Source organism: Tasmannia lanceolata, unplaced genomic scaffold (assembly GCF_043159265.1).
Source record: "Tasmannia lanceolata isolate RefF3 unplaced genomic scaffold, GAP_Taslan_0.1 ptg000008l, whole genome shotgun sequence".
Classification (NCBI taxonomy): Eukaryota; Viridiplantae; Streptophyta; class Magnoliopsida; order Canellales; family Winteraceae; genus Tasmannia; species Tasmannia lanceolata.
This window is the reverse complement of record NW_027518685.1, coordinates 35,923,047-35,994,012: the sequence shown is the minus strand read 5'-3', so window position 1 is coordinate 35,994,012 and position 70,966 is coordinate 35,923,047. Positions and strand designations below refer to the sequence as shown.

Here is a 70,966-nt window from a genome sequence, read left to right as displayed (position 1 = left end):
AATTTATGCATTCTAGTTGCATTCTCCTTCCAGATTCCATCAATTTCAGTCAAATTCGGTTGAATTACCTCCCTCGGGTCTCAACCAAAGTCTCCCGAAAACCGAAAACGGTAGAACAAAGTGATGATTAAGCTCTCTTTTAGCTTTCAAAACCCCGTCAAATGCCCGATACATTCTCCCAGTCGTCAAATTAAAGATCATCAATGCCCACTTAGAGGCATTTCTTGGGAAAAAGTTACTCCCAGTCACAAAAATTCGGAACCGGTCATTCCCGGGAGTCCCTGCGGCCAACCCGCAAAGCTCCTAGACCTCTACCAATTTCTCTCCCGCCTTGAATGGCATTTTATCATCACTCTCAAAAGCTTTTAGATCCCTGGCAAATTCAAAAACATCTAATCGCCATTATTAGCACCTCCAATTGCCTTATTTGGTATCCAAACCGACCAATTCTCCGAATCGGTCAATTCCGATCGAGCTAATCTCGATCGGCTCAATCTTTCAAAATGTATTAACAATCAAGCTCCAATCAAAATCAAACTTTTTTCAAAACATCGGTCACTCAGAACAACCTCTAAATGAACACTCAAATCACTCTCTCTACGTAAAATATCAACCCTAGATCCCACCAGCACATGGTACCCACCTTTTTGGCAAATCCTTTAAGTCCGTCAGCACACGGCAAACTTTATATCCCGTCAGCACAAGGCACCCACCTTTTTGGCAAATCCTCTAAGCCGTCAGTACACGGCAAACTCTAAAGCCCGTCAGCACAAGGCACCCACCTTTTTGGCAAATCCTCTAAGCCGTCAGTACACGGCAAACTCTAAAGCCCGTCAGCACACGACACCTGCCTTTTTGGAAAATCCTTTAAGTCCGTCAGTACACGGCAAACTCTAAAGCCCGTCAACACACGACACCCGCCTTTTTTGGAAAATCCTTTAAGTCTGTCAAAACATGACAGACTCTAAAGCCTGTCATCACACGACACCCGCCTTTTTGGCAAATCCTTTAAGTCCATCAGCACATGGCAAACTATAAAGTCCGTCGGCACATGGCACCTGCCTTTTTTGGCAAATCCTTTAAGTTTGTCAACACAGGGCAGACTCTAAAGCCCGTCAGCACACGACACCCGCCTTTTTCGCAAATCCTTTCAGTCATCAGCACACGGCAAACTCTAAAGCCCGTCACCACATAGCACTTGCCTTTTTGGCAAATCCTTTAAGTCCGTTAGCATACGGAAAACTCTAAGCCCGTCAGCACATGTCACCCTCCTTTTGGCAAAATCATAAAACTCAAAAACCCGTCAGCACACAGTACCTGCCTTTTTTGGCAAATCCTTTAAGTTCATCAGCACACGGCAAACTATAAGCCTGTCAGCACACGGCACCCACCTTTTTGGCAAAACCTTTAAGCCCCTCAGTACATGGAACCCACCCTTTTGCAATCCCTTCACATGGAAACTCTAAGCCCAATAGCACACGGTACACACCTTCTCGGGAAATATAAATCAAAACACGAGCAAAGAAATCCCCCTCAAACTTAAATCAAATATTGCCTCCTCCAATTGTCTCTCCCATGCAACCAATCTGAGGATCAAGTGCTACGACATGTAGCACTACCACGACCAAGATCATTTTCAAGCAATAGCCTAACCCCTCGAATTTCCCTCTCCATCAAGCAATAGCCTGGCCCCCATTGGTCTCTCCCGAATGTTAACACGACGCCCAAGACTCGCTTAACAATTGTACATTTTCAAAAACACAAAAACGTCAATGAGAGATTTTCGCTCAAGGACCTGACAGCAATACTTCTCGGTGAAGGTCGTTGCATCTAAGGAACCGATGAAAGCTTGCACCCTTATCATTAATGATGTTGTGTCTCTTGCTTTGGCATTCATGTGCTAAATCACTCTCTACCAAAGAGGGGCATATGTAGACACCCCATTATGTCAAGACAAGACTAATGATAGGTTGTTGTGATGACAGGTCCTTTGATGAGTCCTGAAGCTTGTCTGGCCTTTCTATCAATATTTGTCTCAGTATTTCTCTAGGTTTCTACAAGATATAAAGCTACCCAAACCACGCAAACAACCCAGACACCCAATACCAAAGACAACCTGCAACGAAGCTTGTATCCAAAACCATCCGAGTTCACCAAAACCTTCCAAAAGAACCTTGAATTGGTGAAACAAAGGTCCCAAGGATAAATCCTGATATCTCGGCAACCACTTTTAATAGCAAATACAACATCTTGAAGATCTAAATGACAAAACTCAGCAAAACCTTTACCATAAGCCATTTCTAGGAACCAAAACCACCTTTCGGTTGCTAGAAACCACCTTTCGGAAACAAAAAATCACTTTGGCTACTAGGAACAACCTTCCTAAAGCCAGAGATCAGTTCAAAAACAACCCACAAACTAAATCTAAAATTCGGGAACCCGGTAACAACATCCAAGGACCCGAAACCCATTTTCAGGAATTGAACACCACTTTTGGTCACCGAAAACCACTTTCTGGGAACCAGAAACCACCCTCGGTTACTAAGAAATACTCCTTAGAAACAAAAGATCGCATTTGGCTACCTAATATATTTCATTGAGAATCAGAAACCTTTAATCAGCAACCGAGAGCAAATTACCGGCTTTCGGTCACCAAAAACCATAAAGTTACTACCAAAAATTATTTTTTCACTGCTCAAAACCATTTTTCGAAAACTGGAGATCAGATTGGGTCACCAAAAACAACTTTTTTGAGGTGTATCAGCTCTCTTACACACAGAAGACCACTTTTGGAATCCCAAAACCCATTCCCGGTGCCCCAAAACCCTAACCAGGCCTCGAAAACCACTTATTGGTGGTGGGACCCACGCCTAAAATCACAGAGGAGAGTCCTTGTGATTTTAGATTCCCAAGGACGAGTCCCTTGGTCTCCCCCTTCCGATTTTATTTGAAAAATCTATAAAAGGGGGAGCACCCCTCTCTAATTTTCCATCCCTTTTCCCTTCCACTTACTTTTGCTCTGGTTTGTACACCCCCCTTTTGGTCTGTACACCCGTTTAGCATTAGTACCCGCCCTTAGGATTAGTACACCCCTTTTAGGTTTAGTAACTCTCCCTCTTTGGTATTCACACCCCCTTTCCCCTTTGGTTTTTGAAAACCTTAAAGAGAGAAAGAGAGAGAAGTGAGAGAATCTTGAAGATATTTCTGGAACCGATTTCTGCTGAAATCTCATCTGTTGTGTCACTGGGTATCGGAGTTCTGCCAAAATTCCCTCTAATATACCACAGTACTTCGGAGTTATGCCGACTTTTCTGGGATTTAGAGCAGCACCAACCCCAAACTAAGTACTTTTACAGCTTTTTTGTACTTTTCTTCTACAAAATAGGTTGTGGGTAGCTATAGGGTTTCGGGATCCACTGGCGCCAAACCCTTAACATAAATCACCTCCATCTTCCCTATTTTACTATTAAAGGTAATTTCCTTAATTCTGGTTGTTTGTATTCAACAATAAACCTGATTAAGATTGACCATGCATCTAGTGCCAAACAGTGGTTAGAGCGAGGTGTTGCATGGTCCCTCTCAATCTTATTAGTAGTGTTGTCTATGAACATACTAGATTAAAGAGGTTCGTTTACTGTCTAAACAAAGGCTATTTTCTTAATTCTGGTTTTTTGTATTCGACGATCAATCTGATTAGAGATTGACCCCACATCTAGTGCCAAACAGTCGTGAAATACGGGTGTGACAACCTAAGAGGGGGGTGAATTGGTCAATAAAAATTTTGAGGTTAGTTAAATGGATTATTAAAATTAATTTATTAACTAAGCACTTATTAATCTAACCCTTGTTCAAATATTCAAGATAATAAAATTTAGGGTTTAGATATTACTTTAAGCCTATTTGCCCTAACCCTTGTTTTAATAAAACATAATGTGGGACCCGATCCCGCGAGAGGGGGGCGCAAACCGCCTCCCTCTCTTGGTCTTCGTACCCACGCGAATGGCGTGTGCTTTTTATTATTGATTTAATTTATCTTTTCCGTGAACTTGGGATCACTAAAGCAATTCGAATTTCACGCAAAAGAGAATTACTAGAGTCGCCACCTAGGTAAGGGACCTAGGACCCATAAGTGACACTGCAAAGATCTGTGGCCCCAAAAGTCTAAATTCGTTACCTGATTACGAGAATGGAAGGTATGGGGAATTACCACCACATGCACCATTCTTGCTTGGTAATCCGGTCTTTAATTTCAAAAGTTAACTCTCTTGAATTTCTTTTAAATGGCTCATTTAAACTCTTTTTATGTGCGAACTATGTGACATGCATCCTAAAATCTAATTTCAATGTAATTCATAAATGTGTATCTTGATTTTCTTGATTTGTTGAGATTCAATCTATATGAAAGTTCTCCTAAAATTCTAATTTGAAAAAAAAATCCTAAGTGATTTAATCAATTTAATTTAGGATTTTAAATGAGAGAAGAAATAAAAAAAAACTATCATAAAAATCCCACCGATTGTGTGTGGGGCCGACTGGTACGAGGAATGTCATCCAAACATCCAAGCTGCCTACGTACCCAAGCCTCACTGAGATCAGAGTCGACGTAGTTCGGTGACCTAAACTAAGCTATATGCCTAAGACATCTAGGACACCGATCTAGACTGAAAGGACTGTTTCAACAGTTTAAGAGAGATTATTTAATTCAAGTTGAGTAGGTTTTATTATCCTAAGACTTAATCTAAGATGCTATATGGTCCTATCAAAGTGCAAGACATCCCTTAGAGTAATGCAGGTGAACCTACATCCTATGTAACTAGACTTGGCCTATGGAAAAAATGGGCAACTAGTGTAACTAGATCTATGACTCAATTGCTAATAATAGCAATCGATCGTGATGAAGCTGAACTTCCTAACTCTAGGACACCCTAAAACCTAGAACCTGACGTAAGTGTTCCTAATTGGTTCTAAAGGTTCCTACAAGGTGATACCGTTATTCAACGGTTCCAAAAGCACGGATCAAATGAACTTAATTTGTTTAATTGCTGATTTTTTAGTTTTTAAAGGAGTTCTTAATATCCAAAATTTAAGGAAAACCTAAAGCTCTAAGGGCTGACATATTCTTATGCATAGGTTGCCTTCATGGAAGGGAATCGTGCTTTCCACTCTTATACAATTTAGCATATAAATTATAATATCTTGTTGCCCCCTCTGGCATGTTTTCAGAATTTCTGTGGACAGAAGACCTCGGAGCCAACAACATGTTATAGTTTAGATGCATAAACTATACAAGATTGATGCAATTAATAAACGATTATGAATTCAACCTTTGCACTTAGAATAACCTAACACTCTAAATTTCAAAGGAAACTACTAACATCTATGACTTATGTTTAAATGGTTTAAGAATTAAATTCTTGCTGAAAATTTTAGATGTTTTAAAAATTTTCATGATTTTTTGAAATTAAAATCAATTTTTAAAGAATTTTATCAATTTGATGCCAGATTGGTGATTTACAAAGCAACACATAGTAAATCTATTCCGATTAAGCTCCAATTCTTACAGTAACATGAGGATCATAAAATAAGCTTACTGTAAAAAATTATTAATTTTTATTATGATTTACTATTAATTTTCCAATTGTAATAGCTTGAGTCTAGGTTATTGATTTACAAAGCAATCTATAGCAATCGGATTCTAATCAAGTTCAAATTTTTATGAAAACTTTTTCCTACCCAGAAAAAGTTAATGTAAAACTCTCACTAATTAATAAGGTGATTTACTATCATAGATGATTTTATTAGATTTACTCCTGATTGTATGAATTACAAAACAACCCATAGCAAAAAAAATCCAAATTAATTCACAATTCTACAGTATCAAGATAATCATGACAGAAAACTACTGTAAATATTTCATTAAATTTTATTTTAATTTCATACCAAATAAAAGTCACACAAAATTTGGATATTTTAGAAGAATCATTCAAAAGGCATACTTAATGACATCCTAAAATCAAAGAAAAATTAGAGTGGATATAATATATATCATGATGTTTCTCTTCCAAATTTTAAAACTTGAAAATTGAAATTTCTCCAAGAAACCCAATTTTTAAAGAAAAGTTCACTTGTTTCGTAGAAACTCAAAACCCGCTTTACTAAAAAAAAAATCAAAAATCATATTAAATCATTATAAAAATTCATGAAATTTTTTTAAGATATACCAGTAATATGTATTACTGGTTTGTAAAGAATAATTTAAGAATTAATTGATTTTATAATAAGAAATAATTATGGTACGCAAAACGAAGCTCGGGTTGGAAAATAATCTATAAAACAAATTTTTTGAAATTTTCTTTCATGAAATATTATATTTATATATAAACCTAATATCTGAAAAGTTTCATGATTTTTCAAATTTGTTTGATAACTATTAGAAATAGCCCAAATTTAGAATAATTTAAAATCTGATTAAAAATATTCTAAAAATCCAAAAAAAAATTGAGTCATCTGGAAACCTAAAAATCGGTTTAGAAATAAATTCCCATCGAATTTGGATTTGATTTGACCTTTTTTATTTTATTCTTCGAGAAATAACCCTTTTTCTAGGTTATCTTTCGAAAAATAAAACGATCAAACCATGGTCAAAAATTGTATTTTTCAATAGTTTTTTATTTTATATTAAACTTAGAAAATATTAGATTTTGAAATACACAATGATTTGGAGGACTTGCTTTGAAAATTTAATTCAAAACATATATTGAAAAAAGATCGAAGGAAATCAATATTTTAATGAAGAAAAATCAATTTCCCAGCAAAAATCTAAAAAATAAAAGATTATGATTTATATTATATCATACTCAAATTTCATCAAAAAAACTCCATCGTTTAGATTATATTTGAAAATTAAATCTTAAAACATCATAAACATGATTTCTAAACAAAAAACCGAAAAAGTGAAAGAACGCCTACCTTTGATCGCGAATCCTTATCTCTAGGGCTGATATTCCGAGATATACGCTTTGTCCAGCCTTTATAATCACAAAAGAAAACCCCGAAGAATGATTGTATAACCTCCAATATGTTGAATATATGAAGAAATATGAGAGCACTTCGTGTAGAACAAAGTGGAGGAGATGAGCACCAAAGCACCAAAATAGGGGGAACGAATTCCAAGGGGAGAGAGAGAAGGATGAATTTTCCAGAGCTTTCCCAAGGTTGAATTGTTTGCTTTATAGAAAAAGCTAGGGTTTGGAAAATGAATAGTAATTTCCAATGTGAGAGCTCTTACCTTTAGCTAGTTTCCAATTTTCTTCTTTTGCTTTCTTTCTCTTTAGCTACTAAATTAGATTAGCTTCTAATTAGGATTACTTGCAAAGCAAGGCATGCCATTTTGCATAAGGTAGATCTTTCAAGACTCTTCTAGAAGCTCTCACACAATAGAAATAACATATATATGAAAGATTCCCGTCCAAAAAAGACTGCCCCACGTGGAGCTCGTTTTCTACCTATTTATGGGGCAGAATCAGGAAAAGTCGTAAACTAGAAAGTTGTAGATCTTTTCGAGGCGTTAGAAACAAGTATAATTGCAAACTTTTTGGATGAGTAGGTAAAAATTTATAGTCATTCTACTAACCTGACCATACTAGCTCTTTCTAATTATAACTCTTCTTTCTTTTCGTTCTTTTCTTCTTTTTTTCAAAACACATCAAATATGACTCACCATCCCACCTCATCCATGTTGGGCGCCCAACTAAGTGGGCCACCCATGTGGGGGCGCCCACTTATGTGGCCGACCCACATGGGTGGGTCCACTTGGGCCCCTTCCTATGTGAGCTTTGCCCAATGGGCCTTCTTACATGGGTTTTGGGTTTTTTCATAAAAAATTAATAAAATTCTTTTAAATTCAATATTTTATGGATGGACCTAACTCATGTGACCTTTATGGTGCACCCCTAACATATGGTTGAGCCATCTCTCTTGGGAAAAATAATTTTTTTGACCAAAACGCTCTCATTTGACCAATACGCACCCGAAAAGGAACCAATGTGCATTCAAATCAAGTCGCCCTTAAAGAAGGAGTTAAAAAAATGGAGCACACAAGGGGAATTAACTATATTATATATATATATATATATATATGAATTATTTAGCACAAATCTATATGACTCGGACAAAGGAAAGATAAGCTATAGAGGATTATGTCTAAGAGAGACATCCATGGCTCATGCAAGTGATAATATATCACTTATGGGTAAACATGAGGAAGATATGGCATTTTAAGCCTCCATGGATAGTCTATGGAGATTGGATACAAGTAACATGACACGTAGGGTTCATGGTCCAAACCTCTATATCTACATCCACTAACCACTAATGAAAGGGTAAGGCATTAAGCACAAAGTGCATAAGCCCATAGAAAACCAAAATGTTTGAGGGAGACAAGTGTTCCCATCACAATGTATTGCATGTCAACCACCATAATGTGTGAGTGCCCAACAATGATACTAGATTCCTATAACAATTTCAACTTTACTCAAATGAGTTTCATATATTGAATCTAGACTCATTTCCAACTTTCCTATAAAATATATTCATGAAGAATAGAGAATAATCCAAAGACTTTTAGGATATATCAAATGATAAACACCTTGGAAAAATGCATTCCAAAATGAACTGCCATGACTAGATAGTTTAATCTTATTCATTAGAGAATATTCATTTTGAGACTTTTTGGAACACATCAATTTTAACCCATCAAGATTTCTTATACATTTAATGATAATCATTAAGCACACAAGAATGGGTTTAAATGACAACTAGGTGCAAAGTAATAGACATGACTACTCACCTAGGGCACAAGAAATGTCTAGGAAAGAATTTGAGTGGATTTCCTTAGACATCACTTTAAACTTCTTAATCTAGTTAGAAATGATATTCAAACCAAGTTGAATATTCTAAGATCTAGCAAATGCCAAAATTGTCCTAGATAGAGTTCAAATATAGAGGAAATGGACTTAATAGATCAAGTTGAACTCACAGGCAATGGAGTGGTTGATTTTCATAGAAGCACATGCATGGTTTTCACATTGAAATTTCTATTGTGGATTTTCTTGTGGATGAATATTAAGTGCAAGAAGATTTATTATGTGATGTAAGCACTTAGACTAAACATACAAGAATAATATTCAATTAAAGCACAAAAATATAATCTATAGAAATGTATTCTAGTTTTCTACATAGACTAAGAATGAAAATGTTGTGATCATGAAAGTACAATGAGCAAAGATACATTCTATTAAATCATGTGTAAAGATATGTATCTAAGCTAAAAATAGAATGATATGTCATTTAAGCACATGTAAACTAGATGCAAAGAATGTAACATTGAAGTAAAGCATCTACAGATAAATCATATGATATAGCAATTAAGCACAACCCCATATGTTAATATATTCAAATGATTATTTGAGTGGAGGATTTTGGAACCCAAATTACTTTGGTTCCGACTAAGTTTGTTTTTGTGAGTGTATCTTTTCTTAACCAAACAAACTTGTTTGACTTCACAAATCTAAGTTTGCACCTAGATTTGTGATGCCCTAATCTACCACAATATGAGCAAGAATAAGCATGGGCAGATGAAGAGCAAACAGAATCACAAGACTTTTAATATAAACAAATGTGTTTATCTTTTTCATCTTAAAGTCTTTGATTCTTTAACGAGAGTTCTTCATTTACTAGTTTTATCTCATTTAATTGATTTTCAAGATAATTTAATTTATGAGATGAACTTGTTTTTAATTGTTCTTCATTTTCACAAACAAGTTTATACTTTTCATTTAATTCCTTGTTTGTGTTTTCAAGGCTTTCTTTTTCTTTCTCAAAAGCATTACATTTTTGTATTAAGTCGTTATTTTGTGTATCAAGATTTTGCTTAATTGACTTAATTTCTCATTCATTTTTAAACTTTCTTCAATTTCCATTTTTAAAACATCAATTTGATTCTTAAAGTTGGAAATTGAATTTTCAACATTTTCTTTATTTGAAAAGATTCTTGTAATTTCTCTTTTTGCTCAAGAGTTTTATCATTTGAAAGGAGACAACCATTTTTCTCATAAATTTCTTCAAAAGTGGTCCAAATGTCTTTTGCATTTAAACATGTTGAAATTTTCTCAAAAATATTTGAATTTAAACCACAACACAATAAAATCAATGCTTTTGAGTTCAAGAAAAATAATTTTAAATCATTTTTATTATATTTCCTTGATAAAGAAAATCCCCTTTCAATGACATCTAAAATGTCATAGTCTATGGATTTGAGATAAGCAAGCATTTTCACTTTTCAAGCTCTATAATTCGTTCCATCAAAACATGGAGGAATTAGAGCGGATTGGCCTAACTCGAAATCCATTTGGATTGTCATGAATCTTTCTCTTGTAGATTTTTAAATTTAAAAATCTCTTTAAGAGCCTAAGCTTTGATACCAAATGAAATACGGGTGTAGCAACCCAAGAAAGGGGGTGAATTGGTCAACAAAAATTTTGAGCTTAATTAAATGGATTATTAAAATTAATATACTAATTAAGCACTTATTAATCTAACTCTTGCTCAAATATTCAAGATAATAAAATTTAGGGTTAGATATTACTTTAAGCCTATTTGCCCTAACCCTTGTTTTAATAAAACATTAATACAAGAAAGGGTAGAGATTACCAATCACCACAAAGTGCAAAGTGAGGGAGGAGAGAAAGCATCCACAAGACACAAGATTTATAGTGGTCAGTCTATCACAAGACCTACTCCACTCTTCCAAGTTTACCTCTTTGGGGCGCTCCACTAAAACAATGAGATTCTTCAAAGGGCGAATCTCGAAGCCGTACAACCGACTCCTCCAACTCCAAAGGGAACAAACCCTTCTTCGCACGAAGCCTTGATGATGGCACACTCCCTCTTACAACGTCTTCACTTTTCTTAACGGGCCGAAGAGTAGACCCTCACAGAGTCTTCACCTTCGTTACCGGGCCGAAGAGAAGACCCTCAAATACAATGAAAAAAATAAAAGAAAAACTCTCTTGCCTCTTAGATAGGCGGATTACAAACTTTGATAGTTCACAAACACTCCAAGGAAGATAAAATGTAAAGCCTATGGAGTTCCTCTTGATAGAATATAAAAATCAAGTTCAAAAAGGTTTAGCTTTTGATAGAAAGGTTTTAGCTCAAGGAAATGGGATTTGATCTTTTCAAAAATGTTCAAAAGCTTGTAGAGATAGGTTTTAATCATATATATATATATATATATATATATATATATATATATTGTATTTGAAAATATGACCGTTTGGGGTAAAACTGTAAATAACTGGCTTGAAAAAGTCAAACAGAAAACGCCCAAACGGCTAATTTGCCCGACCGTAGCAGTCGCCCGCCCCTATTGTGCGCTCTTTTATATTTTCAAATTTCTTACCGTCGCGGTCAACCGGCCCTATGGCGGTCACCCGGCGATGGCTACCTATTTGCTCAAAAATTCAGCTCATAAACCTATCTCGGTCGACCGACCCACGGCGGTCGCCCATCCAAACCCATAACGGATTGTTCTGTCTCAAACAGAACACATTCCGTGATCGCCCAGCTTGACCCGGTCGACCGGCCCGATAAATTCTAGATGTCCTAGAATTTCAGGTACCATCCCGCGGTCGCCCGGAATAGCCCGGTCGACCGGCCCTGTGTAAAATTCCACTTTTAACTTTAAAGATCAGAGGCTTTTAGGCCATGGTCTTTGGGCTTAAGTCCTAGGTTTTCAAACACATTTTTTGGTGTGTGTATGGTTTTCAAAGATGTGAAAAGTTTAGTATGAAAACCATTTGAAAACCGTTTGAAAGTGCATTTAAACATAAAATCAAAAGGACTCTAAATACATTCTAAAGATTATACCGTTGAGACTTCTTGGAATGTATTCGCTCCTTTGCACTTTCTTGGACTTCTTCGGCTTGGGTGAACATCTTGATCTGGTCTTGGCTCTTGTGACTTGTCCTCCAATCTTCAATGCATGTTGAGGTACATGAGGTGTCACCATGGCATGTTCATCTCCAAGCTTCTTCTCGACACTTGTTGGTAACTTGTGGAATCTTCATGATGAGCTTCTTGATTTGAACATCTTCAAATGAGGATGTCTTCACTGTAGGTGCAAGCTCTTGGTTCCTTTGCTCCTTGATCCACAAGCCATGTGTTGTGAAGAGTTGTATAATGGCGATTATGACATGAAATTTCTGTATACAACACAACACCTCAAAAGCAACACATCAATCCATAAATGCTACTCAATTTGGTTTGCTAGCATCAAAACAAGAAGGTAAGGTGAATGATTAACCAATGGAAACCCTTGGGCTTACAAGTCGTTAGAGCGAATTGTTGCATTTAGATGGTCCCTCTTAACCTTTTTAGAAATGTAGTCTATGAGCATGCTAGATTAAAGAAATTCCTTTACTGTCCATAAAGTCTAAACAAAGGCTATTTTCTTAATTCTGATTATTTGTATTCGACAATCAATCGGATTACAGATTGACTATGCATCTAGTGCCAAACAGTGGTTAAAGCGAAGTGTTGCATGGTCCCTCTTGTTAGAGTTGGTGCCCTAGAACCCAGTATATTTCGCATGTTAATCAATAAAAGTTTCTTTTCATGACAATTTATGGGTACTAAAAGTTAAATATATGTGACATGCTACTTGTTATTAACACGTATTTGTCCTTAGGTAGCTAAGTAGGAAACCCATGCTTATGGATTCACAGATCCTAGGGAGCAAGGAGATATGGGATTCCGGTTCTTTGCAAACCTTAATAGTTCCTAGTTGGGGTTGAGGTTGGACACCTCTTTTTGTATATAACTAGCATCTATCTTGCCAACATGCACGAGATGTGGAGTGATTTATCTCAATCACTCGAGTAGTGGACCCTAAGCAAAATAGAATGGGTACGACAATGAGATTGCGTACTGAATTGGATCACATTAGAATAGCTTGTGGACAGGAGACAGTTGAGCTATTCTACCAGACAAGACCATTTACATGTCCTTTGACCTGAGGGGTATATTGGTCTGTTGACGAGTCTCTCATTCTTGGCCCATCTAACCGTAATTCTCTTGGAGTCACTAGAGGATAGTACTAGAGTGTTGGATAAACCTTCGAGGTCAATAGTGATACCCAACATGGAATTCTCCACCTATTTTATAGGATAACATCTAATGTTTTGGTCAAAGCAGTAGGCCTAGAAAAATACCTGGTCAGGTGGATTTGATAAAGTGTATATCAAAAGGATTTCACAAAATAAGTTTTGAAATGGTTTTAGCAAATGCATTTGTGGGCCAACACCGCTTAACTAAAGGTATACCGTGAGTGAGCCCAGATAGTTGATGTCCACCCCCCGTAGGACTCAACTCGGTAGACCTCCTCTGTGAGTTCCATCATTGAGGAACAGCCTTCCTGGCTTGATGATCTTCTCAATGAACCAGAGACACCTGCCAGAAGAATCAACCATAGACGTTCCTCTAGTGTTTCTATTGCTTATATGGATATGCCAGATGGTATGCCAGTTCGGATATATAATTGTTTTATTTCAATGATATTTTATTTTTGATTATTATGTTATTATTCTGCCTTCTGTAACAAATATGAGTGTCTTCTTTCTTTCTTTTTCCAAATGGCAAACAAAAAATATGTGCTAATTTGCACACGTCAAATGTGGAAAACCTACCAATATGCTCCAGGGGTAGTAGTGGCAATCAAGGTTTAAAATTTCGGTTTCGGTACCGGTTTCGGACCCTGAAATTTCAAGATTTCGACCAAAACAAATTCAATATTTTATTCAACATTAAATTTCAGCCGAAATTACCGACATTTAGGTAATTTCGGTGAAATATTAAATTAATATTTAAAAAAACGGATTTTTTGGGTCAAATTTCGGAAAAACCGAAATTCCGAAATTTCTGCCAAAATAAATGACCATTTCGGTTTTGGGTGATTTCGGTGTCAGTCTCCTCCGAATTTCGGATTTCAGTCGAAATTTAAAACCATGGTGGTAATGTAGCCATGATGCAGCACAGTGGTAAACAAAATATAATGAAGACTTGGACCTCTTTGGATGCCACTAAAATTGGTTCTTATTTGCAAATAATATTATTTTAATTTAATCTTATTTGCAATTGGACATTAAGGCTTTTTTTGGAAACTATTAGGTATATTATTTCTAAATCTATTATAACCCTTATTTGCTTATTTTAATTTAATCTTATTTGCAATTGGGCTTTAAGACCTTTATAGAAACTTTAAGGTATATTATTTCTAAAGCTATTATAACCATATTTGCAAAACCATTTGCTTATATGATCCTGTTTAACTATTTTTTAGACGTATCAAAAAGGTCCTTAGTTGTTTCTTTTTCCTGTTTTGTATTGGCCAAAGAGGTGGGAAGACAGCCTCTTTACCTTATGTTTTTAGTTACAACTTTTCTTTTTTGGGATGCAGCTCAATATGAACTGTTGAGAAAAGAAGTGGAGCGTTTGCGGCACATATATCGCAATCAACAGCAAGAAATGTCAAAATCTCAGCAACCATGTGGCATTACAAACTGTACAATTTCAGTTGCCGCCGATCATCTAGACCTTCAGTTTGGTCCTTTGTCATTCAGTTCACCCAACCATGGGGACCCTGGTTCTGTGAGGGAGCCCGGGGTTATGAACAAGGGTGCACCATACCCTTGCATGATGCTGCAAAAGTCCTAACTCCACCGTGTTTCAGGAAAACTTTGGTGATGATTTATTGTTTTCAGTTACTAGGTTTTTTCTTGAACAATATGGTTCTTTTCAAATTTCTGTTTTGTGTCATTTATCAGTTTGGAAATCTGGAAACAGGCAGCCCCATCTTGCAATTGTGCACATGGAGGCGGAAACTCGAATCAACTTTTATGAATTGTTTTTCCCTGATTATTATCTTGAGGTCATCACTGTTCAAATGGTTCATACATGAACTTTCTAAATTGAATGATTTGTTTTTTAGGCACAAATTTATCCACAAAAGGAACGTTAGGACTGTGCGATGCAAAGATCTTCTTGGTCTAAGACTCATACATTGCAGGGCCCAGCTGATGAATTTGGATCACCAAACCTCTGGACAACACTGGGTCCTTTTCCTTGGAAAACTTTTCCCACACCCCCCATAATTCTTCTGTTTTCTTTCATTTAAATTTTTTTCTTTTCAGGTTGAGTTATGGTGATAAGGATCCAGTGTGATTTTGGCTTTATGGTAATGAATTGGTTATATTCAAATTGAGGGCGAGGTTTCTGAGCTCGAGCTCAGGCCGAGCTAGAGCTCATAATACACCATCTCCCATAGTTGTGTGACTCATCCAACCCATTCATTCTATAGGACCTCACATAGATAGGGTGTTCCTAACAAACCATCTTCATACCATAATCATAATGATTCAATCTATAGAAGAACATCTTCTAGCCATCCATTTTAAACCTCCACAAATCATAAACCTAACCATAACTTACAATCCTAATCATAACAATAAACCATAGTCCTAATCATAACCTATAGAATGAATGGGTTGGATAAATCAAATAACTATGAAAGATATGGTTTCTGAGCTCTAGCTCAGGCTGAGCTCATAAACCTTTTCCTAATTCAAATTACAGAGTATTATTGAAATGGGAAGTTGAGATTGACCTTCAGAAGCATTGAACAGTGTCTTCTATGTTTTTGCATTCTATGTTTTTGCATGCTGAAATTACTTATGAAATTATGCTGAGATTCATAAATTTTTGGCATGCTTTGTTTTGATTTAAAGCTTCTAAAGAAATTACTTGCGTTGGCTGACATTTTCTAGTTTTCATTATAGAGTTTTGCTGCACTAGTCCTAGATGCAGCATCTCCATAACTTGTTTGTTTATTTAGCTTTTCATTAGCAAATGATGTCTATTTTACTTTTGGAAATGTCTAATTTCAACTACAACCTGGATTTTAGAATCCATGTTGTAGTTGAAATTGGTATAAAATTCTGAATTTTACAATCCATTATCCTGAATTTTAAGTAAGTAATCTAGGTTTTAGAAATCTCTCCCCCATCTTGATATTTCTAAAACCTGGAAACATGGGATGATCTCCTACTCTCTTGCTCGACGGAAAGAAGGGTGAGAAATCAGAAAACGATCGCACAGTCTCCTCCTCTCGTCTCCCATCTAGGATTTTGAGGAAATCCAAGATTCTAAAATCCACATATCCAAACGGCCCCTTTTAAGTGCATGCAAGAATTTCTGAACTCATTGACTACAATGGAATTCGTCTGCTAGGATATGCACTAGCAAGCACCTCTAAGATTGCAGGTCGTCAATAGCTGGCAAACTTATACCTTATAATCAGATGAAAATGAAAACCAATCCGACTCAAAGCTCAACTAGACCTGACTTCAAGCCCTGAACAAAAGGGGAAGTATAGAGCATCTGCTCCGTTGGTTAGCCTTGCTGGTAGATGTAGATCCTCAAACTCAAACTTGATGGTAGCTCTGGGAAAAAAATCCGGACCTGCTGCTTTTGATGGAATCTTCAGGAATTACTTGGGCCCTGTTCGATTTGGATTTTGAGAACTGTTTTTTAGTCCGAAAGTTATTACTGGACTTAAAATTATGTTTAATTTTCAGTCCAATAATCAGTCTTGGATTCTCAAAATTTTAAGGCCCTATTCGTTTCAGATTGTGACAATCGATGGTGAGGGCCCCAACCGATTATTGGGCCAATAATCGGTTGGGGCCCTCACCATCTATTGTCACAATCTGAAACGAACAGGATAGGGCCTTATCTATGGTTCTCAAATGCTTTTCTAGACCATGTAGCTACAGATGCAAATGAAGTAGAAGCTAGAGCTCAATTATCAGCATTGCCGATCTTTAAAGAATGCTTTTCTGCTCATGAATGCTTGAAAGCGATTCCAATAATGTGATTTTATAATTGTAAAATTAAACATCATACAAATTTAAATTTCTCTATAACCATTCAATATGGAACTGAATTGGGCATCCCTAATTTCTTTATGCTCTTGGCTTAAAGAAAATTTTATGCCTATTTTTCAAATTTTACACCAATTTTTTCACTTAAAAATGGCTCCCTAAAAATCGGTGCTGCCATATTTTTCATGGAGATTTCATTGGCAAAACAACCTCTACTTCTACTCCCTGCCAGAATTTAGCTATCCCGGAATTCTTGTGTGCCGAGGGCTGAACAAAACCAAAAGAAATACAAACTCAGAACCTAACTCTTTAATTTGTTGTCTTTAATTTAAAATTTTAAAAAGAAACTGTGTATTCAACAGGAAAATCTTCAGAAACTCTTGCTTGAGGATCATTGCAACTGGTGGATTTGAATGCATATTGCACTTTTTTTGCCAAGTCATTCCCCTAAAATTCGCTCTCATTGCATGATCCCAACCTTCCTATCAACAAACTACAGATGGATACAAAAAATAGTCTAAAAAAAAATCTCTACTGCGCTTTTGCACTTTGTTTCATTACAGAAAGAAAATTTGAGGTAAAAAAACCTGAGCGACAGTAACAAAACCCGGCCTGTTTTGCCTCTTTCTCCAAATCCCTGAGCGCAGTAAAGTCGCTTCAAGCAAGAGGAGAATGAGATGAGTTGAAAAATGCAACCCAAAAATTGCATGCTTCTGATAGTTAGGATCCTATGATAAAACAAAAAACAATCACTATACCATAATTTTCTAGATCTGATTATTTCATACTCAATCTTTTTTTTTTCTATCCATCTCATATAAGAAAAGATTTTTTTCCGTTATCGTTATCTGACTGATTAAATTGGATCAGTCTGCAAATCCAAAACAGTTCAAAGGTGATACGAGCAAGAAAATTTCATAATTTTGCAAGAGCTACAGGTCAAATTTCGCAAACATCAGAATTTTCTGAGCAATGTGAAAATTCTTCCTCCACTGTAACATATTAGCAAATATAAAACATTACAATATTAAATCCATCAATGTGGCCAAAAACGGAAGAATTGACAGAGACTTTAAATATTCAAATTTGACAATGGGAAAAGGAAACAAAATTCTCGATATACGAGGCAATAATTTCTATAAAATTCACATGAGAATTCCAGCAACATTACCTAGGGCTTTCTTTGCAATCTCGAATTTCCTCACTGACGATTTGTTGGCACTAGCAACATACTGCGTCATGAAAAATTTGAGGCTGTCTCTCAGCAGTTCGAGCTCGGGGGCAATGGCAATGCGGGTGAAGACGTTCCATATGATCATGTTTGTTTTCTCGAAAATAGCTTCGAAAAGCATTCGGAAATGCATGATCCGTTTCGGGGTCAGCAGTTTGGGATCACTAAGATCAACTGTTTTCAGAATTGCAGGAGAGAGGGAGAAGGATGCGAGCATCTCCGCAGTGAATCTTGCAAGATTCATAGATCTGATTAGCTCCATCGATCCAAGTTCTTTGAAATGATCCCATAGGCAATACTGAAAAATCACAACAAATGAGAAGGTATTGAGAAGCACCAAAGAATGGAGAAGCCACCAAGTTTATTTATAGTTGCATTGTGCATGTCACAAGATTGCAGTTTAGGTGCAATTCGTGTGTAAACTGCCAGCTAAAAAGTATTTGCCAGCTAAAAAGCATTTTCACATTATATCTGCCTGAATTGCACCCAAAATGCGAGTGGGTTGCACATTCAAAGGTGCTTATGATGAAAATTTGGAATATTAGTTTATCCAGTTGTGGGAGAGGTAGGAGGGTGGGAGGGGGAGAAAATTCAGAGAGCATGAACAAGAAGAGGGTGAGAAGTGGCTGAAAAACAGGGAAAAGAACCACTCCGCTCAAAATAGAGTTTTATTTTTCCTATTTTTCAGCCACTTAGCACGGCTCGTCACTCCTGCCCTCTCAATTCTCTCCCTCTCCCACTCTTTCTACACTTTTCCAACTACTTCGCAAACTAATATTCCCTGAAAAAAGTTCATGGTTGCTAAACATGGCCTAAAGTTTACATTTATCATTTGCAAGGGTACCAAACTCAGAAAGCATACTGCCTACATGAAGTTGTAACTGAGTAAGTTTGGAAACCTCCAAAAAAGTATTGAATGAATGAAAAATTGAAAACTCAAATTTTGGAGATTAATTGGGTTCCCAAATCTGAGTTAATTCAAATTTCGGTCAAGTTATCAATAGGATTTTTTATTTTTAAAAATCTTTTTACAATTGAGTTTTTTTTTTTTTGAAAGTTGACAAAATTCATTGATATTTAGAAAGCATTTGGGACCAGGGGTCCCCTCCTGCAATACAAGATATTAACATGTTTCAGCCTGGGCATTCCCAGGGCCAATTCCATGATAACCAAAAAGGTGAATTACAATTCTTCCAGCTATTCCATAGCATTCTCCTATCCAAATCAACTATATCTTGCTGAAATTGTTCTTTCAGTTCTTTTCCAAAAAGACTTCCCGGTCCAGAAACTTGATCAAAAAACATCGCCTATGCACATTTTTTCAAATCCTCCATTAGGATCCCTACCTGAATTTCCAACACCCTTTCTCTGGAGGTGAAGGAAGAGGCAAACCTCGGGAAAGGAACCCCCTCCACCGGATCCTTAAGAAGTTCTATCAACTCCGATATCTTCTGAGTGCAAAGAATTTGCTTGGCCTCCCACCCCAACCGCCGCGACCTGTTGGCATTCTCCAAACACCCTCTAAAGAAAGGGAGTTTATAGACTGGAAGGCAGATATCCTTGAGGTTATGTGCTCCGGTAATAGGGTAGAGTTCGTCCACATGAGCCCGGTATTCTAGCTGAACGCATTTCCATTGACTCTTAATAATTCTCCGCACCAATTCTTGTAATGTAGGGTCTTCCACTGAGGCTTTCACTTCATCAAATTTCAAATTCCTGGCCCACCTGCGGTATCGAAACCATTGCAGATAGTCCGGAGTCTCCCTTCTCTTCCTCTTCTAAGATCGGACATCCAAAGTATAAGAAAAAGAAGAAGAGGCCATTGCCACATGCACAAACTTTCCTACTTTTACTTCCGAAGAGCAACTGATTTTTAATGTTTAAATACACTGTTCCAGTAATATATATGGAATGGTATATGAAAAGGTAGCCGCCCAAAACACACCGCCTGACTACCTCGAACAAGGTCGGTATTAATTATTTGTCCTCTTCCCATAAAATAATGATGAAAGTGTAAGAATAACGGGGCAGATATCAACGCTCTCTATTCCTTAATTAATGCCTCTCATCATCTCACACACATTCCAAGCTTTGGACTTGGCTTTCCTTTCCAGTGAATATAAAAATGGCCCCCACTCCTAAGGTAGACCACCTTTTAAAAATGAAACTGACCCTTTTTGGGCCCCACAGCCTGATGTCATGGCTGTAGCAAGATCTGATTATACTAGATAGATGTATTTTCCAAAAATAGTCATGATATTGTAAGGGATACGTCCTATCACCACCTGCTTCCTTCTGCACTCGATATCCTTTATAGGGATTCTAAGGAAGCCCTAATCTTAGAGAAAAATTCAACCACCCCGGAGTACTTAACACCCATATTTCTAATACCCAATACACCCCCAAATTGAAAAACCCCCAATCCTCTAATGAGCCGTCCCACTTCACTGGGAACGAGGATTAATTCCCAACGATTAACACCACGGTTAACAAGGAACCAAAGGGCTCAAGGAAAGGTTTAAGAACTTTCCCCTATATCGATTAGACAAATTCTCCAATAGGTTGTTGCCTAGAGGGGGTTGTTTGATTAGCAAAGGTTCAAAAAGTTTCTTACCAGATCTTCCCTAAAGATTGAAAGTGGAGGTAGGTGGATCATCGTTTTGTCTCCACTCGTGTCTGACTTGCGGATTTTCCTTCAAGATTTTTTTTTTATTCTAGACCCACCCACTTTACCTCTGAGGATATCAAGGGCCCTGAAAACCTTTTCTGTCAGTCTTTTTGAGATGTTAATTCTCCTCCTTTCTCCAGCTGTCAAATGATTTGAAAATTTGGTAAAGGGGAGCTTCTGAGTTTGAAATTTGAAATTAGACCAAACTCCTGCTTGATGATCCCTATTTTTTCCTTTTTCAATATTGGGCCCCTCTCTGACAATTATCTGGTCATCGTCGACCATTGTAGCAGGAGAGGTACCCTCAAGTGAGCCCTCCCGTCAGGACTATGATTTTACCGCCGGTAGTATTAACGATTCTTCATTCATCCCCTCCAATGCTCGGGTTAGACTTTTCTGGGATTCCACACCAATCATAAAGAAGGAATTATGGACTTGTAGACGAAGAAAGGAGGCTCACACTTTCCATGCTGGTGCCAAGATACGGGCCGAAGCAAATGCCATAATTTGACCATCATTTTGTTCCATTTTTATTTCCAGCACCACCCCTAGGCACTTGCCCAAAGCCTCAACAGTGGAAGTCGCCCATACATGAAGAGGAATTCCGTAAAAGTTGACCCAAAACTCCTCCTCTCTCTGTTGATATTCCGAATTCCATTTTTTGATAGAAGAAAGATGGCATCCACATGCTTCGGTACCCATATCAACAATCTTACGTGCAATGTTCTCATTATCAAACATGAATAAAAATTCATTACTGGACAGGATACTGGGATTTGCAAGGTTCGGAATGCCCCCAATGCTCTTTTGCCCAAGTACCGAGTTCCCCTGCCCCCCATCCCATTGTCTTCGTTTTCCTATCAGGCAAGCTTTAAAGCACCGACTTCGCATTTCTATCTCCTTTCCCGAAATAGATAGGATAGGAACTCCATTCCTCATACTGAAAGAGGTATTGCCCGAATCCGGCCATCCCTCCGTCTCGGAATCCAAATTAGCATCAGAAGTAAATTCCGCCCGTAAAGGATTCTCCTCTGGTGGGGCATAAGCACACCACCGACAACATACCCTCCAGCTGAAGTTGAGGTACCCGTAATTTTCACAATTCTAATCCCTCTTAAAGCCACTCCTCATCCTCCCGCCTTTATTCCTCCAGCTGAAGTTGAGGTACCCGTAATTTTCACAATTCTAATCCCTCTTCAAGCCACTCCTCATCCTCCCCCCTTTATTCCCCCTTGACTCCCAAACCCCAAAAGAACTAAGTAAGCTCCTCTATCAGAGCAGAGGGGACCCCCTGAGGCCTCTCCAACCCAATCTCTTAAAAACCCCTTTCAGCCGGTGGGCACACCGTCGTGTAACCCAAGGATGTGCAGAGGGATACCCAAACAGGATTTCACCACTTTCTCCGACTCCGGCACCTCTTCTAATGTTTATCCTCAAAGATTACTGCAGTAGCTGTATGATGCAAACCAATGAAATGACATTATCCCCACTGCAGATAAGGTTACAAACCAAATAAGAACAGCTTCTCCAAAGCAAGTCCAAACCCAGAGATGATCTGGTCTCTAGAAGCTAGCCAATCACCCAGAGCTGCCGTTGGGAACTGCATCATTCCATATCAACCTTCATGGAGAAACTTCCCAATTCGGAATGATCAAATCTAAAGAAGTGCCTCAAAAAAATAAAACCAGGAATCCAATGATACCTTTACTACTGTATCACCTCATCTGATGAAAACATATAATCCTTTACACTTGAGTTTTTGGATCTACTAAGAAGACAGAGTTACCCTTTTAATTCAATCAGTCTTGAGAATGAATTTTCTGAGTACTTGACCCACATTCATTTCCTTCAACCTAAAGTATAAAACCAGATATCTCCCATTGCAAGTTTTCTAGAACCAAACCCACCAAACGTAAGCAGTTACTTTAAAAGTATATTACATGATAAAGCCTGAATTTTGTGATACAGCTACTTTGATTCTATTTGAAGTGTTGGAACCAAACAGGCTTACCGGTGGCTTACCAATTCAAAATCTCAGTAGTCTAAAGCCTTAAAACCCATAAACACAAACAAAGCACATAAACAACTCACCCAAAGACCAATTCTAATTGCACATCCAGTAGTGTTCAGATGTTGGGACCTATATGCCAAGGACACAACAACTTTGGTTAATTATCCATGTTGGCGCGTATAGTGATAAGATAAGATACTCTCTTTTGAGAGAGAGAGTATTTTTTTTCTTGTGGTGAGAAGAATATGTTCTCTTTGTGATTTCTACGGTCTTAGTTGAGTGAGAAGAGAATTGGCAAGGGCTTGGCGAGGGCGGAAATGGCGGACGGAGATGGAAGTTTAATCTTGATCGTTTTCAGGCGTGTCAGGCGATAATGCATGGAAGACTGTAAAAAGCAAGAATCTCGGGGGCGAAGGAGCGGAGATTGGCGGAAGGGTTGGGGGATTAGAGATGTATTAGATGTAAGTTTAGGAACTTCAAACGGAGGGTTGTATGCGGGTTTTGTGAAAAGATCTGGTCGGGTTTAGATTATAATTTCCCAAATCTTTCACATGAATCATATGTGGCTGGTGTAGGGAGAAGTAGCGAGAATGGTGGTGCATTTATTCCTTTGAATAGTTCATCTGAGGAGCTCAATATATCCACAGGAATATCTGTTAATCTGGTGTATGTTCCTCTAAGGTCCATTGGTAATGCAGACCTCAGCCTCTGGGGTAAAATCAGATCCGGTTGGTCTGGTAATGTTAGGGCTTTGGAAGGTTGGCTTCGCCGTAAATGCGGTGCCGGTAGTCCTCTTTCTGTTTACAAAGTTGATTCTGAGGAAGTTATGGTTTTCCCTCCTATGGGGGTAAATCTCATCAAGATTCAAAGGGCATGGCTAGATGCTGCTAATTCTCCTTTTGTGGATCTGATTCCATGGCTGCTGAAGTTTCCAGGTGAGGGTCTTGTGGATTGGTGGAGTCACTGGAGTTCTTCCAGAAGCTTGGTGTGAGGAAAATTTCAGATTGTTAGGTGAAAAAATTGGAAGAGTTCTTGCACTCGACCCATCCTGTTCGGCAGGAGCTGGGTATACTTCGGCTTTGGTCCAAATTTCATCTTTCGGAGATGCTGGTTCCTCCATGGTTATCCCCTCTGCTATAAATGGGTCTCTCTGATGGGTTTGTGCGGAGAAGGTATCCGGTGTTTGTGAATCCGGGGATATGGCGGATACTTCTCAGGATGATAGTAAAGATGATTCTTCTTTCTCTGGTGAAGATGGAGCGGAATCCACTACTTCCGGCGATATGTCGTCGGCTTCCGGTGAATCTCTGCGAACGGTGCATGATAGCGAGCTTGGATATCTTGCGCTAGGAGAGGTGCAAGATAGCTTTCCTGTATCTGGCGGAGATTTTGAAAATCAAAATTCAGTCTCGCCACCTGTTGTAAGATGGAGAAGTATCAGAGGCTTGAATAACACGTGTAATGATCATAGGGCAGGGACTCTTGTGGTTATTAATGATTTTTATGACATCATTTCAGCTCTTACACCGAGGAGGTTGAATAGTCATAATGTGGACCTAGTGAGAAACTTTCTCCGGAGCAGCATCATGGTGATGGGCTTGATTTCCCTTTTATTGTGGGCCCTGTTTGGTCAACAGTTTCTCGGCCCATCATTGGAACATTAAATATTTCTGATCCTAGTTTCTTCTTATCCCCATCTAGCCCTAGAAATGGGGGCTCTGAATATGTGATTTTCAGGGATCCAAATGAGGCGTTTCTCAAGCTGAAGAGGATCCTCATCATAGATCATCGGACCTTGGAGTTTCTCCTGTGCGGCTTGATTTTGAAGATGATGCTCTGGATGAGAATATACAATCTCCTCGGTTCTATACAAGGGCTAGTGAGAATGAGTGTAAGACTGTAGGGAGATTGTTGTAAGTTTCGTAGATGTGGATCTTTCGTTCTGTGATGTGGACCCCATCAATGTTGAGCTAGTGTATGATCGTGCGGGTTCGGTAAATGATTCCATCATTCATTCTTGTCGTCAAAATTGCCGTGAGGAGTCTGTTGCTCACTTGCTCTGGGCTGCCTTAGTGATAATGGTGGTGGAGTGAGGGGTTCGGGATCAGTACCAGGAGTTATTGAGGGCCTTGATCGCGAGGTAGAGAAGTTACAAATTGTCCCATTCATGGCCGATGAAAATGAGATTCAAGATATGGCCTTGGTGGATTCTTTTGTTGGGGGGGGGGGGGGGGGGGGGGGGGGGGGGGTATCGGAGAACGTTAGCTTCTATGGTGAATATGGGTTCAGGTGGAGGGAGTGTTGACCCGGAGATTGTTGAGATATTTATTAATCATATTGTCTCTACTGGTAAGATATTCGGGTTATCATTTATTGGGTCAGAGACTAATTTGAAAAATATGTTGAGACAAAAGGAGGAATGTGAGTGTAATTTGAGAAATCCAAGTGACATTCGTTGTTTTGAAGCCTCTAAGAAGCTGATTAGGGAGCTGCATAAGCTGAAATCTGAGATGAAATTTCATTCTCCAGTTGGCAAAGAGGTGGAGGAGAAGACCCTGAAGTCGAGTGGAGGGAAGCAAAGCTCGAAGGTGAAGTCCAGAAGATCTCGTAGAAAATTAAGATTGCAAGCTGGAACATGAATGGGATGGGGTTTTCGGAGAAGAAAACTCATATTAAGAAATTACTCAGCAAGTATAAGCTAGATGTGGTATGTATTCAGGAAACCAAGTTGTCTGGGATTGACAGATTTGTCTTGAAAGGTTCGGGTGTACCTATGCATTGGGATTGTTGCTCTCTTGATGCGGCTGCAGCGTCGGGTGGTATTCTGATTGTATGGGATGGGAACAAGTTCGAATTGGTGGAGTCCTGGGTAGGAGTCTTTTCTGTATCTGTAGTACTAAAAGATATACAAAAGAAACACAGAATGATTTTTTCTGGGGTTTATGGGCCGGTATTGAGGGGGGAGAGGAAGTTGTTTTGGGAGGAACTAGATTGTGTTAGGGGTAGGTGGGATTTTCCTTGGTGTATTGGGGGTGATTTCAATGAGATTAGATGGGTGGGTGAACGGGTTTGGTTGCACTAGGCCCAATAGCAATATGAAAAGATTTTCAAAATTCATTGCGGACTGGGAATTGGTTGACTTAATTCTTGTAGGGCAGGAGTTCACTTGGGAAAAAGGGAGTTGCAAAAGCAAGATTGATAGGTTTTTGTTTTGTCGCAGGTGGTTGGATTTGTTTCCAGGCGCGAGACAAATTGCTATTGATCATTTGGTTTCGGATCACTGCCCTGTAATTCTTGATCCTCAAATGGAGTCATGGGGGCCTTCTCCATTCGGATTTGAGATTGCTTGCATGGTTTTAACGAAATATTTCAGTTTCGTTGGACAACGAAACAAAATCCACATTGAGCCGGAAAAGTACCAAATTTTGCCGAAACGTTTCGGAAATTTCGGTCGACATGTTTCGTTTCGGGGAAATTTCGGTGAAATTTTTACAAGATTTCGTCCGAAATTTCGTTCTGAAACTGAAACGTTTCGGTTTCGCTGATGACCGAAACCCAGATTTAAAACCCTGATTGCTTGTCTCAAGATTCCAAGGATGACAGAAAAGCTGGGAGGTTGGTGGGGAGAGTGTTGTGCATCAGGCTCGTCGGATGTGGTTATTGAGGCTAAATTGAGATATGTTAAGAAAAAATTAAAAGAATGGAAAGTGGAGAACATTAAAGCTTCCGAAGCTAGAATGGTGTGGCTTCGCGAAAAAATCAGGGAGGTGAAACTTAAAATCACTGTGAATAGTGCATCTGATGAGGAGGTGTTAGAGGTCAGTAAATGTAAGGAGGCACTTCATAGTTTAATTTTGCATGAGGAAATCACATGGAGACACAAGTCTAGATCCAGATGGCTCAAAGAGAGTGATAAAAACACGGTTTTTTTCCACAGTGTCACGAGTGCAAGGAGGGGCAATTGGATTCATTCTTTGAACGTCAATGGGGTTGGATGTGACGGGCAGGGGGCTATTAAGAAAAAGGTTGTTGATTTTTATATAAAGTTATATTCTTCGGAGAAGGAAGGGTGTATTATTCCGGAAGGTGTAAATTTTAACAGTTTGATGGTGGAGGATGCTATTAATCTTGAAAGGCCGTTTACGGAGGAGGAGGTTGAAAAGGGTTTGTCTTCTATGGTGGGAGACAAAGGTCCTGGACCGGATGGTTTTTGTATGGCTTTCTTTCAGTCTTGTTGGGATTATGTGAAGGGGGATGTCATGAGATTTTTTCGTGAATTTTTTTATGGATTTGAGCGTGGAACTTGTTCGACTTTCATTGCGCTCATTCCGAAGATTAAGGGTGCCTCATCTATTGGACACTTTCGTCCTATTAGTCTTGTCGGGTGCCTTTACAAGCTTCTGGCAAAGATTTTAGCTTCTAGGTTAAAGTTGGTGATGCCCCTCACTATCTCGGATTACCAGTCTGCGTTCGTCAATAAGCGACAAATTCTTGATTGTTCCCTTATAGTTAATGAGACCATTGACTATTATGCTAAATGTGGAAGGAGTGGTGTAGTATGCAAACTGGATATGGAAAAAGCATACGATCGGGTGGAGTGGCATTACCTTGATTATGTGATGGGTAGAATGGGTTTCGGGGGGAAGTGGAGAGGTTGGATGGCGAAGTGCATTTCTTCTCCATGGTTTTCTATTCTGATTAATGGCGCCCATTTTGGATATTTTAAATCATCGTGGGGGCTTAGGCAAGGTGATCCCCTGTCCCATTTCTCTTTGTTATGGTTGCGGAAACCCTCAATGGTTTGATTGCTAAAGGGAGTGCTTCTAAGCTTATTCAAGGTTTCTGTGTTGGGCAAAGGAAAGTGGAGGTTACTCATCTTCAGTTTGCGGATGATACATTGCTTTTTTGTTCGCCAGAGGTCGAGTCGGTTCTTTATCTTAAAGCTATCATTCGCTAGTACGAGTTGATTTCTGGCCAGCGTGTTAATTTCCATAAGTCTAAGTTGTAAGGTGTTAATATGGATCATGAGTTGTCTCTTGGTTTGGCGAGCATTATGGGCTGCAAGCTGGATTACTTCCCCTCATCTTATTTAGGGTTACCATTGGGTTTTGGGAGACCTAATATTGCAAGTTGGGTGCCGATTGTTGAGAGGGTGGAGTGGAGATTAGATACCTGGAAGAGGAACCTCATCTCTCGGGGGTGGACGAATTACTTTGATTAAGGCCATATTAGCAAGTATTCTCGGTTTATCAGTTGTCAGTATTTAGATGCCCGATGAGTATTTCGAAGAGAATTGAACAAATTTTGGAGGGGGGGTGTCTGAGAAGAAGGGTATTTCGTTAGTGGGGTGGAAAAAGGTTTGTATACCGATCAAAGCAGTAGTTGGGTAATAGAAGAGTTAGGATAGTGAATCCATCTTTGTTAGGCAAGTGGTTGTGGAGGTTTGGAGAAGAAGAGAGTGTTATTTGGGTGAGAGTTATTGCTAGTATGGTTTGGATTTGTCTCGTTGGGTGTCTGAAGGTAGTTTTCCGAGGAAAGGTTGCACGGTATGGAGGGACATTTTGGGCATTTCCTTGGATTTTCAAAAGAGCATTAGATTCAGGGTGCAGAGTGGTGATCGTGTGAGATTTTGGTTGGATTTGTCGTGTGGGAAGGATCTATTGAAGGATGCATTTCCGGAATTATTTTTGGTGGCGTCGGCTAAGGATGCTTTGGTTAGGGATTGTTATGTGCGGATGGAAGGAATGGTTATATGGGCTCCTGCTTTTAGGCGTAATTTCTTTGATAGAGAACTAATATCGGTTTCCAGGTTTTTTATGTTCTTGAGAGTTGTTATATTAAGAGAGATGGGGTGGATGCCAGGGTTTGGATCTGGAACACTACAGGTCATTTACTGCCATCTCCTATTGCTCCTGATATTGCCAGAGTTTGGTCTATCCCTGCCCCCCCCCCCCCCGATTATTGTTTTTGGGTGGGCGACTATTTTAGGGAGAATTCAAACAATTGAATTTTTGAGAGATAGAAAGATGATCATTATTAATTTCTATACCCTTTGTCAAGAAGATGGGGAGCCGGCGAACCATTTGCTTCTTCATTGTAGTTCTGCGAGAAAGGTGTGGGGAATGAATATAGCTTCCAAAGAATTTTCCCCTTCAATCCCCACGGAGCAAATTGCCAACTCTCTAGAGCCTGGGAAATGCCTCTCGGAAAAACCCAATGCACACCAAACCTTCCCACTTGCCATTATATGGTCGTTATGGAGAGAGAGAGAAATGCTAGAACTTTTAGAGGCATTTCTAAAAGTGCTATCTTTGTTGCTTCAAAGGCTACGACATTAACTATATTTTGGGCGAAGTCATTGCCTCTATTTAATTTTGTATCCGCATTTGATTTATGGTAGGGATGGTTAGAGGTGTGGTCAAGTGTTGAAAGGAATAATAATATTGTTCAAGCTTGGGTTCCTCCGGAGGAAGGCTTGTGCAAGCTTAATTTTGATGGATCAAGTTTAGGTAACCCCGGCCCGGCAGGTATTGGTGGGGTTTAAGGGATGATAAGGGTGAGGTGATTTGGTCATTTGCCGGTCCTATTAGGATTGCCGATTTGAACGAGGCGGAAGTGTGGGCTGCTCATCAAGGAATAAAGCTTCTTGAAGGGGAATATCTTAACAATGTTGTAGTGGAAGGGGATTCTATTAATGTTATCTGACGGTTATCGGGTTCTCATAGGTTTCCGCGGAGGTTTGCAGACTTTTTTAATGAGATCCTAGATATTATCGGAGATTCTCATGTTGTATTCAATCATGTTAGGAGGTCGGCAAATGAAGAGGCGGATTCTCAAGCTAGGAGGGGGGTTGGGTTGGAGTTTTTGGAGAAATTTAATTTTCTCCCCCCTTGAGGGTGTTTTTTCTTGAATTGTAATTGTTTATTTCTTATCTGTATTCTCTGACCATCTCGGTCTTTTTTAATGAATTTTACGATTCAAAAAAAATAAAGATAATTTGTTTCCACCTTCCTCTTTTGGCAAGTTTTTATTTTAATATTTAATGGTTTTTATATTTTAGACTATTCAGAGGGTGGCAAATCACCTCTTGCAAAAGTTTGACGCTCTATAGCTACGCCTAGAGTAGTTTCCTATGCTTGGATGGTTGTGGGAAAGAAAAACACTTCTAACAGACTCAAAAGGAGAGTTTCTGATTAGCAAGTATATGTGCACTACATAGGATGGCGGAGGAAACAAGATCACATCATGATTCATTGTCTCGTATAACAGAAACTTTGGCGTTCCCTTGATAGAAGTTTTAGTGACTCATGGGTGTTCCTAGACTCAATTGAGAAGGTCATCATTAATTGGGGAGGACCTCTATGTCTGGAAAAGCCCTTTGGTGCCTTGTGCCATTTGTGATAGTGTGGCACATTTGGAAGGATAGAAGCTATGAAGCATGGGTACGGTACGGGTGCGGGTACGACACGACACGGGTACGTGGGTACGTGATTTTCCAAAAAAAAAAAACGGGTGCGGGTACGTTCCGGTACGCCGAATATAATAATATATTTTAATATTTTATTATATATTTATAAAAATTTAAAAAAATAATTGGACAGCAATCAAATAACAATAACATCACCAAAATGGAAAATTCTAATATTACTCTTCATTTCGTAAGCCATACTTCATAACATGAGGCATCAATACATCATACGTTAGAAAAAAAGTATGTCGCCAGTGTGTTGACCAGTGTGTTGACCAGTGCCTGACAAGATAAATAATTTTTAGAGACCAAATTATAAGATTTTTTATACCGGACTTTTGGGATTTAATAATGTTTGGACATGATAGATTTTATGAATTTTTAAAATTTGAAAAATACCTCACCGTTTGGAAGTTAAGAAAGTTAAAATTTTGACCCAGCCCTTTCTCTTCAAATTTTGTACTAGAACAGGAGAGTTAACTTTTTCCTTTTAGATTTGGGTCTTGAAACTATTTTTAATAAATCCAAATGGGGGGTATTCCGTTATTTACATGTAAATCTTAAGTAAATGGACAATAAAATAGTAAAGCACCGGCTGGGAGAAGCAGGATGTGTCGGGTACGCGTGGGTGCGCACCCGATACGCACCCAAAAACCAAATTTGGGTTTTTTTTCCTTTCAAAATGTGGGTACGTACCCAGGGCGCACCCGAACGTACCCGCACCCAATACGTGTCGGGTACGGGTACGGGAGCCCTGGGAGAGTACCCATGCTTCCTAGGATAGAAGCAATAGAATCTTCGAGAATAATGTTAAACCAATGGGGAAGATTGATAAATGAGATAAAAAATTGATTTAATTAATTGGGCAAGAATGATTAAATAGATGACCTCACTCCCAACTCAAGAAATTTATGGAGTTGGAGGAGGTACATAATTTGGTAGAGGGTCAAGATCTTATCCAAAACTGCAATGAAAACCACGCCACACGCTTGGATAAAACTGAATTTTAATGAGAGCTATAAAGGCATACCGGAACGAGCCTGGGGGAGGGAATATTTTGAGACTCTTGCCACATATTGCTGAAGGCTTTCCCCAGGCCTTCCAGTGAATGCGGCTCAAATGAAGCAGAGTCGAGGGCTTTACTACGTGGACTTAAAAAATTTCATATTATCACTACATGGAAATCTAATGATGAAGGGGACAAAGAGAATCATCGAGACCTTAATTTGGCGGGGATTATTTTGGAGATACTAGTCTTGTGAAGTAGAATTAATCCATCTTTCTGACATAAAAATAGATCTACAAATGAGATTGCAGACTTGTTGGCAAAGGGGTAAAGAGAGGTCAGCTAGTAATAGGCATCGAGAATGCGAAATTATGATATGTTGCAGCAGAAAGGCTGGATTATTTGCTTTTGTTTCTGAAATTGCTGGATGATTTTATTGTTTGTGTCATGTGGCATCAGCGCAGGGACCCATGCTGGTTTTCTTCAATGTAATGTTATTAGAGCCGTTTTGAATAGAATGTAGGGCTACTATCATTCAATTTTTGTAATTGCTTCGTAAGGACGTTGTGGCATGTCTTGGCATCTCAAAGATGCTATGACATGCCAAATCCATGTCCGATCCAACACAACTTTCAATGTCTGAGTAACATAACATGAGCCTAGGCTTAAACCCTGAATCCAAAATTACAAAATCTAAGGACTAAACAGAATGATTAAACTTAAAATGTTTATTTATACCTGTTAACTTACCAACTTCTCCAAAAGCTTAAGCTGTTGGAGAAAGGCGTTATTTATCTTTTATACTTTTAACTCTAACCAGGCGATTGTGGGTTCGAGTCCCACCGGGCGTGTGATAAATTTCTTATTCTTTTATTTTCAAAAAAAAAATCTTTTATACTTTAACACCCCCTCACGTGTGGCCCGCTTGGCAAACACGTGGCACATGTGGTCCCACTTTGGGCCAACCATCACCTGTGGATTTTTGCTATCCGGGAGGTTTGAACTCGAGACCTTTGGCTCTAATACCATGTTAACTTACCAACTTCTCCAAAAGCTTAAGCTGTTAGAGAAAGGCGTAATTTATCTTTTATACTTTAACACTACCCAAAGTGGGACCAGGGGACTATTATGAAAAGAGGGGTTTGACGACCTGGCGGGATATACTAGGTTTGAGTCATGAGTTCCGAAAGGGTTGTTGTTTCAAAGTTTATTAAGGCCAGGGAATCAGATTTTGGCTTGACGCATGGTGTTCAAAGGAGCCTTTGGGTCTCTTATTTCCAGATTTATTGCTTGTTGCAGCACAGAAGGAAGTTCTTGTGTGTGAGTGTTTTGCAAGAGTTGATTAGAAAGTGGTGTGGTATCCAAAATTTAGGAGAAATTTTTTCGATAGGGAACTGACTTCCCTTTCGCAATTATTCGAGCTAATTGAAGGGTGCTATATAAAGAGGTCCGGATCGGATAAAAGAATCTGGATGTGGAATTCGTCGGGTTTCTTCTCAGTTAAATCTTTCTATGATCGGCTTGTTTTGGGAGGTGAGGAGTCCATATCGGCTAAGGTTTGGTCATTCCACTGCCCTCCAAGAGTGTTTCTTCGTTTGGTCTGTCAGTTGTGGTCGAATCCAGACTATTGAATTCCTGAGAAAAAGAGGTATGTGGTTAGTGGACCATTGCCCTCTATGCCTGGAAGATGGAGAATCTATAGATCATATTTTTATGCATTGCAGGGTAGCAAGAGAAATTTGGGGGCTGATATTAGGGAGATTTGGTATCCAATGGGTTTTCCCGAGAACAATCTCATAATTGATTGAATGTTGGGACTTTGTGCCTTGGAAGAATAAGGGGAAGATGCTTTGGAGGATTTGTCTTTTGGTTATGTGGTGGTCCATATGGAAAGAAAGAAATGAAAGAGTTTTCGAAGGGAATATCAAATCATCCTATGGGGTTTATTTGAAAATTGTTGCGTTATCTATTCAGTGGGCGAGGAGTACTCCAATCTTTAGATCTGTGTCGGCCTATTACCTTTGGGAGGGGTGGCAAATAATCTGCAATGAAGCGGTATTTAGATCTAAAGTGATTCAGAGATGGGCTCCGCCTCCAAATGGATTCTTCAAATTAAATTTTAATGGTGCCTGTTTTGGGAGCCCAGGTCCGTCGGGTATTGGAGGCCTTCTTCGGAACGACAGAGGGGTGGTGGTATGGGCATTCTCCAGCCCCAATGGTACAAGTGACTCAAATGAGGTGGAAGTAAGAGCAGCAAATTCGGGTATTTTGCATCTAAATAAAAGTATGATGGATAAGGTGATTGTGGAAGGAGACTCTTCCAATGTCGTAAGGTGGCTTTCAGGTTTCGCTCCTCCTCCTTGGAGATTTCTCAGTTTTATTGAGGAAATTTCAGATTGGGTGTCTGGATCTGCCTTATCTTTTGTGCATGTTAGGAGATCTGCAAACGGTGAAGCTGACTCCCTAGCCAAATCTGGGGTCTGTAGGTTGAGCTTGGAGTGGTTTGATCATCTTCCGCCTTAATTGTATTTTATTTTTAGTTTCTTGTCTTTCTTCTTTGTATCTTCTGTGGACCATCTCGGTTCCTTTATTCAATATATCACTGTTTCAAAAAAATACTTTAACAATACCCATGTTACATGGATTCTTCTGAATGCGCGAAGTACCCATGTCGAACAGATTCAAATTCTTCATGATTCGCCGCGACACCCCTAGATCTCTTTATTTGTTATTTCTGAATACTACTGCCACAACTTTACAATTACCACATGTTTTTAATTTTGTTCATTCTAATAGTAAGTTTTTTTACATAGAAATAAAATATATTATTTAACCTAATATTAATTGTTACAACCATATTATTATGTAAAAAAATTTAAATTTGAGAATCGATTAAAATATTTTGTCAAATCCACAAATCTTTCTTTTTTGAGGTTTGCCGAATCCGACACTCAATACTCGTGTTGGATGCTGACACCTGTACCCATATTGATGCAACATAGCGATCCAAATCTTGTACAAAATTCCTAATGCTCGAAAGCTATGTGATTGTGATACTACCCATCTTGAGTGCCCAGTAAAAGCTGCACTAAGGTACCTTGTCGTATTCACAAATGATTCGCTAACATCATCCAAAGACGCCCCAAGTTGATGATAAACTTGACATCACAAGCTTCAATATTGAAAGAACTCAGAACTTAAACAAACTCCAATCTTCAGCTCCTCAAAGAAAGATGCTCAATTTTAATACCCCATAGAAGAGTATTCGCGATTACGCTCGAGTCTTGTTTGAAAAAAATGTTTATGAATCACGTGATTAACACAAAAAATGGAATTACATTGAGTTTCATAATTCTTGTGGATAAGATGGGGAGGAAATGTAGTTGTAGATGCATAGGAAAGGAATCCTTAGCTTGGATCCAACAGGAATAATTGATTAATAATGTAGATGTGTGTGCCCTTTAGAAGGATCTAAGAATGTTTAATAAGAATCATGGGGGAAGAGGCAGTGGAGGAGGACTAGTAACGCTACCACTTTGGCTTCCTATAAGGTTCAGGGTCTTTGGAGATTGATATATGTTCATGGCATTTGTCTTTCATTTTAGAGGTGTCCTTTTTGGATTGTTTTCCGTGAGGCAAATGAGTTAGTTGTTTACTCGGCGTCTTTCCCAGTTTTCCTCAGTCTGGTTGGCCTGGACTCTCTATAATTTCCCTACAGATTTAATGATTTATTATGAAATGTTCGAATGGGGTATGTTTTTTTCTGTTAAATTTATCAAAAAAAATACTGTACAATCCATTCCAGTCCAAACCTCTTGTGATTTACGATCTGATTTGATTTAAAAGCATTGCTCCAAAAACTAAATTAAAAAAGGCAAAACGAGCACATGTTAATAATAAGGAATGAAACTCCATGCATTTGGTACCTGTAAGGTGAACTTGTGGTTCTTGTCATGGCTACATAATCTGGAAGCCAGGACAGTGTAATACTTGTTGAACACCTTCTCTTGCAAACAGCATTCTACAAGGACTCTCATGATTTCTCTATCCTGTATATTCAAGAAAACAGAAAACTAAGTGCATTGCAAAATGGAAGGAAAACCAAAAATAGATGAGACAAAGATGTGGACCTGTTTCCCGGGCAAATCCAACCTCGTAATCTTCTCAAAAGCATCAATATAGTCCTCCCCACTCATGATTATACAAAAGATTGCTCTCCTGGTATCTGTATTCATCCTCTGTGTGGCTGCAAGCTTTAGTAATTTCTGGGCTTCTAGAACCTCCTTATCGATTGTGGTGGCAACTTCTTCTGCATTATCTGTCGTGGAGGTGATATCCCCTGAAATCCACCATTGACCTTTCTTGTGAGGATCTAGAAGCTTGCTCCATTTGAGCCCGCGGAGTAGAACATCCCCTACCCTCAACTGCAATTGTAGCTTTAAGTCAGTTATTGGCACATATCTATGAAGAAAACATAGGAATCGAGGAACTCCGAGTAAGTTAGCTCGGCTGGGGTCCAAGCACAAAACCCCAAGAACTCCGAAAAAATCGAGTTAGACCTCAGCCAAGTTTATAAAAGGTGGATGGTGGAAGTTTTCTCTCTAGTATCTACAAAAAAATTTGCTTAGGCCATGTCTGGCAGCCAGGATTTTATTTTTTTTTCATGATAAATCGGTATCTCCAAGTGGTAAGAGAGGGCATGATCAAGATGGGCGTAGGAAGTGGCTAGAAATCAGGGTTCGGTCCTATCTTGAGTAGAGTTTTTTGTTTTCCAATTTTTAGCCACGTCTATCACTTGGAGACACTAGTTTCCTGTTTTTTGTTTCCTGATTTTTAGTCACTTCATTCGCATCTTCACTTCGAGACACCAATTTATCATGAAAAAAAAATCATTGTAGCCAAATGTGCCCTCAAAGTATTTTCGAATGGGGACTATTTTGGTATTTTAAAATACTATATCCACAGTTCCACACCCTTTCCTGAGTTAATCCTCTGCCATGTTTATCCAATATGGACAATGAAAGTTCGTCATTGTTTCCTCGCTTCCTCTAAAACTATTTTCTAATAGGGGACTACTTTGGTATATTTAAACACTACATTCGCAATTGCTCCCGCAATAGCTCAAAAATCCCTTCTCTTTTTTTCATTTCCATAAATATGCATGAAGGCGCACACATACCTTCTGTAACCATTTCTTCAACCTTGTATGATGAGCAGGGTCCTCCTTAAGTCTTTTTTTGTTATTCTTGATATCACATATGGTTTCAAGCATGAATTCCATCTGAAGAGAACATTGTATAAGATAATGGTAGAAGGCAATGTCAGTACATACATGAATCATGAAAGGAAATCATACTCTTTTGTTATATTTCTTTTGCTGCCCATCTTGTATGTGTCCAGAAAGGGACTTCGACTCATTTACTCTATTCTGTACATTGATTATAAAGTCTTTCATGGCAGCCGGATCATCGCTCCTTAACTTCATCCCACAACCTGTTATTTTAAAATTTATTAATAATTAAATGCATAAAGAAAAACTCACAAGCTAAATCTCCAACCCCAAAAGCAATAGCAAGCAGAAGCAGTGAAAAAAGAGCAGAAAATAAGCTACTTTACGACCTATGTCACAAATATCTCTCTTGGGAATTTCAAGGCAAGGGAAAATCTCAGTATATATTGATCTTTTTATTTTTATTTTTTTGGGTTTACATCGGGGAAAACCGATAAAATAGAATTATTTAAAAATATATAAATTAAGAAAAAAATAAAAAAATTGTGAAAATATCGTAAAATTTCGTGATATTATCACGGTAAATGAAAATATCCTATATTTTTTTTGCCTTCTCGGGATTATTTCGAAATTTTGTCATTTTATCAAAATATCACAATAAATGTGCTATATTTTGCAAATATCGGAGATAATTGTGACATAGTTTAGGACCCGAAGTGTCTAGGAATCACGAGATTCCCAAGTGGCCAACCGTAAACTATATTGTTAGAGAGGAGAGAGGAGAAGAGAAATGAAGGAAAGAGTGAGTTAGGGTATTCTCCCCCTCACTAATGTATTTATATAAAGAGAAGATACAATGACCACTATGCCCTTAGGCAATATACACACACATATACACACACACATAATGCCCATCTAACACTCCCCCTCAAGCTGGAATGTAAATAATGAGCATTCCAAGCTTGGTACAAATATCGCTAAGTCTAGTGTCACGGTGCCATTTCGTCCAGCGTTGTTCACATGGCCTATGGCCCGTGTGTTGGTCTATCTATGTAATATGTAATAGTCATGCCAATGTAGATGTTGTCGTAGGGACGTAGTCGGTATTAAAACCCGAACTTACCTCGTGTCGTTGCGTCTCGCAAAGTAGTCACTAAGAGCAACTTTGGTGGGCACTCCTAGCGAAGTGAGAAGGTTGCTAAAGTTCTTTACCCTGAGAACTTTGCTAGGCCATCGAGTGGTGCATTGCTAGTGCATATCCTAGCAGGGATTCCATTCTAGTCAACGGGTGATCGGGGACCCTGAGGAGTTGTAGTCTCTTTTGGCTTAGACCTATTGTAACTTGTTCAAGAATCATCAATAAATATTAACATTTGCAGACCTGTGTGCCCCATTACTTTGTGCTAACTTGTAAACTCAGCATTTCTCCTTTTGCTTGTCTTGTAGGTTTGATCCTCAAAACCTTGCTAGGCTTACTTGCTCATTGTATGACAACGCAAGTGCCGCACGGATCACATCAGAAGCAAGCCACCCTCGTGATGGGCAAAGCTGGTGGACGCAGTACCCAGCCACTTCCTGCAGAGTAGTCGGGTTCATGTGGAACCTGACCCTGTCGAAGAACCGACACCAGTAACCTCCACCAAGGAGCGACTTACAAGAATTAAAAAAAGGTTAACAGAGGTAGAGCAAGAACAGTTCAACTACGCCGAGATGGCTGAAAGCATTAGTGAAGAGACCAGAGACACGATAGAGAGTTTACAGACGCAGGTTAAGAATCTCACTACAAGTGAATCTACTCATGAGGACCCTCGGTAACGGCACAGGGGGCCACAATGATGGAAACGGAAGCAGAGTGAGAGTACTTGAACCCAAATGTTTCACAGGTGTCCGCGATGCGAAGGAACTAGAAAACTTCTTGTTCGACATGAAGCAATTCTTTCGGGCAACACGCCTCGATGAGGAGCCAAAGTCATCACTGCCAGTACCTCAGCGACGACGCCAAACTATGGTGACGAACTCGCTATGAAGATATTGAAGCAAGGCGATGCACTATCAATAGTTATGAAGACCTAAAGCGAGAACTCAAAGCACAGTTTATGCCCGAGAATGTAGAGTTTCTGGCCCGAAAGAACCTAAGACGCCTCTAACAAACAGGGATAATCAGAGATTATGTGAAGCAGTTTTTCAGCTCTTATGCTCGATATAAAGAGCATGTCGGAGGAGGATAAACTCTTTCAATTCCTAGAAGGACTAAAACCCTGGGCACAAACAGAGCTTCAGAGAGGGGAGTTCAGAATTTTGTGGAAGCAATGACTGCAGCAAAAAATCTACTAGATCGTGTGGCGGATGATGCCGCCAATTAGAGAAAGACAATTGACAAGCCTTCCAGTAGCTTCAGGGGGAAGAACTAGGGCCAATGGAACGATATGAGGCCTTATCCCAGGGAAGGACCAAGAAGGTACAGTGAGGCATCTAGCCCTACCGGACCAGCGCCGTCTCCACGTTGATATGCAAAGGAAATCATTGGTGAAATTTTGCCCAAAGAGACGAGCTCTCAATGCTCTTATAGCCACAACGTCTTCATCCCAGGATCAAAATGAAGGAGGAGAACAAGGAAGAAGAGGGTGAAGTAGAACCCAAGATGACTGCTCTAAGCCTGTGTAGCGCTATCAAGGGAAAAAGCACCAAGAACACTCCCTCCAAGGGCTTGATGTACGTTGAGGCATGCATCAATGGGAAGATGACTCGAGCTATGATCGACACAGGTGCCACTCACAACAAAGTCTCCGAAAGGGAGGCAAGACGTTTGGAGTTAAAGCTCGAGAAAGATAGAAGCAAGTGGAAGGTGGTAAACTCTGCAGCACTTCCCGTCGCTGGTTCGGCGAAGGACGTACCTATAAAGATTGGTGCGTGGTCGGGAACGACCAACCTCATAGCAGCGCCCTTGGATGACTTTCATGTAATATTGGGGATAGAATTCCTAAATCAAGCCAGGGCGGCCCCAATGCCTTACCTCAACTCTTTGTGCATTTTTGGAGAGAAGGCCCCTTGCATGGTTTCTGCGACTAGACAGGAGAAGCAAGGTATTGAGCACTTATCAGCCCTTCAGCTGCAGAGGGGGGGCCTTAAGAGAGGGGAAGTCACTTTCCCGGTAACCTTGAATATGGGAGAGACACTGGTGGGGGAGAGTCCCATCCCTAGCAGCATTCGATGTCCTGGATGAATATGCGGATGTCATGCCCGAGAAACTGCCTAAAACATCGTTCCCGAGGAGAGCAGTTGACTACAAGATTGAGTTGGAACCTGGTAGCATACCACCAGCCCGTGCCCCTTATAGAATGGCTCCTCCAGAGTTAACATAACTCAAGGGGCAACTGGACGAACTTCTGGAAGCAGGATTTCTCCGACCCTCAAAAGAACCCTATGGTGCCCCAGTGCTATTTCAGAAGAAGCACGACGGTAGTCTCAGGTTGTGCATCGACTACCGAGCCCTCAACAAGCTAACTATTAAGAACAAATATCAAGTCCCCTTGATTGCAAATATGTTCGACCAATTAGGGGGAGCAAGGTGGTTTTTCAAGCTAGACCTACGGTCTGGTTATTACCAAGTGCGGATCGCCGAGAGAGACGAACCTAAAACAATCTGTGTGACAAGATACGGCGCCTTCGAATTCTTGGTGATGTCGTTCGGCCTTACAAATGCACCTGTAACCTTTTGCACCTTGATGAAGGGGTTGTTCCATGACTTTCTTGGCAAGTTTGTGGTAGTGTATCTTGATGACATTGTGGTGTACCGCAACACCTTTGAAGAACATGTTGAGCACCTGAAAAAAGTTCTTGATGTACTCCGAAGCAACCAGCTCTATGTGAAACTGGAGAAGTGTTCCTTTACTCAAGAATGAATCATGTTTCTCGGTCATGAAGTTGGTGGGGGAGAAATTCGCATGGACAGTGAGAAAGTTCGTGCTATTGAAGACTGACAGGTCCCAACCAAGGTGGGTGAGCTTAGATCTTTCCTTGGAATTGTGAACTATTATCGAAGATTCATATCGGGATATTCTAGTCGAGCTTCGCCCTTGACAAGCCTACTGAAGAAGGACCGCCCTTGGTCATGGTCATGGTTTTAAATTTTGGATTTCAGACAGAAATTTTGGATTTCAGTGGGGACAGAAACCGAAATTTCCCGAAATATGGAATTTCATGAAATACCAAATTTCGATAGGGGTGTGCATTATTTGGGTAAAACCAAATAACCGAACTGACCGAACCGAAATTGTAATTTTCGGTTCAGTTTTTTTTATATTCGGTTCGGTTTCGGTTGTTGGACGAAAGAAATTTCGGTTTTCGGTTACGGTTTCGGTTAGTTCTAACAAAAATTTCGGTTAACCCGAAAACCGAATTTTGTGTTCGTTTATCACATATTTACCATTTTACATCTTTCTTTTACTTTGGAGTTGGGACAAGTGGACAACCCACAACCATATTTATCTCTTTTTTTAACTTGGTAGTCGGGACAACCCACAGCACAATCGAGCAATGAATTGATATTTTAATGGGAAAAGACCTGACGTGACATAAAGAAAGGTTATTTTACCTTTTGCTATTTTCAAGAAGGAAAATAACACAAAGAAAGCTGTTCAAATATTAAATGCTCTCTGCAAGTCTGCAACCTATCTTAAAAAATATTAAATGCTCTCTGCAAGTTACTACCCTTGTGGGTTGGCGTTCGTATGGCGGTGCTGTTTAATACAGAACGCACGTGACAGAAGAATTTTCAAGACGTTTTTCTATGGATTATATCAGAGCCGTTTGTGGCAAAGAAAGCGTTTTGACTAGTGATATAAATTGTCCGATCAAGTCTGTGGGGCCTGACGGAAAGATCAAGATCATGTTTCTCACTCGCGTCTCATATAAGAGCTTCTCACAGTATCATTCAGTTTCTACTTTCTAGATCTTGTAGTTGTAGTTCACCCGGCCACATAAACTTTCCCTCTTCTCTGTTTTATCTCTCATTGTCCTCTTCCTTATGAAAACCAGGAAGGGAAGGGTAGAATGGGAGAACGGGCCCGGCTCCGACGAAGGTGCCACTATTCGCACGCCTCCCACCCGAGGATGCCGGAAGTCCTGCCGACGAAGCTTTGATTTTCCGGTGAGTCCAGACCATCGTCCATGAAGGCAACTCTGGAGAGAAACCACCACAGAGATGACACCCCTATTTCCAGTGAGTTTCTCTAACCTGTATTTCTTACCCAAATCAGTCGTCTGCAACCTATTTCCTCCACATCTACTTCCATTTTAAAATCCAGAATTTTACACTCATATAATTCGATTATAACCGAACTAACCGAACAACCGAATTCATTTTTCGGTTTCGGTTCAAGTTCGGTTATCAAATAATTCGGTTCGGTTTCGGTTTTCTTTTTTCAGTAACCGAAATATTTCGGTTCGGTTATTTTCGGTGAATTCGGTTCGGTTTAAACCGAATGAACAGCCCTAAATTTCGGTCCGAAATTTCGAGACAATGTCATTTTAAAAAAAAAAAAAAACGTAAAAAAAATTCAGTCCGAAATTTTGAAACGAATTACCAAATTTCACCCCGAAATTTCGGATTTTGGAGGGGTCCGAAATCGGTACCGAAACTTAAAACCTTGGTCATGGTCCGAAAAGTGCGACAAAGCCTTTAAAGATTTGAAGAGTGTTGTAATAGAAGAACCAGTGTTGCAACTGCCAAACCATGCTTTACCCTTTGAGGTCCAGACCAATGCCTCTGATTATGCTATTGGGGCCGATATGAATCTCATGTAGGGCGGGCACCTCATTGCTTATGAAAGCCACAAACTCAATGATACTGAACGAAGGTACACGGTGCAGGAAAAAGAGATGACAGCTATAGTGCACTGCTTACGGGTCTGGAGGCACTACCTCCTTGGCTCCAAGTTTGTGGTGAAGACAGACAATGTAGCCGCCACAAGTTATTTCCATACCCAAAGAAAACTATCACCAAAACAGGCCCGTTGGCCACGATGAAACTGGAAGAACAAGCCTCCATGTCCCAATTAAAGAGCAATCTGCGTGACCGTATTTGCGAAGGGCTTGAGAAAGACCCCTTTGCCCAAGCCTTAATTCCACTTGTGAAGGAAGGAAAAGAGCAGCGTTTCTGGATTCAAGAAGGCCTCCTTGTCACAAAGCGAAGTCGATTGTACATCCTATGCACGGGAGACCTAAGGAAGGAGCTTCTTAGGGAATGCCATGATACGCTATGGGCCGGGCACCCCGGGATACACTGCATCATCGCCTTGTTGGAACGCAACTATTACTGGCCCAGAATGAGGGACGATATGGAAGAAAACGTCCGAACATGCCTCATATGCCAACAAGATAAGGTGGAAAGAGATAAGCCATTCAGACTCTTGGACCCATTGCCAGTGCCGAAGGGACCTTGGGAGAGCGTTTCCCTTGACTTTATTGTTAATCGACCTAAGGTGGGACAGCATGGCTCCATCGTAGTGGTAGTGGATAGATTCTCCAAGTATGTAATGTTCATCCCAGCACCCCAGCATTGCAATGCAGAGAAAGTAGCTAGGCTATTCTTCAGTCATGTTGTGAACTATTGGGGAGCGCCTCAAAACATTGTAAGTGATAGAGACCTGAGGTTTACGAGCCGCTTATGGACTTAAGTTTTTAAGTTGATGGGGATGAAACTAAACTTCTCTACCAGTCTACACCCTCAAGCCGATGGACACACAGAAAAAATCAATGCCCTTCTTGAAGAGTATCTGAGACACTTTGTTTCTGTCAATCAAAGGAATTGGGTCCATTAGCTCGATGTGGCCCAGTTTTGCTACAATTTGCAAAGGAGTTCTGCATCTAACCAGAACCCATTCGCAAGGTTTTAAATCTCGGTTTCGGTTTTGGTCATCAGCGAAACTGATACGTTTCGGTTTCAGTACGAAATTTTAGACGAAATCTTGTAAAAATTTCACCGAAATTTCCGAAATTTCACTAAAATTTCCGATACGTTTCACCGAAATTTCCGAAATTTAGGGTGAAATTTTGTACGTCACTGAAACGTTTCACCCAAATTTGTGAAATTTCCGACACGTTCCCGAAATTTTGTAGTTTTCCGAAACTATGTGCGTTTCGTTTCATTTTCTGCCAAAACCGATATATTTCTGCCGAAACGAAACGTTTCAGCCGAAATTTAAAACCATGCCCATTCAAGCTGGCTACCGCTCGACAACCTTCTATGCCTCATTCCATCACGGCCGGCTATAAGGGAGCAGTCCCTCTGCCTATCATATGACCAAAGCGTGGCACACAAATGCAGATATCGCCAGAGCTTAGTTGGAGAAAGCATCTAGAAGGATGAAGAAGTGGGCAGATCAAAATAGAAGGCTCTAGCACTTCAAAGTAGGAGACTTAGTGTTGCTCAAGCTCAACCAAAGTCAACTCAAATTCTCCCGCAAAGTACACAAAGGCTTGGTTCGCAAATATGAGGGGCCCCTTCCTATCCTTGAACGAGTCGGAAAAGTCTCCTTCCGGGTCCAACTCTCTTCCTGGCTGAAGATCCATCCTGTATTCCATGCAATTTGCTTGAAGCCATATCGAGACGATAACGAAGATAGCAGCAGGAACACATCAATTCGCGAAGAACCGCATGCAACTTCCTTCACACGTGAAGTTGAGGGTATCATGGTTGAATGCATCGTGCCACAGGGGAGTTCTTGAAAGCCAACAACGGAGTACCTCGTGAAGTGGAAAGGTCTACCAAAATCAGAAGCCAGCTAGGAACCCAAGGAAAAGCTCCTCCTAACGGAAGATCAAGCACGCGCCTACATGGAGGTAATGTCGATGAGGGCGTCGACCTCACTGCGTGGGGGAGTGTCATGGGGCCATTTCGTCCAGCATTGTTCGCATGGCCTATGGCCCGTGGCTTGGTCTATCTATTTAAATATGTAATAGTCATGCCAATGTATATGTTGTAGGAGGGAGGTAGTCGATATTAAAACTCGAACTTACCTCATCTCGTTGCGTCTCGCAAAGTAGTCGCTAAGAGCACCTTTGGTGGGCACTCCTGGCCAAGTGAGTAGGTTGTTAAAGCTCTTTACCTTGAGAACTAGGGCTGCAACAGGGTCGGGTTGGGTCGTGTTTTTCAAAACCCTAGCCCAACCCTGGATCCCATTATCTCGGCTCTGACCTGCCCTGACCCTGAGTCAGGGCCGGAAAACCTCAACCCATTACCCGCCCTACAGGGTATTGTGCTGGTCCTGGCCCGCCTGATTGGCCCTGATTGGGCAGGGCCGAGCCGGGCCGGCCCTAATTGACCCTAGTGCAAATACCTGTTAAGAGTGCCAAAAATAAAGCAACCACTTATCATATGGAACAAAATAATCAATAAACAGAGAAAGGGAACAAAATAAGACAATATGAATTCAACAACATGCGGGCAACAGAGACAATTAATAATAATAATCTAAAGAAACATCAATCCAAGATAATAGAAAACATTTGCAAAAGAAACATGCACAGATGGTTCAATTCTATAATAGAAAACTCAGGGTCGGGCCGGGTCAGGGTACCCGAGGCATTAACCCAAAACCCGCCCGACCTGAGTCAAGGTCAAAAAAAAATGAACCCTGACCCGCCCTCAGGGTTAGAAAATCCAGCCCTGACCCTGTTCGGGCTCAGGGCAGGTCAAGGCTGACAGAGCCAAACTTGCACCCCTATTGAGAACTTTGCTTGGTCATCGAGTTGTGCATTGCTAGTGCATATCCTAGCAGGGATTCCATTCTAGTCAACGGGTGGTCGGGGACCCTTAGGAGTCGTAGTCTCTTTTGACTTAGTCCTATTGTAACTTCTTCAAGAATCATCGATAAAGATTAACATTTGCCGACCTATGTGGCCCATTACTTTTTACTTGCTTGCAAACTCAGCATTTCTCCTTTTGCTTGTTTTATAGGTTTGATCCTCACAACGTTGCCAGGCTTACTTGCTCGCAGTGAGACAACGCAAGCGCCGCACGGACCTCGGTCCCAAACCAAACGTCCGTGACACTAGCCTTGCTTAGGGGCTTGGTGAAAAGTGAAAACATCAGAAGAAGAAGGTACCTGAGAGGTAGAAGCTGATATCACCGGCTGAAGAGACGACGCCTCGAGAGGAGGTGGAGGAGGATCTGCGCGTCGACGCCGTTGATAGAATCTCGTAGGAGCAGGCAGAGGAGGAACTGCCAAAACCTGAGAAGGTGTAGAGTCCGAGATAGGAAGGTGGACAGGGACCTCTAAGGAAGGATGAGGTGGAGAAACCGGGTCGGGAAGAACCGGAGAAAGAAGAGGAAGACAGAGAGGAGAGAAAGGGGCGCAATGCGCATAAGTAGGAGAAAAGAAGGGAAGAGACTCAAAGAAGGTAACATCGGCGGATACAAAAAGGCGACAAAGTCTAGGGCTGTAACACTTGCAACCCTTCTAAGGGATAAAAGAAGGGAAGAAGGGGTGTCAAGTGGGTTTGGGAGGGAAGAGGGGTGTCGGTAGGGGCTGGAAATAAATAGGGAAGGGGGGTGGGGTTTGTGAGTGAGGGAGGAGGTGGCGGATGGCGCTGGGAATGAAGAAGGGGTGGTAGGTGGGGCTGCGAGAAAGAGGGTGGTGGTGCGTGGGGTTGAGAGTGAAGAAGGAGATGAGAAGGGTTAGGGTTTTGGAGATTAGGGTTTAATGATGGGGAAGAAGAAGAGGAGGATGGTGGTCCCTAGGGCACCACAACCCTAGGGCTCCGATACCATGTTGGACAGAAGAGAGAGGAGAAGAGAAATGAAGTAAAGAGTGAGTTAGGGTACTCTCCCCCTCACTACTGTATTTATATAAAGCGAGAAGATACAATGACCACTATGCCCTTAGGCAATACACACACTCACACATAATGCCCATCTAACATATATGTTCAGAACATATATTGCTAAAAAAAGGAACATCCAAAATATAAGAATACTGACATTGTAGAAGAGTCAAGATTGTGGAGACATCCAACTCTGTCAAGCGCTTGCTCAGCCCAAACAGAAAGTCATATATTAAATCACTGCAGATCATCGCCAAAGGGGAAATGTTAAGAGACATTAAAAAATTCTCACTTGGAATGCATGAAACCATGCACTGAAACTGTTCCACATGGCTCACTATACCGTGGCCATAGAACTTGATAGGCACATCATTTTCTTAGAGAGTGGTCAGTCAAGTAAAACTGAAACTAATAGAACCACTACCACTATATACTAATAGTTAACTGTTTTTTTTTTAAATGGTACTAATAGTTAACTGATTTGGTCATTATCATTGAATTCACTCTAAACATTTGTCTTCGGATGCTAATAAGGCCAAAAACAGTCATAGGTACAAAAAATATCACAAGGGCATTTTGGAACACATTATTGTTAAATTGTGTAATTGTGCATATCAATCTTCTATTTATTTTTCAGAATCATTTGGAATTTTATCTTTTTCCCCAAGACCTCAAGTTTCTTCACAAGTTCTTTACAAAGCAAAAGTTCAACAATTGCAACAGAGATTGCCCTATTTCTTTTTCTTTCTTTCTTTTTTTTTTTTTTTTTTTTTTTGAAAAGTGAGATCGTAATGTTTCAGATGGCAGAGAATTCATACTCCACTTTTAGGTCCAACCTAATGCGATAACACCACATGTACCAGTAACTATGCAAGCTACACACCTGGAACAGACCCCAAAGATGCAAAGATAAGAGAGTAGTAGGGTAAGGTTTCGCAAGGAAAGACCATCTTCCTTCAAGTATTCATCCTGAAATACAAACACTTGTTAGAAGAAACTCTCTGTCCTCTGAACACAATGTCAGATGCAACATAAAGATACTCTTACAGAAAAATATAAATAACTATAGATTTATTTTTATTTTTTTTAGAAAGTAAAATAATAAATAACTATAGATTTGAATGATAATGGGAAAACATTTACTGAAAGACGAGGGAAGAAAATTAAAGAAAGGGCAGAGATTGCCACACATAGCCCACACTCAATACATCTCTATAAACACCCTTTGTAGCCAAGGATGAGCCACCTCAATAAATTACTACACTTGGCTAACTAACTTTAGGAAAACATGTCCTACCAGTTATTGTTAATTACAAGCTGGTGTCTGATGGTCACAGAAGCTTAGACCCATACCTATGGTTAAAATTTCCAAATTTGGTACTAATAATAGATTGAAGCACTCATCTAACTAACTTTAGGAAAACATGTCCTACCAGTTATTGTTAATTACAAGCTGGTGTCTGATGGTCACAGAAGCTTAGACCCATACCTATGGTTAAAATTTCCAAATTTGGTACTAATAATAGATTGAAGCACTCATATGATTCAATAAAAAAAGGTTACTGGTATTGGCACTGCCATGTTTTGATAATTACACTGCCCATCATGTCTTATTATTTAAACAGCTGTCAAAGGTTATTACAACTCCGAAAAAGCTCTCAAAAGTCAACTAAAAAGAAAGAAAAGACAGGCTGAGTGTGTGTAATTATTAAAATATGGCAGTGCAAATATCACTAACAAATGATACAATGCCAAAGTCGGAGTTGCAGAACATACCTCAAAAGATTTAGCAAGAGAGGCGATAAGCTTTGCACTGAAGTCAATCCCAACTAAACATACCATGCCGGCAATGAAAGCTGCAAAAACAGCAGCATACCTTCACACAAAAAAAATAATAATAAATAAATAAATTGAAGCACATTACATTCAAAACATATCCAATGGAAAAATTACGACGGGTATAATTTTCCACAAATCTGTCCATTTTTAACCTCCACAAATCGAAGGATTGGGATGATCCTATTGAGCTGAATTTTTGGGCACACCCTATCTATTGTCAGGCCCATCAACAATAGCCCCATCAAATGAATGCTTTGGATCACCCAAACAATGTGAGCCTCCACTGTTTTTTGCCCGACCGAGTAGATAAGCTTAGCTACTCGACCGAGAGTTATTGTGCTCGGCCGAGTAGATAAGCTTATCAACTCAGTCGGGCAAAAAACAGTGAGGGCCCTCATTGTTTGGGTGATCCACATCGTTCATTTGATGGGCACTGACAGAGATAGGGTGTGCCCAAAAAATCAGCTCAATAGGATCATCCCAACCCTTTGATTTGGGTTGGTTAAAATGGACGGGAATAATTTCCATAGGATCGTTCTAACCCTTTGATTTGTGGAGGTTAAAAATGGACCGATTTGTGTATAATTATACCCGTACATTTTAACCAACCCAAATCAAAGGGTTGGGATGATCCTATTGAGCTGATTTTTTGGGCACACCCTATCTATGTCAGGGCCCATCAAATGAATGTTGTCAATCACCCAAACAATGTGGGCCCCCACTGTTTTTTGCCCGACCGAGTAGATAAGCTTATCTACTTGACCGAGCACAATCACTTTTCCGATATATATAGGGTGTGCCCAAAAAAAAATCAGCTCAATAGGATCATCCCAACCTTTCAAGGACGGGTATAATTTTCCACAAATCTGTCCATTTTTAACCTCCACAAATAGAAGGGTCGGGATGATCCTATGGAGCTGATTTTTGGGCACACCCTATCTATGTCAAAGCCCATCAAATGAATGCTTTGGATCACCCAAACAATGTGGGCCCCCACTGTTTTTTGCTTTATCAGCTTATCTACTCGACCAAGCACCACACACACACACAAGGTACTAGAGAATGAATATGGCAGGGGTCAAACTAATTGGAAGGGTTGAATGTTACCATTCGAAGAAAAAAAAAGGTGTTGAATATTGTCAGTTTTCCACTTTCAGTAGATTCCTAGTGGTTAACTTGCATCAACAATAAATAAGTAAATGGTCCATGGTTCAATTAAAAAAAAAAAAAAGTTAATGGTCCATGGTCTCCTCCATTCAATTTTCTACTTTTGGTGGATTCCTATTGGTTTACTTGCATCAAGAACCGATTAAAATAATGGATCCACACAAGATTCTGAAAATCGGATTCGAATCGTAAATGTAACAGGGTTCAAATAGTAAATAGGATCATAAATCGTAAGATTTTTCAGCTTTGTATATAAAAATGAGAAAAGATATTAAAAAATACAAAAAGGTAAAAAATAAGAATAAAATGAGTAATTATCTATTTTCCATTTGAAACTATTAAATTAAATATAAAATTCCATGATTAGTAATCCGAAGCACAAACCATATTCATCGTACAATAAATTACTAAACAAAGCACAAGTTATATTCATAATATAATAAATCATTATATAATGGAGAGTGATATTTACGCCCCTTTTGATCACCAGGGACACCCAGCGTCAGTGTATCAATGACAAAAAGGGGGCTAATGTACTTGACGTCAGAAAAATCCAGTGGCATTGATTGCAAAGTACACTGGCAATAGGTGTCCCTGGTGATCAAAAGGGGCACAAATATCATTTCCCTTATATAATTTATCACAATAGTAAACAAAAGCACATACTCAAATCTATAATAATCATCATACAAAGAAATGTCAGCAATAAACAAAGCATTTTGAAATCACAATTAGTTCTCAAAATCCAAAACAGACAGAATCGTAAAAGTTGTAAAAATCGTAAAAATCGCACGATTCAAATTCGAATAGTACATGAATCGTAAGATTTTTACGAAAAATATTCCTAGTCCGATTTGAATCGTTCAACCCACAAATCGATTTGAATCGTAAATCGTAAGATTTTAACAACAGAGGATCCCCAGTATCCTCCATTCCTCTTCACACAAAACTTGATCAACCATTAACGAGTAATCCTAATGTGGGTGGATTTGGTCAGGGAGATGCAGAAATAGTACTTCAAGATCCATTATGTGTCCAAGGGTTGTTGTTCTTTTTAGCATCTGTTATTCTGGCACAAATCTTTTTGGTTCTTAAAAAGAAACAGTTTGAGAAGGTTCAATTGTCCGAAATGAATTTCTAGATCCATGGATCCATCAAATTGGTAAAAACCTTGTCAATCCTGCATGCAAAGCAATGAAATTCAAGCAACTCCACAAATACCCAATCATGCCTCTCTCTAAAGTCGAAACCACGACACGAGAATAGTTCAAAGTCGAATCATACTTGAATCGTAAGATTTTTACGAAAAAAGATTATTCGTCTGATTTGAATCGTTCAACCCACAAATCGATTTGAATCGTAAATCGTAAGATTTTAACAGCAGAGGATCCACAGTCTCTTCACACAAATCCCTTGTCGATCCTACATGCAAAGCAATGAAATTCAAGCAACTCCACAAATACCCAATCCTGCCTCTCTCTAAAGTCGAAACCACGACACAAGAGAATAGCTGAAATAAACCTTTGGACATCATCATGGTTTATAAAATTATACCGCTGATATCAGCAGAGAGGCTCGGAATTGGTTGGGCCTTTCCGTCCTAAATCAATTTCACTATCCCATAGAAGATTGCTTTGGCATGTTATGCCTTATACCAACCCTTATTGGGAACCTATGGGAAGAATGGAATGATAGAACATTTAGAGAAGCAAGCAAAACAATGGGTAAAAGGGTTACTAAAACCCTATGATTTGTGGACACGGAAACGGTGTCGAGTGTCAGACACGACGAACCCCCAAAATTTAGAAACGGGGACACGGCTAAAATAGAAAGTATATATATGATACAACGGCAAATACTAGTTAAAGAAGAGCTAAAAGGAGTTAATAATAAAAGAAGAGTTAATAATAAAAGAGATAAACACAATATGCAATAATAAAACAGAATGTCACACTTGACACGGCACAAAAATGTGTCCACACACCCACATTAAGTCTAACACTTATAGCAGTACATTTAAAAGTGTTCAAAGGAGTGTCGACAAGGGTGGACACGTGTGTCGTGTCGGACACGGCAGGACACGCATGTCACTGTGTCAGGAATAAATTCGAAGTGTCGGCTAAATCATAGCCGAAACCAAATTTGACATAATAAGATAGGGAACTTTTTTTTTTTTGAATGGTTAATAAGATGGGAATTAAACAAACTTGACTCTAAGGGTACCCCTATCGACCTCTGTCTTCACAATTGGAAATATATAGCTTTGTGCAAGCATTCAAAATCATAGGCCCAGCCCAGCTGGTTTCCTCCAGTATCAACCATATTAAACTGAACTTTGACTACAGTTCTCTCAATAAACTGGAGTACTGGACCCAGCGGGGAGTGTTCCATGACCATTTGGATGCAATAATAAGGTCTTCTCCGGTTCGATTGGCGTGGCAGAACCAAGCAAAGTTTATACCAGAGCCATCCTCACCAGTTTACATATCTATAGGGACTGTTTATCCGGTGGTTGGACTCATCATGTGCTAGATTAAGGGCCCTAAACAATTTGCAGGGGCATTGGAGGGTGGCCCATTTTATCACAGAAGGGTTGGATCTGTGGTAAGGAGGTTAGGCCATCCTTCTCTCCCTCGACAGCCAAGATCAACGAACAATGAGGAGGGAAAATTGATGAGGGAGCAAACAGTGGAGCATTTCTGATCAGCAATTGGCTCCCATGACATTCCAAGATTCTTATTTGTATGTAGCTTGGGATTTCCTGACAGGAAATCATGTGCTCCTCTTGCTAGTCTTTTTTGCTATTTCTTGCAATGATTATACTAGTATCTCGCTAAAAAAGGTATGTTTTCCACTAATTTGGTCATATGGAACCTGGAAATCTAGACTGATTTCAAGCTTGATGCAGAGTTTTCCACTTGTTCAAAATACATGTGTTTTGCAATGAAAGGAAACTGTAACTCAAGGAGGTTTTCTAAAGGGAAACATTTAAATTTCAAGGAAAGCATGTCTGAGGTACAAAAGTGGATGCAGATACATTCCATGTTTCAGAAATTTCCCATTACCGATAAACAATACCAACAGCGAGTTATTCAAAAAAAAAAAAAAAAATATGAACAGCTAATATATTTCCACACTCCACTTGAGCTAGTTGAAAGAAACAATACTAAATCAATTCAAACTGGAGCTCAATTTGAGAGATGCAACCAAAATCATAGTTCATACTTTGTATTAATATCTGCTACCACTAATCTATATCAAGAGGAAAAAAGATTAGATCTTAACTGTTCATTTCCACGAGGTCCTCCAGAACACGATGTCAAAACCTCCTCACCAATTATCTGACAACCAATACTTCGACCAACTGACTGCAAAACGCATCACATATCAAGTTCCTAACCATAAAATACGAAATATATAAAGAAAACACGAACAGAGTATGTTTTTTTATGGCACAAATAAAGAAAAGAAAGTAATACCCGAAAGATTGTAGATATTTCTTCTGTAATAGATTCAACATTCGATTCAGAAAGCTTGTTCAGAAGACCTAAACACACAGGTGAATCAACTCTACTATTAGCACTCCCACAATTTGCGATGTCGGGAACGATATGTAAAAAACTTGAGATCTATGGTTTTAAATTTAGGCCAAAACAACGCCTAATATTTCGATTTCGGCTTGAATTTCATTTTTTTTATCATGTTTCTAAAACGTTTCTGAAATGCGGGAAACGCGTTTTAGGGGTAACAAGTTTCCCACCTGTGAGAAACGCGTTTGAGGGGAAACGGGTTTCCCACCCACCCAAGGAGTTTCCAGCAACTATGGGCCAAAACAACACGGACCAAAATCCACTTGGATTTAAAAAATACGAGATTTCGTTAATGTTTTGGCCCAAATATGTGAAAAATGCAACTTTTCAAGAAAAAAACGAAGGCAGTTCGACAGAAACCCAGACAAAAATCAACTCTACTCACAGAAAAGAAAAGAAGCACATGATTCCTTTAAGATATTTCTAAAAAAAATGACAAAAAGCAAAAAGAAAATAATGGGGCTGAATTATACCTCTCACACGGCGCCTGATCTGAGAATGTTCTTCTGACTCTTTCCCTACACTTGGTCTCAAGTGAGGAGCTACATATGTTACATTCCCATCTGAAGGCGGCGCCCCAACACCAGCCTCTTCCTTTGACAAATTACCCATCACCTCATCCTCCCCCTTCTTCTCTAACATTCCTTGTTTTCTCTTTTTGTGTTTCTTTTCAGTCTCATCTTCTAACTCTTCCTTTTCTGCCTCATCCAATACTTTTTTCTTTTTAACTTTACGCTTCAAAGAACAAAACTCAGTAATCTCCATGGGAGCTTCTGAATTCCCATCATTGATAATATCATCAAAGTCCATATCATCAAACAATAGATTGAGTCCATCATCAAGATCACCTAATTTCCCCTTTTTCACATTGAGTTTCTTCGCGAGTTTTCTTTCCAACTCCAAATCAACTTCTCCAGAAACCACACCACTTCTATTCATATCCCATTCCAAATACTCTTCAAACTTGGTCTTTTTTTTCCTTTTTAAATTCACCCTCTTCTTCTCCATGGATTATTTGGTTGTAATTGGTTTTTTTTACACACCCTGAAGATTCAAATTTCAGCCTAGATTTCTTCTCCAACCCTAATTCGCACCCCTTTTTCAGTAAAAATAAAGGAAATGAGAAAACGTACCCAAAAAACTCAGAAGAAGCTCACAGAATGAGAGAAAGAAGAAAGAGGAAAGGGTTTTGAGTTGAGATTTTATATGGCGTAAGGTCCTTTACTTTATGGGATGATCCAAACCGTTCATTTGTTGGGCTGCAACATAAATAGGTTTTGCTAAAAAAACCAAGGGAGAAGATGAATTCGCACTACTTTAGGATGATTCGCATCCCTTGTAAATGAACATCAAAAAGCGTTAAAGTCTGCCAGAATTTAAGTTCACAGGGGTGAAACAAAATTATTTACATACCCGATTTACAAAGGGTGCTGAATGTTACTGTACGAACCACACCATAGGATGATCCAAACCATGGACGGCTTGGATCATCCTATGTTGTGGACGGTACGCTTCAATTTGAAAAAATATTGGTGGGGCCTACAATTGGGCCTTAATGTTACTGTATGACCAACTCCGTAGGATTATCCAAACCATGGACGGCTTGGATCGTCCTATGTTGTGGACGGGCCTTAATGTTACTTTACGACCAACTCCATAGAATGATCCAAACCATTCATTTGATGGGCCATAATGTAAATAGGTTATGCCCCAAAAATCATTTCCATAGGATGATCACAACCCTACAATCTATAGAGGTTGCATGAGATGTAGTTTCTATTTAGATCGAAGGGCTAGGATCAGCCTATGGAAATGATATTTTGGTACGCAACCTATTTACGTTTATGGCCCATCAAATGGACAATTTGGATTATCCTATGGTGTGGTATGGGCAGGGCCTACATTGTTCAAAAATGGGCCCACCATTCCACCAACGGTTTCTGTTGGGCCCACCAATTGTTCCTGTTGTGTGTGTTGAGAGAGAGAGAGAGAGAGAGAGAGAGAGAGACCGACCGGATAAATGATAGGAAAGTGACATATACGTTAAATCCTAACGTTTAACGTTAGCCAGCCGGTGGGGGGAGGAAGGTTAGGGGGGGAATATCAGCGCCCTTTACAAAATGCACATGAGGAAATCTCTATAGATGAGGGTTGGGATCATCCTACGGAAATGATTTTTGGGTATAAATTCGCCCCCATTTCTTCCTTGGGACAGCCCATTAGAGGGGATTTTCTAGGGACCATTTTTTTTTTTTTTTTGAGGAGTTATTTGCTAAGGAAAGTCGCAAAAGGCATTTTGCAGACAAGCTGTCCATGAAAGAGTAGCCACCTCATGAATAAGACAAGATCTGTTGAAAAAGTGAGATTATGTGGCTACTCTCTCATGAAACAGCGAGTCCGCTAAATGCATTCTACTTTGGTCCCTAGCAAATCCCACATTAGAGAGGGCTAGCTTGAGAAAAAAAGAGGCTATCATTTCTCTATATGAATGGATTCTGATAAATAAATAAATAAATAAAAATAAAGAGGGGCCATGATCCAAACCATTCATTTGTCGGGCACTGTGGACCCCGATCCAAGAGAGGCGGGGGACGCGCCCCCAGAAGTCTCTCTGGATCATCCACGTGAATGGAGAGCTCCACCAAGGAACTCTCGAAAGAATTGCCTCTCACAGCATGAGTGACGATGTAAAGTGGGATACCTCTCGATTCGGGGACTAGCCCGGATTCGAGACGTACCTTAAACAAAGACGAGTCGTTATCCAAGGAAGTGGGCCTTGGATCCCATACTATGCTCTGTTGCAATGGATAACCATAGATATAAAAGAAGGTTCGTGCCTGGTTAAGAATTTGGAAGGTCTGAAGAGCACCTCATCCGCCCAAATGCAAACACCTGGTCTCTTATGCCATTTACTTATTAATTTTGAAGAGTTTTGGGCGAAAGTCATACGAAATGGGAACGTATATCTCCAAGAAGACGTCTACCTAATCATGCATGTCTCGGAGATGATTAATAAGCACGCTTTAAAGAAATGAAATAAGTGTCGCCTAAGAATAGCTAGGTTATGAGTGTCATACCTAAATGATGTCTAAGTTTTGGTGTGCAAACACATGCATGCTACAGCTAAAGGTATAAGGTTTACACAAGAAAGTAAGAAAACACAGCAAAACACACAACACGATTCAACTCTATACAAGACTCGACACGACAAACCCTAAGACTCTAATGCAATACTTGCCTCGGACTAGGATGGCCATCCATCCCGGCTGCTCTACGTATCCCGGCCTCGGAAAGAATCAAAATCAACGTAGTTCGATGACCTATTCTAAACTACGATGCCTAACCATCTAGAACCGCTATCCTAGACTCGATCAAATAGTCTCGACTGGTTTTTAAAGCTTTTTGTGTGATTGCTTAAGTTCAAGTGAATTGTAATTTTTAGGACTCTCTATATATCCTAACTAATGCAAGTTGATTAGCCTTGAGCTAATGCAGGTGGGCCCTACATCCTATGTGTAACTAGGCTGTGCATCCTAAGAAAAACCATGGGCTAACTAAATGCTTCCTAGTATAGCCATCGGTTCGACTAAATGTCTAACCAACCATGACTCGAGGCCTCCTAACTCTAGGGACACTCACACGACAGAAAACAGCATATAAACACCATCAGGACAAACTCCTAACTCTAAAACACCCCAAACCTCTAAAACAAACTCCTAACTCTAGGAGAAGATCTTTTTGAAAAGGTTTTGAAGATTTTTTGTATTTTTGGAAGGATTGAAATGATTTATTTACAAAGTTTGGCTGGACTTGGGATGTCGATCCCAAGCTGCACTACGTACCCTGTGGAAAGGGATCAAGCCAACGTTGTAATAACCAGTAATATATATATATATATATATATACAAATAAATAAAAATGGCATCATAGGTGGGTAATCATCCGCCATTACTCATTTTTCCCCGAGTTAATCGGGCATGAGGACATCTGGCATAATGGGGCGTACGCGATTCGAACCCAACGCTGAGCGAGGATTGAACGGCTTCCTACCACTAAACCACCGCCCCAGATGTCAACTAAAAATGAGTAGATACTTACACATATTAAAAATTACCAATAGTCACTATTCATAATTACTATTCACAATAGTCACTATGCAATATAACTATGCAGAAATACTACGTAAGATTACTATGCAGAAATACTATGCAAGTTCACTATTGAGATAAACTATTCAAAATTACTATTCAAAGTAGGACCCACCGAGTACTATTCACAAGCGGGTCCCACCAACAGTGGGTCCCACATCAGCGGGCCCCACACAAGCGGGTCCTACCACCAGTGGGACCCAACGCCAGCGGGACCCATCACTAGTGGGAACCACTACCAAAAGGACACACCGCAACCACTTTCATTAACTCATTGGTTAATCGGGTCACTCCACAACCACTATCATTAATGAGTAGTTGCACTTCACCGACGAAAATAATAATTAAATAATATTAATCATCCTGTTATTATTCAAGCAGCCTTTACTATTCATTTATTTATACCTTTACTATTCCTATATTTTTGTGAAAGCATTTAAGAGAGTAGTTGTGAATTTAAGACTGTAGTTGAGAAAAATACCTATAAATAGAGGAAGAGAAGAAGAAGAAAAAAATATAAAAAGAGAGAGAGAAAAGAGAACGAGAAAGAAGAAAGAGTAAGAGAGAGAGGGAAAAAGAGAGAGAGGAGAAGGAAAAGGAAATCCACTTCATCACTACCAAGGTAAGTCTTTCATATAGATAGTTAAAGTATTTATTATGGGTAATATGGTTGGTTCTACCACCTATGTAAATATTAGGATAAAGCATGCATAAGAGGCGATAACTCGCTATAGATTATGCAAGTTTTATCATCTTATTTGAACGGTGAAATGCTAGCATAGTAACCGTAAAGTAAACTTTAATAAAAAAAAGGCGAACTGCTGAGCATAGTAGCCCATCTTATTTGAACGGTGAAATGCTAGCATAGTAACCGTAAAGAAAACTTTAATCAAAGAAAGGCGAACTGCTGAGCATAATAGCCCATCTTATTTGAACGGTGAAATGCTAGCATAGTAACCGTAAAGTAAACTTTAATCAAAGAAAGGCGAACTGCTGAGCATAATAGCCTATGGGGTCCACATGAATAGTAACATGTGGGGTCCATATGAATAGTGCATGTTGGGCCCCATGATCTTAAAATTTTAATAGAAAGAACACTGAACACAGGGAACATTATTTTGGACATAGATGGACATTACCTGGACAGAAATGACACTGCCTTAAAACATGAATTTGATAAAATTAGAATATATTTACAGGTTATCCACTCCAAGGTGTAAGCTCAAACAAACCTGTGACCGGAAAATTATATGTAAGGATTTTCTTCCATTGATTCTCTTTTGCTATATGTAAGGGTTTTCTTCCATTGATTCTCTTTTGCTATATGTAAGGGTTTTCTTCCATTGATTCTCTTTTGTTATATGTTCCACTGATTCTCTTTTGCTACATGTAAGGGTTTTCTTCCATTGATTCTCTTTTGCTATATGTAAGAGTTTTCTCCATTGATGCTCTTTTGATATACTGGATGTGAATATTTCATATTCTTTGATTCTCTTTATACGCAATTGCTATAAAAGTTTCTATCATTCTAAGATCCACAACTGAAGAGAATCCAAGGGGGATCATTTCTTTCAGACCCCATTCCTTTCAGATAAATGATTTTACTGATAAAGCTATAATTCTATTTTGTATCCTCGAAACTTGTTTCTGTGAGATATGTTTATGTTTAGAGTTTATCTTGTGATACCCTAATTTTGAATATGGACTGAGTTATGATATGATGACGGGTGGAAGCGTTATAGTCCTCCATGTGCACGTGGGTAAAGACGACTCTAGAGAGTGTAAATCTAGAGGATTATGAGCCGAAGTATGGCTATGAATCGGTCGAGATATGACTATGAATGAAAGCATCTATGCTTAATGAAGTCTATATTTATAATTCTATATATATAATTCTTGATATCAAGTTCTGTAAGTTTTCTCTATACGTTTAGAAAGTATGTTGTGCTTATTCTTTCTTTTCATGTTTATAATGTGAGATGTCCTATCTCCAAAATATCATGTTCTTATGAGCTTGACAATTCTACATCACTTGTTGTTTATACCCTACTGAGCTATTTGAGCTCACCCCTTTTTTTCCTTGTTTTATTGTTCCAACCACAGGTGAAGTATAGATGAAAGATGAGGAATGCTAAAGTTGAATGCATAACTGTTCTAAAGGACAAATATGTTTTAAATATGTATCAACTATGTCTTGAATTAAGATGTAATAAGTTAGATCTAATTTCTGTAAACCCTCTAAACGTAGTTGTTGTATTTGAGATCTTGGGAATAATGAAAGTTTTTTAGAAAGATGATGTAATATTCTTCTACGCACCGGGTTGGTATTTCCAAAAATCCGGGGCGTTACACCGGCAGCCTAGCATGGCACGACCCGCGAGCCCGGTTCACCCTTTATGAAATTTTTTTTTTTTTGAAAACCCGAAAATACCCCCCAAAAGTTGTTTCAAACGGCTAGTTTTGGGGGTATTTTCGTCCAAAATATATATTTTCATAAAATCCTGAAAATACCCCCCCAACAACTCTTTTTGGGGGTATTTTGGGAAGTTAAAAGCTTTTTACCAAATTACCCCCCCCCCAACAACTAGTTTTTGTGGGTATTTTGGATTTTCATTGTTTAAATTTTTTACCTTCCCTAAATACCCTCCCCAACAACTCTTTTTGTGGATATTTGAGTCACTTCCTGTCTTTTACCAAATTAACCCCCCCAACAACTAGTTTTGGGGGGTATTTATGATTTTTATTGTTTAAATCTTTTACCTTCCCTAAATACCCTCCCCAACAATTCTTTTTGTGCATATTTAAGTCATTTCATGTCTTTTACCAAATTAACGCCCCCATCAACTTGTTTTAGGGGGTATTTTGGGAAGTCAAAAAATAACCCACCCAATCCTATAAATACAACTTTCCACCCCCTTCATTTCTCACCAAAGCTCACTCACTCTCTATTATGTAAACTCTCCAATTAACTTATCTCTCTCCCTTATCAAGTTCTCAACCTCTCTCTTTCTCTCAATCAACTTCTCCCTCTCTCTCTTCAATCTACTTCTCTCTCTAGTTAGTAGCACTAACTACTCATCAAGAGGGCGGCAATTGGCAATTAACACGAGGGCGGCAATTGGCCATCAACAAGAGGGCGAGATTTTGCTCAAATAGGTTGAGGTTGGTACCCATTTAAATATTTAATTGTAATTCTCCTTTCACTAATTTTTTTTAAACCTCTCTTAATGGCCGATTCAGAAGAAGTTTTCTACCCCAACATTAGCCATGACAACAACCAAGTCTTGGGCAATGATGAGTTAATGGAAGCTTATTTTGGAGGTCAATGGAGTGAAGACGAGGTTGAATTTGAAGTCCAAAATGAACCCAACCTTAGTGCTAGTGGGAGCCAAGCTCCTTCTTGCTCTAAAGTTAAAAGGGGTAGAACTTCAACTGTTTGGTTTACCTTCACTCGTGAAGAGATAAGACGTCTCGATGGGAAAGTAGAAGTTAGGGCAATTTTTAAACATTGTAAAATGGATCTTAGTTGTAATGTTTCAAGTAGAACGGGCCACTTAAAAAGGCATGCCGACGCTTGTGGTAAAAAGCATGGCCCGTTAGACCCTAAGCAAACCCAACTAAGTCGCACTTCTAGTTCAATAGAAACATTTTCCTACTCTCATGATAATAATAGAAGAGAACTAGCCTCATACGTTATACACTCCGAACAACCATTTATTTTTGGAGAAGATAAACGTTTTGAAAAAATGCTAAACAAGCTTTAAATCCTGCTTTTAAAAGGGTACCTAGAAACACTCTAAAATCAGACAGTTGTAAACTTTTTAATGGACGTAAACTACAACTGATTTTATATTTTGAAGGATTTAATGGAAAAATTGCACTTACTTCCGATATTTTGAGTACCAAAAAGGGTTATTTATATATTTGTGTAACCGCACACTATATCAAGTCTAATTGGCTTTTAGAAGAAAAAAATTATTAGCTTTAGTCTTATTGATTACCCACATACTGAAAATGTTATATCAACACATATTTTAAATATTGCCCGTGAATATAATATTACAAAAAAAAATTTATATAACTCTAGATAATGCTAGTAATAATACTTCCGCAATAGAGTTATTAAAAACTGAATTGAAACTATTTTAAGTGGAAAACTTTTTCATATTAGATGTGCATGCCATATTTTAAATTTGGTTATGCAATATGGTTTAGCTCTTATTGACCAACAAATATAAAATATTAAAACTTATATATCAATTCTTCAATGTCTAGAAGACAAGAATTTGCAAAATTATGCAACAGCTATGGAAAATAATTTTCTAAATTCAAATTAGATGTTAGATATAGGTGGAATTCAACTTATTTAATGTTGAAACATTGCCTCCCATATAAAAACTTAATTCAATCATTTGGTAATAAAAATATACCTCAACCTCTCTGTTACACTGTAGGTCTCCCATATTGGAACACTTGTGAGCAATGGCGGAGCCAGGATTTATACATAAGGGGGTAAGGTTATACATAAGGGGTAGACCTGGCAAAAATTGACCCGGACCCGCGGGTCGACCCGGCTCGCCCGTAAATCCCGAGTCCGGGTCAAGATGTTGTGACCCGTTTCTATCGTGACCCGCGGGTCAACCCGGCCCGTCAAAACTGCGCGGGTCCGGGTGGACCCGCGGGTGCCCGTAAAAAACTAAACATAAAAATGTCGTTTTTTTTTTCCCTTATAAGTTATAACTTTGTTTTTCATTTCACTCTTTCACTTTCACAAAAAAAAAAAAGGTCGTTTCTTTTGGGTTTCTTCTCTTCTTCTTCAACCTCCAGAAGCGTCGCGGCGTCGCCACCTCTCCACAGGTACGGCTCTCTCTCTCTCTCTCTCTCTCTCTCCCATTCTTGCTGATAACTCTGTTCTCCTCCTCTACTTTTCCCTGGAGCACACACGCCCACACGCAAACACAAACCCTAAGGTCAGAGAGAGAGAGAGAGAGAGAGAGAGAGAGAGAGAGAGAGAGAGAGAAATTTTCTGATGGATTTTGATGGTCGATTTTACTAAAAAGATATTGTGGAATTGCAGGGGAAAAGATGTTGAAGAAAGGGGATCTCAGCGTAGATCGATGCTGAGTTTTAGGGAAACAAAAGGGAACGCGTCCTTTGAATGTTCCCTTGCTGGATCCTGTGTTGCCTGTCACTATTCTGAGAAGGTATCTCACATAAGTTTCTGTATTGATTGCAATTTCTCTACATTTTCATTAAGGCCCTGTTTGGATTACAAGAAAAAAAAACATTTTTGCTGGAATTTTTTTACATGTGAGTGGTTGCTTCAATTTACACAAGAGAGTGGTTGCTTCAATTTACACAAGAGAGTGGTTGTTTCGGTTTATTTACATGTGATATCTCAATTGTCATTTAATTGTTTTTTTATTGTTTTGATAACATTTGTTCTAGCCCCATTCCATGTCGTCTTTGGGGCTTCTTTAATTGTTACTGTTATTACTTTATATCTTGGCAAGTCTATCTTGGCGACTCTATCTTGCTTCTATTGATGTTCACTTTCTTTTTTTTCTTTTTTTTTTCGATAATGCAGCTTCTCCTTTGATCATTAATGTCTTTCACTGTGAATATGAGCACCCCCGTAGATGTAGATGATGATAATGAGAATTTTCTTAATGATAGTACTGCAAGTAGAGTTTGTAAGAAGCGTAAAGCAATAATTTGGGATGAATATGAATCATACTTTGACGAGAACAAGAAAGAAAGGGCAAGATGTAAGTTGTGTAGTAAAAGTTATGCCGTTGGTAGTAGTAGTCATGGGACAAAGAATTTAATAGAGCACTACTCCAAGTGTCCAAAACGTGAAAATATGGATGTAGGACAGATGCATTTAAGTAATGAAATGCAATTGAGGGGTAAAAAATTATGTCAAGAGACATATCGTGAGAAGGTGGTCATTTCAATAATGAAACATAACTACTATTTCTCAATGGTAGAGCATGAAGGCACTAGGGATGTTCACACGTATCTAAATCATGATGTGAAACCATATTGTAGAAATACCGCCAAAGCCGATTGTTTGAAAATATATAAGAGAGAGAAAGAAAAACTCAAACTTGCTTTGGAGAGGGTTCCCGGTAGGATATGTCTCACATCCGACGTATGGACATCTTGTACGACGAGGGTTATATTTGCCTCACCGCTCACTATGTTGATGAGAAGTGGAATTTAAAAAGTAGGATTCTCAATTTTTGCCACTTACCTCCACCTCATAGTGGTGTTCTTTTGTCGGAGAAGATATTTCAATTCTTAAAGGAATGGGGGATCGAAAAGAAATTTTTTTCTCTAACTTTGGATAATGCATCTAGTTGCAACACTTTGGTTGAAATCTTAAAGAGCAAACTTCGAGTTCAAAGAGCTTTAGTATGTGAAGGTAGTTTTTTCCATATAAGATGTTCGGCTCATATTTTGAACCTCATTGTTCAAGATGGTTTGAATGTGGCTAATATTGCATTAAACAAGATCCGAGAAAGTGTTAAATTTGTTAAAGGATCCGAGGGTAGATTAGTGAAATTTGCGGAGTGTTGTGAAGTAGTGGGAGTGACGGGGTCAATGGGTTTGCGCATGGATGTACCGACAAGATGGAATGCCACTTTCTTAATGCTTGAGAGTGCCCTCAAACATCGTGAGGCTTTTGCACATTATGCTTTGATGGAACCGGGTTACAAGTATTGTCCAACAAGAGATGAATGGGAAAGGGGGGAGAAAATGCACAAATTCTTGAAGCCATTTTTGATATTACAACTCTCTTATCGGGTTCCGAGTATCCAACAGCGAATTTATATTTCCAATGTGTGTGGAAAATTCATTTGCGCCTAAATGAAGAGATAGAGAGTGTTGATACTGTTATTAGTAGCATGGCACAAGAAATGAAACCAAAGTTTCTAAAGTATTGGGACTCTTATAGTGTTGTGCTTGCTATGGCCGTTGTGCTTGACCCTCGCTTCAAGATGAATCTTGTAGAATTTTGCTATAAGAAGATTGATGAAGACAATCACAAGGTGAAGGTGGATATTGTTCGAAGTGCATTGACTTATCTTTTTCAAGAATATGTTACCAAATGTCCCGTGGTAACTCCGAACCATTCTTTGGTGGAAAATAGGGGCGGTAGTAACAACGATGACGACATTAGTGTAAGTTTTATTTTCCCCCTAAACACTTGTGGTAGTTTCTTTTTAAATTTTGTGTATTATTAATTTATTATTGACTTTCATATCTTAATAATGTAGGAATTTGATTATTATGAATATGATGGTGGAAATAGTAGCGCAAAAAAGTCCGAACTAGACCTCTATTTGGAAGAGCCAAAGTTCGATCGCAAACACTATGCAAACATGGATATTTTAGTGTATTGGAGAGACAACCATGCGAGGTATCCCGTTCTATCTATATTGGTGCGTGATCTCATGAGCATCCCCATAACAACCGTTGCTTCGGAGTCGGCTTTTAGTATTGGAGCCAAAGTTCTCACCAAATACCGAACTTCAATTCGACCGGAAAATGCCCAAGCGGTGATTGGCTCTAGAAATTGGTTGTTTGGTTATGAAATAGAAAGTAAGTTGCAATATTTGATTTACAGTACACAAATAATATTTAATCATATTCTTCTTATGTATTTTAATAAATTAATTATTTGTATTTGGTAAATGCAGGCGATGATCCAAGTGATGAGCAACTAGTGGTGCCATTATCCAAGAACCTGTTGGCGTCGGTGTCGAGAGAATCCACTACCACTAATGCCTTGGAAGCTGCAGGTAAAATATTTAGTTATATAGTTATATTGATGATAACAATGATGTATTGTGTTCATATGGCCCTTCATCATGTATTGTAAATGCCTAATTTTGTTCACAGGAACTATACCATGAGTAGCATGCCTTGGATAGGTTTCAACAAGACCATTGGCGAAAGCTTTAGGAGTAGGATAATTTAAATGCGGCTTAAAGATGTGACTTCACTTTGTGAACTTTTCTGTTTCATTGTTTGTAAAATTCATTTTGTGGGTGTCTAAAACAGGGGCCAACATAGGCTAAACAGGGACTAAAACAGGGGCCAAAACAGCGGCCAAAACAGGGGCTAAACATGCGCCAAAACAGGGGCCAACAGGGTCTAAACAGAGGCTAAACAGCCCCTGTTTCAGGTGCTAAAACAGGGGCTAAACAGGGGCTGTTTGTCTTTTGATAATCATTTTATGGATGAATATTTGTCTTTTTTATTACAATGGATGGTTGGGTGCTAAACAGGGGCTGTTTGTCTTTTGATAATCATTTTATGGATGTATATTTGTCTTTTTTATTACAATGGATGGATATTTGTCTATAAAACATGGGTAAAAATCCTATGATTGATTTCCATAGGATGATCCTAGCCCTCCAATCTGTAGAGGTTTCCATAAATAATAATATGCGATTCCTACATAGATTAGAGGGCTAGGATCATCCTATGGAAATGATTTTTTGGGCTGAACCTATTTATGTCATTGCCCATCACATGGATGGTTTGGATCATCCTATTACAGTGTGTAAAAAATAGGAAAAATGTAGGCATAAAAACAGGGAAAAAAATAACAGAAAACGTGTAAAAAAAGGCAAAAAACCCGGGTGACCCGCGGGTCAACCCGGCCCGCACGGGCCGGGTGCGGGTCCAAGGTCCGCGACCCGTAAAATTTTCCGGGTCACTTTGACCCGGCCCGTTTGACCCGGACCCGTACGGGCCGGGTCAAATCCGGCCCGTCCCGCCCATTTGCCAGGTCTAATAAGGGGGCAGATTATACATAAGGCTAGGCCCAATTGAGTTGGGCCTATTAAGGAGTTTGGCCCAACTCAACAGGGGCAGCTGATAGGGGTGTAAATGGATCGAATTCGGAGCGGATATGGCTATATCCGAATTCGATTACAGTATACACTATCCGAATTCGGATTCGGATTCGGATTCGACGGATATTTAATATCTATTACCGAATTCATATCCGTTGGATATTGTTCGAATTCGGATATTATCCGTATCCGTTTATCTGGTAAATTCGAACATTTTATTGCAGCACTTTATCCTTTTTTATCCTACTTACTCGAATGAATTTTCCAAACCCTAAAACTAGACCTCTACATTCTCTTCACAAAATTAACTCTCAAACCCTAAAATATATGAGATCCTCTTCTTCCTTTTAAAACAAAGGCAGAAAGAGAGAGAGGGAGGCGATGGGGATGGGGATGGATGATAGTGTTGGTAGTGGTCTTTGGGTTTTTCCTTTTTTTTTGTATATGATGGAATGGGTTTGGGTTATTTTGATGGAATGGGTTTGGGCTATTTTTGTTTTTATTTTATTTTTTCTAAAAAGAATATTCACTTTTCTTATAGAAACAAAAGATAGTGTGTCATTACTAAAAATAAATATTAATGATATTATTAATAATAAATAAAAAGGATTTACTTCTCGGATTCGGATGTTAAACGGATCGGATATACCATTTACCAGATTCGCATCCGCTAAGAGCCGGATATCTCATAAACTGATTCGGATAATATCCGCTTGAAACGGATTCGAATAATATTCGCTTTAAACGGATTCGGATGCGGACGGTAATCGAATTTCCGAATATCCATTTACACCCCTAGCAGCTGACCCCCTTAAGCTACATGTAGCTTCGCCCCTGCTTGTGAGAGTTTCATGAGTTTTCTTAAAGTTTTTTATACTGCAACTAATGTTTTTTCTGTTGTTTACAAACCAACCTCAAACATAACTATAAGTAACATATATAACATCACGCTTACTTTTAAAAAAAATAGAACTGAAAGACATGAACAAATAATTGAAGTCATGGAGGCTAAATTTAAAAAATATTTTAATAAAATTCCACTTTTATATTCCTTCACTACAATAATGGACCACAGGTTTAAGTTACAAGGTTTAGAAGTCTTGTTAAAAGATTGCAATAACAACCTCGGTAATGATCCTGAAGATTCAGGGAATAGTATAAATGAAATTCAATCATTATTAAGGTCTATGTATCATATATATGAGGTGGAACATGGACAAAGAAGACTCAGTTCTTCTACGAGCTCGGGGCCTAAAAATTGCTGAAGAAATTTAGAAATTATTGTAATTTCAAAGTTGTATTTATTTTTCCTCTTTTCTTTCCATTAAAGGGTTAGAGGCAAGGTTCTATGTCCTCCTCAGCTCCTCTTTTCTTATTATAATATTTGATATTAATAAAATTTAAAGGTGCCGCCAGGGTTCCTAGATAAATATTCCGGGCATAATCAATCTTTGTTTCTAAATTACTATTGTAAAGTAATTGTAAGTGAAATTGACAAAAGGGGGGACCAAGAAAATTGTAAACAAAAATTGACAAAAGGGGACCAAGAAAATTGTTCACAAAATTTGAAAAAAAATTATTTTTTTAAAACAGAACATTTTTCGGAACTCCGTGGGAATCCACAGAATTCTGAGAACAATTCTCGGAACTCCGTGGGATTCCCACGGAGTTCTGGGAAATGTTCTGTTTCAAAAAAAAACTTTCTCGGAACTCCGTGAGGATCCCACGGAGTTCCGAGAAATATTCTGTTTCAAAATTTTTTTCTCAGAACTCCGTGGGGATCCCACGGAGTTCCAAGAAATGTTTTAATTAAAAAAAAATATAGGGGCTGGCACGGCACGGTACGACGTGCTGCGTGCCGTGCCTTGCCTCGAGGATTTCTGCCCGGCCCGGTACGACCCATGAACCCTTCTGTGCCGTGCCCGGCCCGCGGGTCTATCCGGGCTTCATTTGGTCGTGCTGGGCCGGGCCGTATGCATCAATGTCTATGATATATGCAAAATCAAATGATTAGTCTGACACTGCTTAGTAGCCTGGGTGTCTGGTGCATGCCCTGCATGTTATTCACGCCAAAAGCAGTGGAGGATTACAAAAAGTGAGGTCTATTCTTAGAAAGTATGGGAAAAGTGGAAAGTGTGGTGGACCATATAAATTTACAATTTTTCTATTAAGTTTCGAACTCAAATTTCTTTTATTGTATGATTACATTAGAATCAAATTTAAGAGAGAAGAGTAGGACAAATTCAAAAGAGGATTTCTTGATTAAAATATTTTTCTAATTTTTTCAACTTGGGATAGGATGCAAAGTTTAAGTATGGGGGTATTCTTGTTCTTCTATTTTGAGTAATTTATCAAAGAAAAATGATTATAAATTTTTGGCTTTATTCTATAGTGAAATTTGGAAAGAAAAGTTTGTTTTTAGAATTTTGTGTGTATATTCACTGCAAACACTCACGAGACAAAACTCGTCCACTAGGGTAACCTAGGAGTTCAAATGCTTGTTGCACGTGCTAAGTGCAATCGTGATTCCTATGAAAGTGAGTTAGGATTTTATTTTTGTTTTGTTTTATTCTTGTTTATTTTTCTTCTTGTTTGCTTGTGGACAAGCAAAGCTTAAGTATGGGGGAATCTGATGAGCACATTTACATGTGAATTGTAGGTAGTAAAAGCATGCATATTCCATTGTTTAGAGCGGTACTATTAAGGTATTTGTTTGTTTTTTGTGTTTCAGGGTAATTTTCAGATTTTCATGAAAAATAGAACTAAAGAGATGAAACTCCAAAGAACAATGCAAGTATGGACACAAATATTTTGCCGAAATTCAAAGATGCTACCTATTAGACCGAAGGAAGAAAAGAGGGTGCAATGAAGTTACATGGTCTCTATCTTCTCACTGTGGGTTACAAATTTAGGAAGTCAATTTGGAAAAACAACTGATTTGTATTTTGGTATTAAAATGAATGGTTTGGATTACACCACACTAAAATTCCATGTTGCTGGAATTGGAATTGAAAGTGTGCTGAAATCTAGACCTGGCAAACCCGACCCGTGCCCGCGGGTCGACCCGGCCCACCCGCAAATTTGCGGGCACGGGTTGGAATTTTCTTGACCGGTGAAAGTCGACCCACGGGTCACCCAACCCGCCAAAACATGGGTCGGGTCGGGTTGACCCGCGGGTTTTGTGGCTTTTGAATTTTTTTAACTTTTCCATTTTCATTTAAAAGGATGAAAAACCAAAGGTCAAGATTAAAAGATCAAAAGCCAAAAAAACAGGGAGTTAGGGTTTTCTCTTTTAATCCTTTTAGAGTTATGTTTTTTATTTCTGTGCAGGAGAAGTGAAGAAGAAGAACTGTAACAAAGGGAGTTAGGATTTTCTCTTCGATCCGGCCACCATTCGAGCCGCCGGTTATTATATCTACCTCCGACCAACCTCCTTCATCTTCTGTTGAGAAATACAGAGAGAGAGGGAGGGAGAGAGAGAGAGAGAGAGGAGAGTTTTGTGCATTTTCGGGATATCTCCATTTTCCGGCATCCCTCGCCGGAATCCGACAACTCCACCCACCAATTCCGACAGTCATATCCTTTGGCGATCTTTGCCTAATTCCGGTGAGCTCCTCCACTCGTTGACGACCTCCGCAACTTCTCTCATCTGTTTTCTTTTCTTTTCTTTCCTTGGCCAATTTCCATATCAAGATTGCAGTAATAAGTTGGTTTTTATGATTGCTTTTGATAAGCTTTTGAGACTCTTGATGCTTGTAATTTCTCAAGATCCTGATTTTTTTGTATCTTCTACTGGTTTTGCTTTACTCACCTAAAAAAAAGTTCTTTACTCATCGAAGTAAATGATTTTTGGGGCACGATCTATTTACGTTGTGGCCCATCAAATGGACGGTTTGGATCATCCTATGGTGTAGGTTGTACAGTCAATTTTGAAAATTAGGGGGCGAATTTGTACATAGAAGGGGGTGAATTTATCACCGCCCAATCAAAACACTTTTTTGAAAAAATTGCGGGTCAACCCGACCCACCCGCACTGGGTACGGGTCACAGGTTGCTGACGAGTAGGAATGCGGGTCATTTTGACCTGCAACCCGTGTGACCCGCACCCGCGGGTCGACCCGACCCTACCCACCCGTTTGCCAGGTCTACTGAAATCAAGAAATTGGAATCAGTTGCTGGAAACACATAGTTGCTGGAATTATACACCTGCTGGAATTGAAAAGAAGCTGGAATGGAATCGGTCGCTAGAATTAAAACTGTGGGAATAGAAAAAGCTGCTGGAATTGGATCTTTATAGTTGCTGGAATGGGAATTTTGACTGGAATTGAAAATTGCTGAATTGTGGGACCCACCAATAGAAATAATATTTTGATGCAACTTCTGTGAATTCAACAAATTGACGGTTTGGATAGTTAGGATCACTCCAAGACGGGCAACGTACTCTCTTTCTCTTTCCAATTGTAAAATCAGTTTGTGATACATAGTGATGCATTACATGGAGTTCAAGATGAGAAAAAGGGGTATATTTATCAAGTGAGGTGGCAGTTTGGACGGCATATAGGGAGGACAAAACAGTCAGGCTTGTAAATCCAATTGAAGAAATTGTTTATGTTAGAAATGGGCTGAAGTGGAAGGTGTCTGTAGTTAATAAATTAAGAGACTATTCAAGTATGGAAGGCCATTCCGAAGATGGGCCCCATGTCTTAAAATCCAACGCCCATTTTTTTGTGATTCGGTTGATTTGGGGACACATGTGAAGGTTGATTTGGGGACACATGTGAAAATCATACGTTGGGATTACATAGTAGAAAACGCATGTTTAGAAACTTCTATCTTGTGGCTGAAATTAACTAGCCAAGTTTCTGTTGAAGAGACGATTGTAGATGATGTCATCACCTTATTAAAACAGCAATGTA

General features: G+C 39.3%; 1 protein-coding gene across 1 annotated transcript; it reads right to left on the bottom strand.

Annotated features, from left to right (window-relative positions):
* Nucleotides 1–17,896: 17,896 nt before the first annotated feature.
* LOC143885290 (MIF4G domain-containing protein / MA3 domain-containing protein) lies at nt 17,897–54,195 on the bottom strand. Its single transcript, XM_077389386.1, has 11 exons — nt 53,506–54,195; nt 52,922–52,989; nt 52,728–52,810; nt 48,213–48,312; nt 47,320–47,405; nt 46,594–46,676; nt 36,738–36,874; nt 36,561–36,662; nt 35,512–35,805; nt 35,308–35,430; nt 17,897–18,526 (listed from the first exon to the last, which is right to left on the bottom strand). Exons 1-11 carry the CDS (start codon nt 54,038–54,040, stop codon nt 18,143–18,145), a joined length of 1,995 nt encoding a protein of 664 aa, XP_077245501.1. The 5' UTR covers nt 54,041–54,195; the 3' UTR covers nt 17,897–18,142.
* Between the last annotated feature and the right edge of the window lie 16,771 nt (nt 54,196–70,966).

Bases quoted from the DNA above. Each gene is read 5' to 3' on its own strand.
- LOC143885290 (XM_077389386.1), bottom strand. From the start codon at position 54,040: ATGGAGAAGAAGAGGGTGAATTTAAAAAGGAAAAAAAAGACCAAGTTT. The intron at 36,875-46,593 runs GTCAGTATTCTT...TTAAAATAACAG, and splicing joins AATCTTGACTCTTCTACAAT to GTTGTGGGATGAAGTTAAGG. The intron at 35,806-36,560 runs GTATGTGTGCGC...CTACAATTGCAG, and splicing joins TGAAGAAATGGTTACAGAAG to TTGAGGGTAGGGGATGTTCT.